We start from the raw sequence: 71,757 nt of genomic DNA, 5'->3' as shown, positions 1-71,757 counted from the left end.
TTAGAAGTGTAGTATATGTCTCACTGGATTGTGGTGCTCACAGGGCTGCAGTGCTGTCTGCAGCCAGATGAGAATCCGTTTCTTTGCTTTTCTGTCTCCTAGACATGGGGTTGCTTGCAATGCTAGACTTGTGATCCCATTTCTTTCTCTCCTGAGGCAGTGACATCACATCTCCCTGTGCCCCCTGTGGTCCCACTGACCACAGCCAGGAGACATTGCCTCTCTATAAAGACCCATGAAATGAGACCAGACACATTTGGATCACAAAGGATCACTTCCCTCATGTAAGGTCCTTCACATAATTACACAGGCAGACACATTCACTGGAGACTCAGCCATGAGCATCTTTGAGGGGCCTTCTGCCTATGGCAATCAGAAAAGCCATTCAGATGGCCGGTGTCCCCTGCCGCCTGTGTCTTATATGTTGGGGTGACAGGGACGTACTGCACCCTTGCCACTTACTAGATCCTGGGACTTGTCCAATGACTGGTCTCCCTCCCCACCCAACAATGTGTCTTCTCGAGTTCAGCTGCATTTTCATTCAGTCCAATGGCAAGGTGAGACCTCAGCATGGGAAAGATGTACTTTACTCCCAATTGTTTAAAGTTCCAGGTGGTGCGAGCTGTTCCGGGCAATTTGAAGCTATAGTGTATGTCCATATTGGTATAAGACTTCAGCCACACTTGCCTTAGTTAAGGTTGCTGTGATGAAACACCATGACCAGAGAAATTTGGGGGAGGGAAGGGTTTATTCAGTTTGCTCTTCCACATCACAGTTCATCATCAAATGAAGTCGGGACAGGAACTCAAGCAGGGCAGCGACCAGGAGGCAGGAGCTGCTGCAGAAGCCAGGGAGGGGTGCTGCCTACTGCCTTGTTCCTCACGGCTTGCTCAGCCTGCTTTTAAAAATAGAACCCAAGACGGCCAGCCTAAGGGTGACACCATAATGGACTCGGACCTCCCATATCAAATACTAACTAAGAAAATGCCCCACAGCCAGATCCTACAGCCTACACAAATAACCCACAGCCAGATCCAATGGGGCCATTTTCTCAATCGAGGTTCCCTCCTCTGATGACTCTAGCTTGTGTCACATGACATAAAGCCAGCCAGTACACACTTACCCTGGGGTCTCTTTTATCAGTTCTTCCTTTTGCTGTATGGTTGGCTTTCATTCAACTAGCAGTTTGTTCTGTGTCATAGTATCTTAAGCAGTGCCAGGAATGAAGGTGTCGCTAACGGAATGCCCACTGGCACTCCAGCTGAAAACTAGGTAAGTTCTTGAGGACATCTTGAGGATATCTGTTAGCTCGGTCTTTTTAATGGACGCGCATCAGATTAAAGAGTTGAGGGGACATGTTGTAGATGAAAGAATTTAAACAGCTCACAGGTGGTTTCCACTTTGAATAACTTTGCTCCAACGTAGTCCTTCAGGTGACAAGTGTGTGTGTGTGTGTGTGTGTGTGTGTGTGTGTGTGTGGTATTTTAACACAATCTACACATTAAAAAGAGATCCTTGGGTTTTCTCCTTGGTGTCACCAGGCCATAAACTGGGTTTCTATCCACAAGGCAGCTGAGTCCATCCAGCTCTCTGTAGGACGAAAGAATATAAGAGACCAAATGTGTGCAGCAGATCTCCATCCTTTGGCAGGAATGCGTCTGGGGGATGGTGTGTCCTAGAACACTCTGTTCCAACACTCGTGCCGTGTGGGCCCCCAAGATGAAATGGGACAGATGTGAACTGTCTGAGCACATGGCCTTCAGATGTGGAAGCCAGCTCTTCTGTCCCTGCGCCCTGGGCTCTCCCTTTCTCTGTTTTAGATGAGGGCATCGGCTTGTGGAAAAAATTGATTTCCTGCAGGGCAGTATTCAATGTCACACGGTGTTGATGTGTTTGTGGGCAAGTTGAGAATGTAGGACAAAGAAAGGGGGATTTGTCTAAGATCCAAGTCTGAGGCAGCCACCAAACAGAGACTGAGTGTGCTAGCCAGTGAGTTTGCTCCTGCCTTCATCCATGTCAGAGGCTGAGTGGATTCTCACAGACTTGTCACCTTCAGTTCTCTTTTCTCTTTCATGTGACCTCAACTTCTTTTCCTCTCCTTCAGTGTTTTATTCTGTCCATTGTGTGCCATTTAGAGATGAGCCAGTCTTTCCTCAGGCTGACCTGTCTGTTCTCTCTAGTTTTCGGAAGCCACGCTTCCACTGAACCCAGTCACCTCTGGGTTGACATCTGCCTTCCTCCAGTCATCACAAGACATGCAAGTCGCCATGTGACTATATCCTGACTGTATTCTCCCCAGGGTTTTGCATCCCTTCTGACTTCAGCTTTCTGGCTGTACCTCAGTTTCCTTTCCAGACTCCTTACTTAACTCATGTCTTCTCTGAACAAATTCGCCCCTCAGTCCACTTCTCTTCTAGACAATCTCATTAAGGTCTGTGATTCTACCTCCCCCCGCCTTTTATGTATACTGACACCCAAGTCTCTCCTTCAAAGAGCAGCTATAAACAGTGAGCTGCTCCTGGGTGCATTGCTGGGATTGTCAAGTTAAGCACGTCCAGACCAGCTCATCTCTACCCTCTAAGTCCATCTTTTGAGTTACTTCTCCTGCCAAAGCCACAGTCTTCTTCCTCAGTCAGGATCCTGTTGCCCTGTTTCCTCATTTAGTTTATTACGTCCTTACTATCTTGGGACTGGCTTCCCCTCCACCATCATCTGTCAGCTGCTGGCATTTCTCACACCAGGTTTGCTCCTGGCTTGCCGTTCTCACATTCCGTCGCATAACTCTGCTACAGCCCGCTGTCGGTTACCTGTCTGAGATGGTTGATCGAGTCATTCCTTTTCCTGTTGCCTCAGCCAAGAATTCATTCTGCTTTGTCTCCCTGCTGATTTACACAACTGCGAGACACATGGAAGGGCGCAGCCTTGGGATTCCTAGGGAAAGGCATTCAGAGCCTTAGGTGACTCCTGCCCTTTGTATCCACCTCTCAAGTCCACAGTGTGCGATCACTGCAACTCTTTGTTTTTGTTTTTGTTTTTTCTTTCAGAATGACATATTCCTCAGGCATTATGACAAAGGGCCATGCAGGAATAAGCTCGGCCACTCGAGAGCATCGGTGATGTGGAACCGAACACAGGTACCCTCCACCTTAAGGAAACATGAGATACGTTGAACTTAGAAAGGCTTCTTTGCTTTCTCATGCTCTCCTGGGAGGTTCTGGTACAAGGAGGGCGGAGAACAATGAAGCAGCTGCCTGAAGTTAACTCAAGAGCAATTACTGAGGGACAGAGGCACCAGAGAGCTGAGCATTAGAGTCACCAGCCAAGTCAATACCCACGTTCTTTACTCTTGCAAAACATGGGAGGAGTTTCCTACAAGGAGTTGGAGCACATTAACCATCAAAGGAGAGTTCTCCAGGACTGTGGGCTGCTGCCAGGGCTCAGATCCCACTGTACATGTCATTGTGTGTTTATGTGGCAGGTTCAAAGGGAATTGTGGCTTGTTTTTTTTTTTTAATAGTGTTTTGTATTTGTCAAAGGTTCTGTTCCCTTTGAAGAAACCAGTGCTCATATCCTAATGATCATTATTCGTGCCCCTGTGAGACTGTTGAGGAAGCCCCAGTAGAGAGCAAGCCATCACCCACAGTTCAGGATTTAGAGTTAATGGTTAAGCTTGAGTAGCATTTGGTTTGTTCTTCCCTTTGATTTAGCCCTTTGTACTTTTGTAGTTTGTGTCCAGTTTAGAGCATTGGTAAATGTGCCTGAGACAATATCCTAGTCATCCGTCTAACAGATTATCATAGCCTGGGTGACTGAAGCAGCAAGGATACTTCTTTCCAGTTCTGGATGCTGGGAGTCTGAGGTCCAGATATCAACCCAGGAAGGTCTTTCTCAGGGCCCCTGTGTTGGTTGCTTGTCTCAGGATTTAAAGAAGCAAGCCTTTGATTTGGCTCACGGATTGAGGGAGTACAGTCCATCGTGGTGGGGAGGGCATGGCAGGGCCCATATCTCAGCAGAACAGGAATCAGGGAGGGGGGGATACTAGCATTCATTTGACTTTCTTCTTTTTTTACTTTTTGTTACTGAATCCGATGCTCAGCCCATGGGACGTAGTCACACATCTTCCCTCCCCGGTTAATCCTGTCTGGCAATGCTCCTCCCTCTCCATATCCAGAGATGTGTTTCCTACATGATTCTAAACCCAGACATGTTGGCAGTGAGGAGTTACACTCATGGCACTCTTTCTGGTTCATAGATGATATTTTCTTGCTGTGTTCTCCTGCGGTAGGAAGCTGAGAATAGAGGCAAGCTCTTGTGCTCCCTGGTGTCACCAAGGCCCCACAGTATCACCTGGGGCACCCTATCCATATGCCATCACACTGAGTATTAGGGTCCCAACATAGGGATTTGGGAGAGGACATAAGCATTCAGACCATAGAGGCTGTTGAACCTGGGGGGCATGTGCACATCTAAGATGATGTTTTCCTCTCAATCTCCAGGTGGTAGGGATCCTTGTGGGATTAGGTGTCATCGCCCTGGTGACTTCACCCCTGCTGCTGCTGGCTTCTCCGTGTATAATCTGCTGTGTCTGCAAGTCCTGTCGAGGCAAGAAGAAGAAGCACGATCCATCTACAACGTAAAGTCACCTGCACACACATCTGGGTTATGTGAGACAGCACAGCGATAAAGCCCCACTTAGCGACCTTGCCTCCTCCTCCTTGCCAAACTTTGGAAGTGCCTCTGTGTCCAGACTTTGAAGTTGCCTGCAAGCATTCAGCGTCGGGAAAGGCCAAGTCTCAGGTACGAGTGTTCCCGAGGAGCCAGAAGCCACCCTGCGGCGATGCAGACTGTGTCTGTGGAGCAGGTCAGGAGCTCTGCCTCCCCCTGGGAGACCCTTACACTACACGTCATCATCTTACCATCCAAGGGACCCCACCAGGTTGCTAGTCTTCTATCCAAACCAAGGAGCCTGCGTGAATACTCACTGTGGTCATGGTATTGTCATGCTTGGTGGCATTGCAAACTGAGCAAACGTCTGCGTTGATTCCACTGCCACGAGACACATGCAGAGTCCCAGAGTCGGAGGGGAAGCATAAGACTGCATAACGACAAGTTCTATGAGCAGTGGAGCCGGCTGCTTATCTCAGGAGTTGGTGCACTGGCTGGCGTGCCTGTGCCAGCCACCGCGTGCACTTCTTCAGTGTTCCCACAGTGACTTGGCAGAAACACAATTGCCCTCTCCCTGTGTGATCTCATCTTCAGGCAGGAGAAACTGCTGTTCAGAGGGAGTTGTCCCTTCCCAGGAAACGGCTGTAACTTGTAAGACAACATGGCCTCATTTAGTGTCTGTTGTTTGGCAGATGTTATTCTCCTAAGGTAACCGGCTCACCACTCAGTCAGCCTGCAGCTGTGGCCTATAAAAGTGTTTTATATGGGATGTGAGTAGGAAAGCTTCAAAGCCTTTGTCGGAGACAGCAGGGTCCTTTCTTGGGCTCTGTGGTCGTATTCCCAACAGATTAGGAGTTGGACCGGAGAGTATAGATCAGCAATACACAGTACAGTTCATTCACCCATACATGATCCATGTGACTCCCACTGGGCATGCACGGAGGTGTCCAACAGAAAGCCCAAACTAAGATTATTTAAGAGACCTTGTCCCTTTCTGTGACTAAAATGATCGCTATATCAGCATAAAAAGTTTTTTTTGTTGTTGTTTTGTTTTGTTTGCTTAGTACACACGTAAGTTTTCCTTGTAAGCTTACCCAGGAGGGTGGACTCAAAAAACAAAGCTTTTAAAACAACGCTTAGTACAGTTCCATGCCTCTGTAAGTGATAATCGGGTTATTTATGTACTTTCAGACACAATTTAGAGCAGCCCTTTGCTCAGCCTAATTTAGTCTCCTTCTCCCGGGAGCTGTCCAAACACTCAGAGTACTTTCTGTGTCCTCCAGAAAGGGATAAGACGATGACAACAAGAAATCAAGTGGAAACCGTCCATGCGTCTTCAGTAGTTAGGATCCGTGTCACCTCAGTGTGACTCATCCTGCCCCAGCCCCGTTGTGCCACTAGTCAGCAAGGAGCTTTTGAAGAGACAAATGTATTTTCTCCGGGGCCAGGGTTATACAGTTGCCATTAGCAAAGCAGCCTGGTGCTGCGTAGGAACTGTGCGTGTTCCGCGTTAACCGGGAGACTATTCAGGGCCTGTTCTGTTTTCCTAACTAGGTGACTAGATTGTTCAACTGCTGCTATACCTGGAACTGTTATCAAAGACTGATGCCTTGCCTCTGCAGTGGAATGTAATGTATATAGCCAAGGGTCTTAACTCCCACGTGTATATGAGTATCTGATGTGTGTATAATACATTCATTGGCTGTATACTTTTTTTATTCACAGTTTGTGTAAAACATAGAACTCTGGGAAACTTAATCATTTATTAGAAATGTCTCCTTATAAAGTGGCTGTTTTCTATTGACTGTCTAAGTACTTCAGGAAAAACAAATCTCTCTTCTGAAAGGGTATTTCATCATAGTAGTCTGAATATAAATGCGGATCTATCTGAGGGGGTACCTTGCAGACATAGCCAACTGCCACCCTTGAGGAGAGGGGCATTTGTCACAGCTCAGGGGATTACAGAAACTCAGCTGAAATAGAATTTCCTAGCAAGAGCATCAGCAGCGACAACAAGCGCCACCGTTAGTAAGTTCTCTGAGGTCGCTTGCTTCTAACTGGGGCAGATTTCACGTAACCTGAAATGCTCTTCTCTCTGAAGTAAGAGCCGATGGATTTGAGGTAGAGGTGGAAGTGAATGTCTGTGTTATTTCCCTGGCATATTTGAGGGAAATTGCCTTCGTAGAGATTTTTTTATAAAAGTGTTAGTTTTGATTGTATTTTTCTGCCTGTGGGGGTGGGGGGGGTGGGGGGTTGGGGGAGGGTTGTTTGTCAAACTGATTTTACATAACTTTTTTTTAATGTTGCAAAGTGCCTGAATAATGGTGTTTTCTTCCTTACATGGCAAAATGTGTGCAAGAGAGTATGTCTGAATCTACTGCAGAATTTGATAGCTATGACCCAAGTGTGTGTATCTCTGGCACATCCCAGGGCACAATGCCAGCCCAACCTGACTCTGTTTACAAAGAAACATGGTGGCAACTGTGATGGGGGAGGCTGGTGTTTCTCACTTTGCGTAATTGGCCTCTGAGGGCTTTCCTTCCTCTACCCCTAAGCACCCTCTTCCTGGCTTAGGAAGATTCCTATAACAAGTGTTTTTGGCTGTGACACAAATTTTCTAGTCCATTGAGTGAAATAGATGTAGAAGCCCACCGGGTTCACATCTGGGTGTAATAACCCACCTTCCAGAAATCTCATTGGATTCAATGGTAGATCCATCCAGACCCTGCCACCTCTGGGGTTTTCTCCTCTTGGAATACATTAGAGAAGAGGAAAGCCATTCGGTAGCAAGTGTTAGCGTCTTAGCCATCCTGTTTGTTCTCGATATGGGTATTTGCTCTGGACTTGAAATCTGTACTTTGACAGTGGCCTTTGGAAAGCGAATAATCCAGTGTGAATTTTGTCATAGTCTTCATCACAAAATAATCTCCATTCATGTGGGAAATCCTCATTGATTTTTTTTTTTGGATGTACAAAACTGTTTCTTGGAGCGCCAAATTTCCTCTTTAAAATTACTCAATAACTAAATTGTGTGCCGCTTTCGCCTTCTGTACCCAGTGCTCCTGGAGAACTTATCTCTCTGTCTGTGAAGAGATGACTTTTATGTACGTGAAATGTGTACGCATATGTGGCTGTGACTGCCTGTTCATAAATGCCTTAGATAAATGACATTTTGTAAAGCTGTCTGAATTGATATCTACAGGCTAGTACATGTCATGTAGGTTCATGATCCAGGAAGTTTTGTCATGTGCTTACTTAAATTGCTGTTGTATTATATCCCCCCCCCCAATTCTTTGGAAAGAACTTTGTTTCAGTCTCTTTGGCCCCAATAAATGTGAGCAGGGAGTCAAATGTGTTAACCTCTGTTCTGTACAATGTTCACTTTTATTCTCTAAGAGCCAACTAAGTCACTATGAAATCCCAGGCTCAGAATTCACAAACTCAACCAAAATTTATGTTCAGGGAGTGACACTTGGTGTTTGTTTCTTGAAGAAACAGGGGAAGTGTAATGCCGTCACTCAGTGCGCTGGGGTAGTCCACATGAGCAGCACGTGGGAGCTGATCCTCACCCACAGAAGAAATGAGCACATTACAGCGTTAGCTGTTCTCAGCAGCCACACTGCAAAAACACCACTTCATCAAAAGTCGAGTTCAGTAAAATGAGGGTTAGAAGGAATGCTAAGATCAGTAACATGACCTTCGTCAAAGCTCTTAGAAGAATGTGTTTCCTTGTTATGAATTTTAAAGAAAGGAATTATAGAAGAACATCAGCTTATGGTCATTCCCTTTTGATTAGTATTCAAGGCAGGACTCCCCTACCGCTGAGTGCCAGAAGCTGGTAACAGCTAGGCCTTGTGCCTCTGCAGGGCTAAAGACTCTCTTGTACTGATGTTGCTTTCTTGCTAGGCGTTATATTCCCCTTACGGTAACAACCTAACAATCTGCAATCAACCGACTATTTAAAATTCACTTTGTAATAATTCAGATTGTGGGGAGGGGAAAGCAGTGAGACCATGTAAGCAGTGTTGGGTTATAGTTTCTCAGTTTCCTTAATCATCTCCTAGAATGCCAACGTTATTGAATTTCCAAAGCATGCTTGCTATTGGCTAAGCTTCTGTTTGCATCCCCCAAAGAAACACTGAATGGACCATTTTATACAGCACCAAGCTTCACCAGTGCCCCAACCAGCAAACTTGTTGCAATGTAAATTATGCATCTAGTGAATCCAGAGAGGTATAATTCGATTTTTCTGCAATTCATGTATTCTTCCTTATTAGATAATAAATCCATTTTATCTTTAGACCTTAAAGATCATGTCCAACTCTAGATTATGAGACAGAAATGCTGTTTCCTACAATTATTTTAACTCTAGGGAAATACAATAAAAAAAAATTTTTTTATGTAAACAATTTAAAGAACCTGGGAAACCTCCCCAAATGTCATAAAAGCTGCCTTCACTTAGGCTCTCTCTCTCTTTGTACCTGATGGGTCTGGGCGTCGTGGTGGCTCTCTTGGTGTGGGTGGCACACAGATGAGTATCGTCAAACAAACCCACTGGATAAGTCTTCTCTAGCCTCCCAAAGCACACCAGGAACTGCACTCTGGTTGCCTGGGCAATCCCTCTTGCTGAGCTCTGGGAATGCAGCTTTGAGATGAGGTCATTGTATTTCTGATTAGCCTCACAATAGTCATGTCCGCAGGCCTGTCATGGAGAAATTCTTTTTCTCCTTTCGCTTCTCCTGTCCAACTTTCCCACCATTTGATCTTGGAGCAGTCTGATTGGTTCCAGCTATTTTCTTTCTCCCAAAGAAACAAGGACAATACTTTCCCAAGAGCTAAGAAACTGCTCTGTACCGCCCCCCCCCCCAGCTTTGTATGCTAATTAAAGACAGACCAGGCACTTGATAAAGTAAGTCCATCTTCCAACTCCATACTGGCTGATGTGACTCAAGGCCACATATCTCCTTTAAATCGTTGGAGTGCATGGTGGCTGACATTAGCACTACTGCATACATTCAAATGAATGTTGGGTTTCTTTGAGTTGAGTTATAAAACTGACTATTGATTAGCTTGGATTTACCTTTTGAACCCAAGCCAATTTGCCTAAGAGCAAACACTTTTTTAAAGCCCACCCTGAGCCCTAGCCAGCATCACAGAGGTTTGTTCTGAGTTCCAGCTTGGAGCTGGGACTTTGACACACCAGGGGCACGTGAATGCGAACTGGGAGAGGGCTGGACAATCTGCTGTCACAGTGTATTTGTCTTCCCTGCCCTGTGCCAATCCAGGAGGTGTAGAATCGGGACAGAGGGCCTGGCTTGCATTCAGAAGGCTTCAGGTCCAGCTTGGCTCTGCTCCTGCTTCCTGCTGTGTTCTGGGGGCAACTGTTCCTTATACTGTGTCATTTGTCAGGTCAGGTCAGCTCAGGAAGACTTGGTGAAATCCTCAATGGCAAGGTGCTTCTATTTATTTCTGTTTTTTGTTTGTTTGTAAGATTATTTATTTATTATTTATTATGTATACAGTGCTCTGTCTGCATGTATACCTGCTGGCCAGAAGAGGGCATCAGTTCACATTATAGATGGTTGTGAGCCACCATGTAGTTGGTGGGAATTGAACTCAGGACTGGAGGAGCAGTTAGTGCCCTTAACCTCTGAGCCATCTTCCCAGCCCCTGGCAAGGTGCTTCTAAGTCAGTGATTCTCAACCTCTGGGTCATGACCTGTTTGGAGGGTCAAACCACCCTTTCACAGGAGTCACCTAAAACCACCTGCATATTAGATATTTACATTCTTTTTTTTTTTGATATTTACATTCTTATTTATAACAGTAGAAGAATTACAGTTGTAAGTAGGAACAAAAATAATTTTATGGTTGGCGGGGGTCACCACAACATGGGGAACTGAAAGGGTAGCACCATTAGGAAGGTGGAGAACCACTGTTCTAAGTGGTATTTGTTAGAGAGGCAGGAAGAGTGAGGGCCACGTGTGTTCATGTCACTGTGTGGTGGCAGACGTGTAACAGTTTCCTCTGAGACTGAAACTTCCCATCCTTGAACCATACAGGCCAGGGCCTAACTTCACACGCCTGTGGGCAAGGGCAGACAGTGAATGGTGTTGGAGACCAGGTCTTGTCCTAGAAGCCCTATAGTGGGTCTCACTTTACCTTCCTGTTGGTTCGAATCCTGTCCTAAGCCAAGCCTTTGCTGCAAGAAGTCTGGGAAAGTACAGCTCTAGAATATTCAGTCTGTCATGGCGGAAGGATATATGTTATGTCATGGTGTTTCGATAAGATTCAAGGGAATTGAGAGGGTTAACTGAGGGAATTGGATGGAGTGGCTGGTTTTGTTTTTAGGTAGAACTAAAATTCTGTCTCCTAATATCTCTAATATTTAAGCTCTAGAAGCCACCCTTGAAGAATAATACCAGGGTATAGCTCAGTGCAAGGGCTACTGCCCAGGACGTCTCATTCCTACACTAGCCTTAACAAGCAAGCAATCAAACTGAGAAGAGCTTCCTTGTAATGAAGGAAGTACAAACTCTGCCCATAGAACAGCATCTCAGTCACCAATGGGACCTATGTGTGCTGGTGATGCCAGAAGGGACCATGTGGGCTGCTGGTGGAGCACCATCACCATGCTCCTCTTTGCCTATGAGTCCTGCATGCTGAGATACCAACATGTTAGGCAGATGTACCTGTTTGTGCAATGGCCGGCTCTGCTGTTGTGGGTAAGACCAGCAGTCTTCCCGTTGGATTTAAGGTCTGCTTCACAAGAGGGAATTCATGGCTGGTACTGTAAGCCAGGCCAAAAACTGTGCCTGGCAAGGTCATAGGTCCCAATGGGAAAGCAACTTCTATTGTTTTTTACAGCATGGATGTAATACACCTGTCAAACTGCCCTCTAAAACAGTTGTCTTTGGGATGCAGACATGACTCAATGGTTAAGAGCACTGGCTGCTCTTCCAGAGGACCCGGGTTCAATTCCCAGCACCAACATGGCAGTTTAAACCTGTCTTTATGTTTCAGTTCCAGTGGATCTGACACCCTCACACAGACATGCATATGGGAAAACCACTAAGGCACATTTTAAAAAATGTGTTTATACTCATAGACCATAGCTCACTGCTGTTATCAGTCTCAAGTTTTCATAAATATTTGCCAAACAAAATAGTGTTCTGTTCAGTTACAATGTGACAGATAAGTGAGAAAAGTACATCATAAATCATCCTGTTTTTTCTTTTGTTTTTTCTTTCTTTCTTTTTTTTTTTTTTTTTTTTTTTTTTGATACAGGGTCTTTCTTGTGTTGCCCAAGCTAGACCTCAGATTTTCTCAGTGGCCAGAGATGACCTTGAACTTCTGATCCTCCTCCTTCCATCTCCCAAGTGCTAGAAGGTGTCACAGGTGTTGACCACCACGCCTAGCTTTTGCAGCACTTGGGATTGAACTAGGGCTTTGCTCATGCTAGGCAAACAACTAAGCTACATTTCAGCTCCCTCAAATCAATGATTTTTGCTGGGGGAATTTACATTTTTCTTTGTTTCATTTTGTTCTTTATTTTTTAAAGCAAACAACAAAACAACAACAACCCACTTGCATTTACACAGGGCCTTTCATCATGTTTGGTTATGTTTGGGATTGCTCTGCCCTCCATCAGCTTTTTGTTTGAAGACAGGCTCTTATGTAGTCCAGGTTGACCGTGAACTCACAATAATCTTCCTGCCTTAGCTTTCTTTGTGCTGGAATTAAAGGCATGCAGTGCTCTGCTGAATTTAAACAGTGATAGACCTGGCTTTCTAAATGCCAGAGGAGCATTTGACAAGCCAAGACACTCCTCCAGCCCGACATGGTGCTTTCAGAACATTTTCATTTACTTTTCATGATATTTCAGAAAGTAGTTATCCATATGCCCAGCTTTCTAGCTTGCAGACGAGGCTGGGGTAAGTGGGTGGGTGGGGCTAAGTGGCTTAGCATAAGGGCATGATCCATCAGGGTAGTACAAAGCTGAAACTTGAGTTCACATTCCATAGGAACCACCCTGGGGTCTCTCATTACTATTTAAAAGTTTTAGGATTTATTTTAGCTTTTTGTGTATGAGCATTTGCCTTCAGCTATGTATGAGAACGGCATGTGCTCCTGTTGCCTGTGGAGGCCAGAGGAGGGCTTCAGAGCCCCTTCTAGCTGGAGTAGGAGACAGGGAGAGACACAGCTGGATAGACACATCTACGCAGATAACAAGGGAAATTTTGTTCAGGCTCAAATGATAAGTTTAACCTTCGAAGGTAGAACACAAAATTACTCTGGCTTTCAAAACCAGCAAATTAAGACTTTAAAAAAAGTCAATTACACCCTCCCTCAAAATGCTTTCAAAAGCATTTTTGGTTTTTAAACTAAAATGTGCTTTTTATTCCTTACATTGTTTGAAAGCATAAAAAAAGGTCTTCTTGTTGATGGTGGCTCTCGTTTGTGGGAAAACATTGCTATTTAGGCTGCTAAGTATCAGGGTAATTTTGAGAGTCCTCATACTAAACTCCACTCCTAGCATTTCCACCGATGCCACAAACATCTGATAATCAAGGGCGCCGAGGACTTGGAAGGAAGCTTCCGAGTTAATTTCTGTTAGCCATGTTGATGAAAACAGAAATAAATTGCATCAATCAAAATGAAAGGGGAGATGCTTGTGCCTTTCTGCTGCTTCTCACTTAGAGTCCATAGAGGAATTCTGGGACATTGCCACGCAAACGTTCAGCACTGCTATAAGAATTCAGCAGATGGCCTGGGAGTATTGTCCGGAATAACTTTTGAGGGCTAGACACTTATTTGACTGCTCCAGTTCCATTTAAAATTGTTACTGGTTTGTTTGCTTAATTTTTTTTTCCATTTTGTTCGCAGTTTAGTTTTATCATTATTGTGTGCTTGTATGATGTCTGTGTGTGGCTACCTGCACCATAGCATGCATGTGGTGATAAGAGGACAACTTTGCGGAATCTGTTCTCTTCGCCCACGTTTTGTGGGTTTTAGGAATCAAACTCAGTTTGTCAGACTTATGCAGCAAGTACCTTTACTCTCTGAGCCAGTAGTAACCTTTCAACCTATGGGTTGAACAACCCTTTCATAGGGGTTGTATATCAGCTATCCTGCATATCAAACATTTACATTACAATTTGTAACAGTAGAAAATTACAATTATAAAGTAGCAATGCAATAATGTAGGCTTTTTTTTTGCTTGATTTTTTGAGACAGGGTTTCTCTGTGTAATATAGCCATGCCTGAACTAGACTCACTTTGTAGACCAGGCTGGCCTTGAACTCACAATGACCCACCTGCCTCTGCCTCCCAGTGCTGGGAGTAAAGGTGTGCACCACCACACCTGGCTGTAATGAAATAATTTTATGATTAGGAGGTCACTACATAAGGAACCCTGCTGATCCTGGTTCCTAGGAGGCAGACCTCAGAGGAATCTAAGTTCCAGGAGGACAGGGTCTGCTAAGCTTGTAAACCAAGCAGCTGCCTTCTTAAGGGACTTGTCACCTTCACGGTGAGCTTAGAAAACTCAAGCCCTCATGGCAGATGGCTAAAGGAATGGGTAAGAAGACAATAAACAAAAACCAGGGCAGCATGGCTCCACCAGAAATCCCGAGGGGGGAGAGGGGAAGGATACTCTAATGCAGCTGAATCTTGGGAAAATGGCCTTAAAGTTATGCTTGTGCAGTTATTTGAGAAACATAAAGAGGAAATGAATAGATCCTTTCAAGAATTACAGGAAAATACAAACAAACAAACAGAGGTCATCAAGGACAAACAGGAAACCACAATCAAATGGCAAAGGAAATGATTACATCTATTCAAGACATAAAAATGGAATTAGAGTCACTGAAGCAAACACAAACTGAGAAAACCTTGGAAATGAAAAACTTAGAGATGAGATAAGGAATCATAGAGGTAAGTATCACAAACAGAGTACAAGAGATGTGGGCGAGAATTTCAGGCACTGAAGATACAATTGAAGAAATTGATACATCTTTCAAAGTAAATAGTAAAACATAAAAATTCGTGACACAAAACATCCAAGGAATCAAGGATGCCACAAAAAGATGAAACTTCAGAATAATAGGAATAGGTAAAAAAGAAGATTCCAGGTTCCAAGGACCAGAAAATATTTTCAAGAAAATCATAGAAAAAAATTTCTCCAACCTAAAGAAAGAGATTCCCTTTAACATATAAGAGGCTTACAGAAAACATCAAATAGACTAGACCAGAAAAGAAATTCCTCCCATCACATAATAATCAAAACACTATATCTACAGAACAAAGAAAGAATATTAAAAGCAGCAAAGGAAAAAGGCAAAGTAACATATAAAGGCAGACTCATCAGAATCACACCTGACTTCTCAACAGAGACCTTGAAATCCAGAAGGGCCTGGGCTAATGTCGTGCAGACACTAAGAGACCACAGATGCCAACCAAAACTACTATATCTAGCAAAATTTTCAATCAACTTAGAAGGAGAAAATAAGATATTCTATGCCAAAACCAAATTTAAACAATATCTATGCAGCAACCTTTCCCTACAAAAGATACTAGAAGGGAAACGCCAACCCAATGAGGTAAACTACACCCAAGAAAACATATAGATAATTTCACAAGAGCAACCAAAAGAAAACAAGCACAGCCATACACTATAAACAACAACTCCACAAGAAAAGGAACTAACAACCATTGGCCACTAATATTTCTCAACATCAATGACCTCAACTCTCCAATAAAAAGATACAGACTGAAAGGATGGTTAAGGAAACAGGATCCAACATTCTACTGCATTCAAGAAACACACCTCAGAAAAAAAAAAATAGACATTACCTGAGAATAAAGGTCTGAAAAAGGTTTTCCAAGCAAATGGACCAAAGAAGCAAGCTGGAGTAGCCATTCTAATTTCTAATAAAATAGATGTGTAACCAAAATTAACCAAAGGAGATAGGGAAGGACGCTTCATACTCATCAAAGGAAGAATCCACCAAAAGGACATCACAATCCTGAATATCCATGCCTCAAATACAAGTGCACCCACATTCATGGGAAGAAACACTTTTAAAGTTTAAATCATCCACCAATCCCAACACATGAATAGTGGGAGACTTCAACACCCCACTCTCATCAATGGACAGATTATCGAGGAAGAAACTAAGTAGAGAAATAATGAAGCTAACAGAGTTCAAGGACAATGCATGCAGAGAACCTAGACCCCCTGTTCAGATGTAGCTGATGGACAGCTCATTTTCAATATGGGGAGGATGCTTCTGAACCTCTGACAAGCACTCTGGTGTCCATGATTTGGTCACTGTCCCTTGGCAGGATGGCCTTACAGGCACACTGAGGAAGGGAATGCAGGCTATCCTGATGAGACCTGATAGACTGTGACCTGACAGTGAGGGAGGAGCAGTGCCCCCACAGTCAGAGGTCTAGGGGAGGGGAATAGGGCAGAAGAGGGAGGGAGGGTGGGAATGGGAAGAGAAGAGCAAAAGGATAACAATTGGGATGTAATGGGAATAAATTATAATAAATAAAATATAAAAATAATAAAAATTCACTTGTGCATACAAATCTACTCCACATTATTTTGGTTTCATTTTTAAGATAATGTCTTGAGTTCCTGAAGTAAAAGTAACTTCTCAAAGATGTATCATTGCCTTTATCTTTTATTTCCAGTGTTCCTAGTATACCCTGAGGGTGCATATAACACCTGCTAGGGAGCTAAACTCACAAAGGCAAGTCTATTTGGTTACTACTCAAGTTACTCAGTATGAGTTGAGTGCATTCTCTGTAGTAACAGAAATGAAGTACTCAATATTCATAAGTGGCTTAGATTAGTATAGGAGAAACAATACATTGATCTAAAGAAAGCTGCAATAAAGCTGGGCTTGGTGGTACATGCCTGTAATCCCAGCACTTGGGGAGGCAGAGACAGGTGGATCTCTGTGAGTTCAAGGCCAGCCTGGTCTACAAAATGAGTCCAAGACAGCTAAGGCTACACAGAGAAATCCTGGCTGGAGAAATGGCTCAGAGGTTAAGAGCATTGACTGCTCTTCCAGAGGTCCTGAGTTCAATTCCCAGCAACCACATGGTGGCTCACAACCATCTGTAATGTGATCTGATGCTCTTTTCTGGCCTGCAGGAGTATATGCAGGCAGAGCACTGTATACATAATAAATAAATAAATAAATCTTTAAAAAAAAAACCAAAACAAACATACAAACAAACAAAGCTGGAATAACCATGCCAGCTCATGTCGCGTGAGTACATAGGTAAGAGCATTGGTGCTGAGGACAATAGACCTTGGTGAAATGCTCCCATTAGGGTTGTGCGGTTGTGGTACTGGATCTGCCCTGAAAGCTCATTAGGATGGTGGATGGCAAAAGTGCTGCAAAGAATGGCCTTGAGGAAAATAAGGTGGCTTGGGATTTGATGCTGTTGACCAGAAAGACACTGAAATGGAGCAAGTGTAGGGTAGTGAAAAGAGGAAGATGAGAGACATGTTTGACTGTCAGAGCATTTGTGATTTGTATCAGGGAACTAGGTAAGGGCTCTAGGTTGAGGGTGGCGATATGAAAGTCACATTTTAGCAGGTTATTCTGCAGCAATGTGTCAACTACACTGTAAGCAGGGAAGCTGGAAGTAGCGTAGCAGGTTAGGGCACTACTGCAATAGTCCAGGCATCTGTCAATGGAGATTTGGTCCAGAGTAGTAGATACAGAGACTGGGGGAAACTGCATAAGACACAGAAAACACAGCAAACCCAAGAACGTTTGACATTTGGGTGACTATACCATCAACAAAACCTCTCCTCTCCCTTCCCCTCCCCTCCCCTCCCCTCTCCTCCCCTCCCCTCCCCTCCTCTGCCCTCCCCTCCTTTCCTCGTGTGTGTGTGTTTGTGTGTGTGTGTGTGTGTGTGTGTGTGTGTGTGTGTGTGTGTGTGTGTGATGGAAATGCACACAAGCACACCGTGTATGGGTGCACTTACCTATGTGTGTTCCTTTGGAGGGAGGCCCATAGGTTGATTTTGCCATTTTTTTCCTTCTCTTCCCACATTTTCCCTAGTGACACCTCAGCTTGCCATCTTGGCTAGTGTTGTTGCCCAGGGAGTCCCGAGGACCTGTCTGTCCTGTCCCTCTCCCCTAGTCAGTGCTGGGGTTATAGGTGTCTTCTAATGAGTCCAGTTTTTATGTGATGCTGACGTCTGAACTCTGCCCTCATTGCTTCTGCAGCTAGCCCTTTACCCCAGGCCTATCTTCCCAGCCCTTATAATAAAATACCTTTCATATTTTACTGCATCAGCCTTAAGGCTTCCGTGGGATGACTATCAATTTTCTCCAGAGCCAGTTTAGAGTGGGTTTTATAGTCGAGGCTTATAGACTCACGCTGAAAATCATCTGTGGAACAAAGCAAGGAATGAATAAAATTACCCACTGCTTGTAACGAAGGAACAGGCAGGCTACACGCATGCAGAGAGAGCCCTGGGTTCCCACTCCGCTTTGCTATTTTTAGTTCATTCTTAGGAAAGTTGGGGCGAGACTTTCCTAATTTATGAATTCGTTTGTTTTAAGAAATGGTTTCCACCCAACCACCTCTTTGGGGGATAAGGCCCTGGGCACTGAGATACAGAACCGGCTTAACAAACACGGGAAATGGTGCTGCGTTCTGGAAATGCTTTGAGGAAGTTAATTGGCTCTGTTGTTTTCATTTACTTGGAAAGGAATTTCTTTTGAAAATGGCTTTCCGCATGGCTGCCTGTCTGTCTGCTTATGAGATAAATGGCTGCTGTGTCCTTCCATCTTCACCGAGAACCGAAGCATGTTACTGGTACCACCTACCAATCCGGTTGCCACGGATTAGCCCATAAGAACCTTCTTCTGCAGTCTGCCCATGGTACACGTTTGAGTGTGTGTGACGACAGCTGCTGGCACTGCTTAAGAGGACAGGGGAGGAGAGAGAGCAGGGCACTACTGCACTGGGGTCACATTGCCTTTGTGTTTGTCAGTAGTTCAGGATCTGGGGAAAGGAGGGAGAAGCTGCTTGCTAGGATCAGGAATTTGCATGGCTCTTCGCGTGACCCAGCAGGAAAGCTGTATGGCTGGCCTTGGGATGTGGGATGTGGGTTGTATATGTGTGTGTCTGTGTGTGTAGGGGGGAAGAGACTTCAAGAACTGTGCAGGCAGTGTCAGGTCCGAACAAAACTCCACGCTCCCAAATTCTGGCACCATTTTCTTCTCACTGTCAGAGGGCAAAAGGCTTTCTGGGTGCCTATTAGCATACCAAAGCTCATGTTGGCCTCCAGGCTCCCTCAGTTTCCCAAGTGCCTACCTGTTACAGAGTCCTTGTGTGCATCCTGGATCTTCTCAGCTCTTTTCACCCCACCCCCACCCTAAGCTGCTCCACTTTGCAGGCTTTCCGCCCTCAGCTGCTCGCTCTGTCTCTGTCTGTCTGTCTCTGTCTCTGTCTCTGTCTGTCTGTCTGTCTGTCTCTGTCTCTGTCTCTGTCTGTCTGTCTCTGTCTCTGTCTCTGTCTCTGTCTCTGTCTCTGTCTCTGTCTCTGTCTCTTTCTGTCTCTGTCTCTCTCTCTCTGTCTCTGTCTCTCTCTCTCTTCTCTTCTCTCTCTCTCTCTCTCTCTCTCTCTCTCTCTCTCTCTCTCTCTCTCTCTCTCTCTCTCTCTCTCCCTCTCCCTCTCCCCCTCCCCCTCTCCCTGTCTCCCCCTCCTCTCTGTTGCTCTCCCTTGGCCAGGAGAAGAGCACCACCAGGAATTTGCATGACTCTCCATGTGACCTGCATGGCTGGCTTTAGGGTTGGGGGATGGGGGAAAGGAGGCTCCAAGAACTGTGCAAGCAGTATCAGGTCCAAATGAAAGTGCATGCCCCCCAAATTCTGGCACCGTTTTCTTATCACTGTGAGGTGCCCAGGTCTCTGTGTCTTCCTCCCTCATTCCCCCTTCCCCTCTTCTCATGACTAAATTCTGCCTGCTGCCTGTTCTCAGTCTACTACTTTCTCTCACTGCTCTGGACTCTTCCAGAGGCCTCTGGCTAGATTCTCCCTCCTATCTAGAATTCAAAAACGGCCTCCTTAACCATCCCTTGCAGAGGTCATGTCCTCATCTTATAGAGGCAGTTCTCCTGAGCTGTTCTGTAGATGCTGCTATCAGCAACTATCTCTTCATTATCTGACAATAGTCTGTTGTATCTAACATGAAATTTTAAAGAATTGAGTCATGTATTTTGCTCTTTAAAAAAAAAAAATCTCCGAATTTCTGCCTGTTATATCAGGTTTCCTGGAAGTCATTTCCTAATAGCTAGATACTTGTTTACTTCTGTTTTTCATTGTTTGCCTTTTCAATGAGCTCTAGGATTAAAAAAAAATTTTTTTTTTTCAAGATAAGGACTCTACATACTACAGGCTGGCCTCAAAGTTGTGGTCCTCCTGCCTCAGCCCTCAGGGTGCTGGGATTATAAGCGTGTGTTATTCTGCTCTTTCATTTAATTTCAGTCTTTAAAAACTCACACACACAAACTTCCTCCCTCTCCCTCTCCCCACCTCTCTGAGGTTGGGGATGGGTAGAAGGGGTGGAGGTCAAAGCCAACCTTGCCTTCCTCCATGTTGGTTTCTCTTGTTGCTGGATGCTGTGTGCACTGGGCAAACTGTCAAGCTTCTGGGGCATCTCCTGTCTCCTCCCATTTTATCACGAGGATTACAGACATGCATGAGGATTATAGGCGTTACATGGGTTCTCGGGAGCCAGATGCAGGTCCTCACACTTGGATGGGTGATCTGGATAGTTTTATACCAACTTGACACAAGCTAAAGTGATCTGAGAGAAAGAATCTCAATTGAGAAAATGCTTTGGTAAGATCTGGCTGTAGGCAAGCCTGTAGGACATTTTCTTAATTTGTGAGTGATGAGGGAGGACCCAGCCCATTGAAAGTAGGGACACCTGAGCTTGTGGTCCTGGGTTCTATAAGAAATAAAGTGGGCTGAATATGTCACGAAGAGCAAGCCAGTGAGCAGCACACCTCCACGGACTGCATCAGCTCCTGGTGCAGGTTCCTGCCTTGGCTTCCCTCACTGGACTGTGTGATTCAGGACATGTAAGGAAAAAACAACCCTTCCTCCCCAAGTTGCTTTTGGTCATGGTGTTTTATCACAGCAATAGTGACCCTGACTAAGATACCTGGCAAGTACTTCACCCACTGAGCCATCTCCCCAAGCTCTTCATTTTAATCTTATTAAAATTTTAACTCCTTTTCCAATCACCATTTGTTCTTCAGTAGAGGGCATCAATTCTCCTTTCTTGTTTAATCAAAACATCATTTAACACGATGGCATTCCTTCTGGCCCTGGAGGTCTCCAAGAAAATAGGAATATTTAACAAATGAGTGACTAAATTATTGATATTTTCAGTACTAGCAAGCACCATACTGATTTCTACTCTAGTTCAGTGATGGCTTTACTCAGGCAGGTTTAAGTTTCCACACATGTATCAGTTAATTTTTCTTTACAACTATGACAAATCGGGGCTGGAGTGATGGCTCAGTGGCTCAATGGAGCCAGGTTCCATTCCCAGTACCTGCAGGGTGGCTCAGCACCATCTATAACTCCAGTTCTGGGGAATGTGATACTCTGCTGTGGGTACCAGGCATGTACAAGGTGCATATACATTCATGATGCAAAACACTCATACATATAAAATCTCGTTTTAAAAAGGCAATATATGTGTATGTATATATATGCGCATACAATATATATGTATATATGCACATATATGCACATATATTGTCATACACACACACACACACACACACACACACACACACACACACAGGGCTAGGGTCATAGCTCAGCTCAGTGAATGCTTACATATCATGTGGGTTTAATTCCACATTTACCCTCCTTCACTCCTGAAAAAGAAAAAAACGCAACATATTTCTAATTTCATTTATTTTTTTTTCACTGTACACATTTCTGCATGCTCTCTGCTTTTGGAGATTCACTGAGAACCCTTTTGTGGAAAAAAATGAAAATATCCTATAAATAAGTGTTTTCTCTGAGGGGCATAAAGTTTGATCCATGGAAATCAAACCTTGTTTATCGATTCTATTACATAATTCTGTTTTGTCCCTGTTTATTTCCTTCTAGAGGGAGAACATAAATAACTCCCATGTGTTTTCGTTTTAGCTTTCATTTTCTCCTTCCTTCCTTCCTTCCTTCCTTCCTTCCTTCCTTCCTTCCTTCCTTCCTTTTGATGTCTGTTGTGTAGGCTCACAAGTCTGTCAAGTTGATCCTTTCTCACAGCAGCCCCTCCCCCTTTACATCCTTTGCCCTGCGCTCTCTGTTGGTCAAGGGCTCTACGTTTCTGTGGCATTTTCCCTCAGGTGCTTTAGCTTGGTTTCCATCTCTTTTGTTCCACTCAGCTTATTGACATTCTTCCCCTCAAAATTTGCTCAGAAAGCTTTTTGACATTTTCATTTCAATATTTCTCCTGAGGAATAAAATTCAGAAACAGGGCTGGGTTTCTCAGTGCTGGGGACTCTGCCTTACAGAGCAGGAAGAGGTCAGGGTTTTCAGTTACCAAGTGGATGGCTTATGGGGTCCTGCCTGGCTTGTCTCTCCTCAGTGGTCCTTCCCTTCTGGCTCTGGCCCCTCCACTCTCATTAGTGTTGTGGTCTTAGTCTTCTTTTTTAAAATTAAATTAAACTTATTGGAGGTTAGAGGTAAACTTGCCAGAGTGTGCCTGTGTGTCCTCTCCTTCCACCACACAGGTCCTGGAGGCAAAACTTGGGTTATAAGAGTTGTTTTTTTTTTTTTAAACCTGCAGGGTTGGTTGTAATTCTTTTTTTTTTTTGGTTGTAATTCTTGTTATTGTTGTTGTTGTTGTTGTTTTGAGACAGGGTTTCTCTGCGTAGCCTTGGCTGTCCTGGAATCGCTTTGTAGACCAGGCTGGCCTGGAACTCACAGAGATCCACCTGCCTCTGCCTCCCGAGTGCTGGGATTCCAGGCGTGTGCCACTGTGCCCAGCTCTGGTTGTAATTCTTTAGAAATAGGTTATAGACTGGAGTGCATTCTCAGTGAGGTGCCTGGCACGATATTGATTTCAGACAAAGCCCATAATTGAGATAGTTTATAATTCCTGTTGGATCTCAAGCCCTGTGGTTCTACAGGCTCTCTGTCTCTTAGTTTTAGCAACTTTAGTGGGTGCTGTAGAGTCATATGGAGTCACTTGAGTGTTGAAAGTGACCATATGACGTAGGAAATGACAGCTGGTCAAAGAGGGCTTATAACTAGCTCAGTTGATAGAGTGCTTGCTTAACATACATGAAAATCTGGATGTAGTGACCACTTCCACACACACAGGGTGTGGTATCTCAAGACTATAATCCCAACAGGCAGGAGAGGGTTGAGGATTTAGCTCAATGGTAGAATGCTTGCCTAGGAAGCACAAGGCCCTGGGTTCAGTCCTCAGCTCTGAAAGGAAAAAAAAAAAAGAGAGAGAGAAGAGACAGTGTTTTTCTGTGCTGCCTTTGTGTCCTGGAGTGACTTTGTAGACCAGGCTGGCCTTGAACTCATAGAGATCCACCTGCCTCTACCTCCCTGAGAGCTGGGATTAAAAGTGTGCTCCACAATGGCTGGTTTATAACCTGAATTATTTGTACTCACCATATAGTCTTATTTTCCCTGAGCAGTGATCACTCTCTCTCTCTCTCTCCCTGCCCCCAGGCTTAGGATGCAAAGTAGTTAAATCTAAGGTTGTTTTTATTTTTGGAGTTTTTCACTGAATAAACTAGTGGGCGCCTGCCTGTGTCTGAGACAGTTCCCAGAGCTACAAGCCTGATTTTGGCAGTCCCAGCCCCGAGGCTGCTAGAGAGGTTGGCCTTGGCTTTGATCTGGGCCATGTATGACACTAGATTTTCTGGATGTTCTGAAGCTGCCTTGCCAATTAGATGCAAATGCATCAGACACACCCAGGGCAGGTACTGGTGGGTGGCCAACTTTCCACCAGTGGTTACCACTGACTGGTGCCTGTGGCTGCCTGCCCATTGAGAAACAGAAGTCTTTACTAATCTTTCATCTTCGGCTTGGGCATTGAGCTAGTGGAGAGGAGACTGCCTTCCATAATTCAGTCTCTTGAAGGAGAAATGGTCTTCCCCAGTGAAGGTCTGCCCTGGTTATCCAGTACCAAGTGGTCTTCCCTAAGATCATAGATATCCAGGTAATGTTACATGGATTGGACAGGTTGTGTCTGTTTATGCACATACATTTAACCACAATTAAAGAAAAAAAGAGACCATGCATTTGAGAGACAGCAGGGAGGGCACATTGGAGGGATTGGAAAGAGGAAAGGAAAGGGAAGGAAATGATGTAATTATACTTTCAAAAACAACAATTACTATAAATTGAAAAAGGAATTCTCTTTGTGTCTCAACTTCTTGTTCTCTTTTTGTTTGTGTGCATGTGTGTGTGTATTTATGTACCTGTGTACATGTGCATAAAGTGGCCAGGGGTTGACATCAGATGACATCCTCTTCTCTGCCTTGCATTGAGGCAGAGTCCCTCACTGAACTCTGAGCTATTTTGGTTTGTCCAGTTGACAGCTGGCTCAGGAGAACATTGCCTCTGCCCTCTGAGTTATAGAATTACAGGTGGGCTACCATGTCAGCTCAGCTTTTATGAGGGGTCTGGGGATCCTGCCCAGGAGGGGTTTGTGTGGCAAGAGCATTACCCACTGGGCTATCTCCTCACCCTCTTTGTTTTCTTTTAATAAAGAAACTATTCATAGTATTAGGGGGTTATGAGACATGGATGGTGGTTAATACTAAGTGTCAACTTGGCAGGCTGTAGACAGGATCAAACTTTTGGGCATGTCTGTGGGGGCGTTTCTAAGTTAGAGGGATTAAGGTAGAAAGATGGCCTGAACTGTGGCTGTCACCATCCCTTGGACTGGGGTCACAGGGAAGCAAGCTGAGCAGCAGTCTTCATCTGGCCCCGCCTCCCAATTGCAGCTGCAAAATGACAAGTTGCCTCAAGTTCCTGTCTCCAAGACAGACTGTACACCTTCAAACTGTGAGGAAACTCCTGTAGGCTCAGTTTTCTTATCAATTATATTTTATTACAAACTTATTAACTGAGAGTAACTCACTTATAACCCGACGAACCTAAGCAATAGGAAAAGGAGATTAGAGAACACAATAACGAAACCGTAAGAATATCAGTTCCGAGGGACAATTCCCCTGGTGTAATCAGCAGGATTTCTTCTGCTGGAACCTGGAGCAACCAGAACCCAGAACCTCAGCTGGAACCCAGAGCCCTGAAGCCTTCCCTCTAGTGGTTCTCTCTAGCAGTGTCTCAAAGTGGAGCGATGAACAGCCAAAACTATCCCAAGTCTCCAAAGGCCCTGCCTCCTGTTTTTGGCTCACATTTATATCTCCTCTCAGAATTTGTTCAAGGATGTTTTTCAGCTGGTTGACAACCAATCTCCCCAACACAGTGGTTTGACTTCTAAGGGGATAAATATCACCTGCTCTCTCACAAGTCTTTTTCTCATCCCTCACTTGTGATCTAAAGAAAAAAAAAGCATGCTTCTCTCTCCTTCAAACTCCAATCTCTGAAAGAAAAATGCCAGCGTCTCTATTTAGCCCAATTCAAATGCACACATTCAAACCAGCATCTGTTGGGTTCAGCAGTTGGTACCACTTCCATCACATGATCAAGTAATTAACTCTTCTAGTACCATGAAAGAGATTTGTGGAAACTACAAGCACACTGTAGCAACTGAATAAATTGTATTTTATTCAGATTAGGAGCTTATCTGCAAGGTAGCATGGATGAATAAAAAGAAATTATGACAGGGGATCCGATGTCAACATTTCAACTTCTGCATGAGTCACCTCAGAATGGGGCTGCCGCTGGTTTAATGTACCCCTGGGATATTTCTTCTTGAAATAGGGCTGTATTCTGAGAAGCAAGCTGCACCCCAGGAAAGGATTGAAGAGAAGAAAATTAGTCCCTTTGTCCCACTTGGGCTTTCATTGGTACCAGCTGGCGTGGGTTATGCACGTCTCTCAACATGGACTCCTAATAGTCTCTTAAAGGGCCGGCATCTCACTTGTGGTATTAATTAACTCCAGAAACTTGAAATGCATTTGTATTTGTGTTTTAATTTTTGTCCTTCATCCACAGGCTTATTTTCTACGAGTGTTATGTGATGTGGGGGGCAGTGTCTATACAAATGGGTTCAGTGCCTTTCTGCACCACCCTTCAGGGCACAAGAAAGACTGATTATAACTAGAACTTCTGGTGGGGAGAACTGCCTGCAGCAGAAGTTGGTGAAGTTTTTCTGTGAAGTGTCAAATAATATTTTAGTCTCTGAGGGCCTGTAAGGTCTCTGTGGGAAGTAATCAACGGTGCTGCTATAGTGTGAAAGCACATGTAGATGGTATGCAAGCAAGTGGGCATGGCTGTGTTCCAATAAAACTTTATTTTTATAAACAGGAAGAGGGCCAGATTGCTGGTACATGTAGTTTTCTAAACCCTAGCCTGGATGTCTCAGCATTTTCTAAGAATATGATATCAATGGCCAAACATATAGTAAGTGCTAATTAATTTTTAAATGACTAAATGCACATATAAAGAAGCAGAAAGACTCTTCCAAACGATCATTATAAAAAATGGAGCTGGTAGGTGTAAACTCAGTTTATTGGTAGAATAATAAAACATAATGCCTCAGTTACTTTTCTTTCTTTCTTTCTTTCTTTTTCTTTTGAGACAGGGTTTCTCTGTGTAGCCCTGGCTGATACACTGGTCACCCTGTAGATCAGGCTGGCCTTGAACTTAGAGATCCACTTGCCTCTGCCTCCCAAGTGCTGAGATAAAAGGTTTGCAGTACCACGCCCAGCTCAGTTACTTTTGTATTACTGGAATAAGACACCATGACCATAAGGAACAGAGGAAGCGCTGGTGAGTGCAGTTCTGGGTGGATGTGTATTTTGACATGGGCATGGCTTGTGGAAGACTCAAGGCCAACTGACCCATGGGACAATTTGGCAAGGTTATTACCCATATGGGCCAGGGTAAAGAGGATTGGCAAAGCTCTCCTCAGTGATCTAAATATGAGCATTTATGAACATTGGTTAGTGTGTGGAAAGACTAGCAACTGTGGCTTTCTCTTCCTGGGTCTTTACAGCCTGAGACTGTTTGCCTACAGAGACCTCCTACAAAGACTGGTTAGCCCCTCCCACTGTTGTATATGATAAACATATGAGGTTTTAGGTTGCTGCACAGCATTAGAGAAACCCACCCGATCCCAGTTTCACTGTATGTGTATCTGTCCATCTGTCCTTTTTAAAATTCCCTTGCTGCTGCAGTCCCTACTCAGGATTCTGCGACTCAAGCCACATGGCATGCAGCATGTGACAAAAGAACTTGCAAATGAAACCGTTTACTTTGTGGCTTACCGATTCAAAGGCTTAGAGTCCATGGCCATCATGACAGAGAGCATGGCAGCAGGCAGGCATGTGCACTGGAGGAGTAGCTGAGAGCTCACATTTTGAGACATAAACAAAAGAGGGAGAGAGGGAAGGAGAGAGAGAGAGAGAGAGAGAGAGAGAGAGAGAGAGAGAGAGAGAGAGACATGGGGGGCTATCCTCACCCAAACCACCACACATAAAAACGAGGTCCCCAGGAGGCTGCAGGGAAAATTTCATGCTGTTTACTGGGCCGTACAAATCTGTATTACTTAATCAGTCCTACTAAGGGAAGCTGCTCTTTCAAAGAGGATAATACTAATTTCTGCTGCATCTGATAAGGTTTGCTATTGCATCAGAAAACCCAGTGTAGGGCTGGAGCAATGGCTCAGTGGTTAAAAGTGCCTGCTGCTTTTCCTGAGGACCGGAGTTTGGTTCCCAGCATTTGTGTCAATGGCTCACAACTGTCTGTAACTCTAGCTTAAGGGGACCCAGTGCTGTTTTCTGATCTTTGTAGGCAACTACAAACCCCCCCCCCCCCCACTCATAAATTAAAAGAAAAGAAAACCCAATCCAAATAGGCTTGAAATGCGGAGTGGTAGGAAAGCCTGCTAGTGGGTGAGGGGGAAGAGTGAGAGCCATTCAGATAGCGTGAGTCACCCGGGCAGGGAGAGCCCAAAACGTGAGTGAGTCACAGACTCCATTGGGGAGCACATGCTGCCGTCATGAACCTTGACTCCTATATTTGCTTTCCAGGGAATGTACGTGGGAGTCTAGGCTCCCGAGTGCGTGCTTTCCAGCCTATGTGGGTAAGGAGAGCCCAAGTGTAGAGGTGCCGAACCCAGGCCCTCTCTTGGTTGCTCAAGTCAGGAAGGATCTATGTAAACATTTTTATTTTTATTTTAAAATATATTTTATTAATTTATTCATATTACATCTCAATTGTTAGCCCATCCTCTCATTCCTCCCTCCCTCCCATTTTCCCCTTACTCCCCTCCCCTATGACTGTGACTGAGGGGGACCTCCTCCCCCTGTATATGCTCATAGGGTATCAAGTCTCTTCTTGGTAGCTTGCTATCCTTCCTCTGAGTGCCACCAGGCCTCCCCATCCAGGAAAGCCTTTTACACCTGGAGCCCCTCTTAGCTCCCCACGTGTAGGAAAACTGCTTGCTTTGGGCTGTCTCCTTTGGCTCCTCTCACAAAGGTAGTGTATTCTGAAGCAAGGACCCACAGTGAGCCCTGAAAGGAAAAAAAAAAAAAAAAAAAAAGAAAGAAAGAAAGAAAGAAAGAAAGAAAAGAAAGCAAGCTTCCATCCATTGCTACAGTCTGAAAGGAGAGTCACCATATGCAAATACCTCAGGCGGCATGCCCTGAGGGCACAGAGTAGCCTTCCGCAGCTTCTCCAGCAGGCTTCACAAAGGGCTTTCTTCAATTCAGGCCTCAGGGAGTGGGAATAAAAGGGGCTTTAACCATTGTTCTGACCGTGGGAACGAGCATACGCCAGGATTATTGTCCAGGGGCTCCTGGCCTGCTCTTTAGATAGAATCACACACAGCAGCAACTGGCAAGTTGCTGGTGCAGCCTGCAAGGGGTGATGGGAAGGTTGGATAGAAGTGAAGGGCACTGTGGGTTTGTAGGACACTGTCGTGCTCTTTGGGGAAGCTCAGCACGCTTTCCAGGGCTCCGTGGAAAGAACTGTGGTTAGGAACTGACTGGGGCATAGGACTTAATGAAGATTGGTTATTCTACATACATGAAATTATTATTTTAATTGTACACATTTACAGAGCACCATGTGGCAACACATGTATATGGTTTGTAATGCTCAGTCAACACAGTTAAGATTTCCACCTCAAACTTTGCAAGCTTTTTTTCATTAACGTAATTTGTTGATTAACTATTATACATATTTATGGGGTACAGTGTGCTATTTCAATATGCATTGTGCAGTATGTATTGATAAGATCAGGGAAACCTACACTTGCATAGTTTTAGAATTTCTTTTTATTCGAAAGGTCCTTTCTCCAGTTATTATTTAAATATATACCAGGTAATTGTGAGGTCTAGTCTCACTCCCAGTGTTGTGTAAAACAATAGAAATTATTATTGTGTATTGTGTTGTGCATCTGTGAGCGTTCACATGTGTGTGTGATTGCCTGTGTGTGTGTGTGTGAGTGTGTGTGTGTGTAGAGGACAGAAGTTGATATCTGATATCTTCCTCTATTGCTCTCCACCTTGATTATATGTGAATAAATGCATGTATGTATGTATGTACGTATGTGTGCATGTATGTGAGACTGAGTCTCACTATGTAGTTAGGCTGGCCTCCCACTCACAGAGAGCTGTCTGGCTCTGCCTCCCAAGTGCTGAGATTACAGGTGTGTACCACTACATGCAGCTCTGGCTTGCGTTTGAAGACAGGTCTCTCACTGAACCCAGACCTTAATGCTTTTGCTAGTAACTGAGCTCCTGGGATCTCCCTGCTATTCTGGGGCGATAGGCATGTGGCCACGATTTTTCCATGGATGTGCTGGATCTGAATTTGGGTCCTTATGTCTGGGTAGCCACATCTCTGTCCCTGAACTTACTTCTTCATCCAATTATGCTTAGGTACGCATTGCCTTGGTTGGTTCTTTTTTTTTTTTTTTTTAATTTTTTTAAAAATTTATTATATAGTGCTCTACCTGCATATATACCTGCAGGCCAGAAGAAGGCAGCAGATCTCACTATAGATGGTTGTGAGCCACCATGTGGTTGCCGGGAGTTGAACTCAGGACCTCTGGAAGAGCAGTCAGTGCTCTTAACCTCTGAGCCATCTCTCCAGCCCCTTGGTTGGTTCTTTAGTTAGAAAATGCTTAGAGATCATAGTGAAAATGATTCTAAATTGAAATACAACCTTGCCTTATTCTCATTAGATCCAGGAAGCTTTTGCAGGATTCGGTGCCAGTGAGTGGCTTTTCCGGTAAAACCACTCCCCAAGCTATAATCTAGGTGAGGCAGACAGGTGGAAGCATTGTACAGCCATGGGTGGCAGGGACAAGGGCTTTGCAGCCTGTCTTCCCAGCAGCCTTTGCTTTTCTGCTGTTATTGAGATGCTTATTTTTGATATAACAAAGAAAGAGATCAGTAACATTCAGTTTTAGGAAAGAACAAAGTTAGGATTTCCTTTCTCCTGTGTGTGTACGTGCACATGTGTGTGTTAACCAAATGTTCTTGTTCTCCTCTCCCTCCCTCCCCTTCCCTCTCATATGTACGCACCAGCAGGAGCATGTTCCAGCCTGCACACAAAGGCCGGAAAAGGGACATCTGGCATCCTGCTCTATCACACTTTGCCTAATTTTATTGAGTCAGGATTTCTCACTGACCTAGAACTAGGCTGGTGGCTGTCAAACCCTAGTGATTCCCCTGTCTCTGTCCTGCACACTGTTAGGGTTGTAGACCACACCTATGACTATGACTCTGGAGTTTTTGTTTGTTTTGTTTTTTGAGACAGTGTTTCTCTGTGTAGCCCTGGCTGTCCTGGACTTACTCTGTAGACCAGGCTGGCCTTGAATTCAGAGATCCGCCTGCCTCTGCCTCCCAAATGTTGGGATTAACGGTGTGCACTACTATGCCTGGCCTTTGAATTTTTTTTTAAGATTTATTTATTTATTATGTATACAATGTTCTGTCTGCATGTGTGCCTGCCCACCAGAAGAAGGCACCAGATCACATTATAGATGGTTATGAGCCCCCATGTGGTTGCTGGGAATTGAACTCAGGACCTCTGGAAGAGCAGCCAGTGCTCTTAACTGCTGAGCCATCTCTCCAGCCCCAACTCTGGATTTTAAAAGTAAGTTCTGGGGTATTGACGTCAAATCCTCAAGCTTAGGTGGGTAATACTTTTACCTACCAAGCTGTCTTCCATCTTGTTTTTGTTTTTAACTTAAAAAAGATTTATTTTTAATTATGTGTAGGCATATGTCTCTCTGTGTGGGTATGTGCTCATGAGTGTAGGTGCCAGGGAGGCAGAGGTATCAGGTGCCCTGGACTTGGAATTTCAGGCAGTGGTAAGCTGCATAACACAGATGCTAAGAACCCAACTAGGGTCCTCTGGAAGAACAAATTCTTTTAGCCACTACACCATCTCTGCAGGAATTACCACCCCCTCCAGCTTGTTTTTTTGGAAAAATACTTTTAAAAAAAGTTTATGTGTGTGAGTGTTTGCCTATATTGCACTGATGTGCATTGTGAGCATGCGTGGGGCCTATGCAGGCCAGAAGAGGCTGTCAGATCCCCTGGAACTGGAGTTACAGATGGCTGTGAGCCAGTCCATGTACTACGAAGAGAACCTGTATTCTTGACCAGAGCAGCAAGTGCCTGTAAACACCAAGCCAGCTCTCTAGCCTTCACCCTGGTTCTTGATATAGGGTCCTTTCCTGGGACTCTCTGATTAGGTTAGGCTGGCAGGCCCCAGGGACTGCATATCGCTACCTGTGTAGCACTTGCGGGTTACACAAATGCATATCACCACTCTCCGCCTCTTTTCTTTTATTAAGCATAGATTCTGAGGGTTGAACTCCTATGGACTGAGCTAGCTCCATTACCCAGGAGAACGCCTTTCTAATAGTCTATGTGGAATGTTAACTATGGGCCAGGCTCCTGGCATGGATGAGAAGCACTCAAGTTCTACAGGGGGAAGATGAGCTGCTTCTAAAGTGATTCTTATACACATCAGTTACCCAAGGAGTAAAGGGGAGGACATAAATAAGACAGGGGGTCAAGCAGAAGCAATTGCCTGGAGACAGGGGGTGCGGGGGAGGTGGTCAGGAAAGAACTTACCTGGCCAGAGAGTGGCAGGTGGCATCAGGGACAATAGGCAAAGGACTGGACAGTCTTAGAGAAAATGGCTCCCTCCAAGGTCTTTAGGTTTCTCTGCTGAGAGCCCCTGGAGACTGGCTTTGCTTCCCTGGGGTTTCTGAGTGGACAGTCACCCTTTCTTAGTGTAGCACCTGGCCATTGTGAGTCAGGAAACGGGGGGTTGCTCCGCCCTAGGGAAGTGGAAGAGGACACGGAGGGTCATTTCCACAGGAATGCGCAGAAGACAAAGGCTTTGACCTTTGCCACTTAAAGCTAAGGCAGGAAAAGGGCAGGGGATTTTTCTTCTGGTCTCCTTGTTGGTATTTACTGAGTACTAGTAAGTACTGGGCACCATGGAAATCCCCTGATTACAGGAATGAGCAGTCAGATGGGGGAAGAAGGAACGGGGGATGCTTTCATTGGTTAAGATCAGAAACTAACAGTGTGGAGGAATATTAGCTGGTTGGAGAAAGAATTCACACTTTGGACCGGAGGAGAAAGAAAACGTGTTAGTTAGCACATTCATAGAGAGCAGGGGCGTGGAGGCGTGAGAACGTTTTTTGTTTTTCTGTCAAAGACAGTTAGCCTGGCAAGGACTCATTTCCAAGACCTTTCCTTGCTCCTTGGCACTGATTAGCCAATAGTGTCGGACAACACAGTCCAGCTCTCCCACCTATGGGATGAGACACAGTCACCACTTACTTCCAGAATAGAGGAGAAGTCTTAGTTAAGTTTGCTTGCTAGCCGGGTTAGGGGTTTGGGTTTTGGCCTCCTCGAAGAGCTACTCTCTTTTTGTTCACGTGTTCCATTGAGCAACGTTATTCTTTATTCTTTAAAGTAACAGGAAAACCAGTTGCCCATGGCTATAAGCTGCAAGGGTGAAACACACTGGAAGCAGTTTTCAGTAGTGTAAATCCTGCCAAGCTTGCAAGGGCTGTCTCATTGATGTTCAGTTCTGATGGGTGAGCAACTGCGCTTGCTATTTCCCATCATGCAATTCCCACCATGCAAACGAAGGCAGCTGTATGGTACTGGATTGTGGCTAAGTCTGCTGGGCAGTGCCGTTCTGCTGTTTGGGTGGAGAGTGGTGGGTTTTCTGTTTTGAGGGTGCTTTAGAGACCAGGCTAGAATGGGGACCCATTCCCTTTATTATGTTTTGAGTTATGGTCTTCCCTCCACTTTGGTATTTTTCAGAGCCCTTGAAAGCACTGAAAACATTGACCTATCACATCGTCTTTCTTAGCCTGCTACTCGTGCGCAAGCCACGGCGAAGAATGCTCAAGTGTGGATCTCTGTTTCTTGTAGTTTTGGAGACCAGCATTTCTGAAAAATTATGTCGACCATCTGTCTTGGCTGGAATCACACAGCAGACTCCAGCTCAACCAAACATACCCTAGGTACAGTGGGGAAATGCAAAGGCGATCTTGTAAGCCGTGTAGAAGGTGGTGACCTGATGTTGGGGGTGTTCATGGGGCAGGAAGGTACATTTGCTAGATAATATTATCCACCAGACATTATCCTAGGTATGGTGTTGGCTATATCCTAGTATTTTAGTCACAGATTTGAATCTCAGGCCACTTGCTGGAGTGTCTAGGTTCTTTCATGCCAGCACAAAGAAATGGTTGAAGGAAACGTGGTTAGAAATGGAGACAGACACAGTTTATTGAGAAAAAGAAAGCCCTCCAAGAATGGGGGTAAGCTAGTGAGCTGAGAGAAAAGTCCAAAAAGTGCTGTCCAACTAGCAGGTGATCCTTCAATCAGACCTTTAAGTGGTGCTCACTTTTCTCCAGCTTTGAATAGAGCAGACTCTTCTGAGCATGCTCCATCTGTTGTGTGAAGCCAGACAGGGAAGGGCTTCTAGCCTTTGTTGTTGTTGTTGTTGTTGTTGTTGTTGTTGTTGCCAGCTGGCTTATTTCTTAGAGTCATCTTGCTGTAGCTTTCTTCAGTCTTCATTCTCCTGCCACATTAGCAGTCTTAAGAGGTGTCTTTAAGGAAGTGGGCAGGATTCCTGTACCACCAGGAAGGAACCCCCACAGTGATTGGTTGGCAACTCCCTAAGGCCCACCTCCTCTATGCTTATATAGTCATGGTCCCTAGGCCAGAATCCAGCCTGCACAGCAGCGCTAGCAAAACAAACACTGCTGTTTTTTTTTTTTTTTTTAATCAAAGCACTGACTCTAGAAAGGAAGAAAGCACCAATGGCTGCTGCTATGGCAAAACTTAAAAAAGAAACTTTATTAATAGAGTGATAGTCCATTTTCCAGGAAGACCTAGCACAATGTTATGTATAAAATCCTAATGTTTCACGAAGCAGGTCTTCCATGCCTAAGAGGAGAGCAATATTGACTTCTTTTATAGTCATTTGTTAGTTTAATTGTTACAAAGCCAAACAGAACCTTGCAAAGTGGGGTAGGCTGCGAGTGTTAGCACTCTGTGAGTAACACTTTGGATACTGGCTTGTAGCTTTAGACAGAAGATTTCCATCATCCCTTTACCCCTGTTCCATACTCCCCTCAGGCCAAGGACACTGTTATCCTTTATTTTTCTCAAAAATGCTGCCTGGTTCTTGCTAAGCCAGGGCTATGGCATTTCATAAAGCTCCTCTATTTTGGTTGAACCATGACAATTCTCCAAACTACAGTGACTTGGATCCTAGAAAGAAAGTAACTTGTTTCTCTAGATTCCAGCCTTCCCTACGCTGAACACCCCATGTTACAGCTACAGAGATGTTTATTGATCATCTGACATTCTTTAACTGAGTACTCACTGGTTACCCCTAGCAACAAGGACTTTGGACGAGAGAGAGAGAGAGAGAGAGAGAGAGAGAGAGAGAGAGAGAGAGAGAGAGAGAGAGAGAGAGAGAGACAGAGAGAGAGACAGAGAGAGAGACAGAGAGAGAGACAGAGAGAGAGACAGAGAGAGAGAGACAGAGAGAGAGAGACAGAGAGAGAGCGCACATCTGGTCCCTATCATACTGCTGTCTACCTGTCTATTGCATCGACATGTCTTCTAATAAACCTCTTATTAAAAGAACAATCAGTCTCAGTGTACGCCTTGAGCCCCAAACTTGCAGACTGGCAAACTGGCTGAGTCCCTCAGAGCCCCGGGCTCTGTTGCAGTATAAGGCTACACCCACAGTACATTCTGCTTCTGGAACCTTCCCACCTACCAGAGCCCCCAGTGTAGCTCTGGCTCATGGGTTGACTATGAGGAAGTAGATCATATCTGCTTTGTGAGGTTGAGTGAAGAGATTTTTCTCAGAGAGCTCCACCTGTGAGTAAATACTGCTTTCCCAGCCAGCACTCTCTTACCTTACCACTGATGGGCCAGATAGAGTCAGCCATGTGGTGTTTAAGGATGTGGAGAGAGAAGAGGTGATGTGTGATGGGATGGGCTTTGTGGTCCCGTCCGCTCTGCGAGGCACCATTGTAGACAGCTTTCCGTGGTTGTGACAAAAGTTCAGGAAGAAAGAGCCTAGGGGGAGGAAAAGAGGGAGGCTCTATCTTGGCCCTTAACTTTAGAGGTTTCAGTCCACACCCTGGGTGTTAGTGAGGCAGAGCCAACATATAGGGGCGCATGGTAGAGCAAAGCCACTTTGTTTGCTTGGCAGTGGCCGGGAAGCAATAGGCTGTATCCCAGTTTCTCCTCCAAGGGCGCACAGCCCTTCAACCAGGCCCAATCTCCTAAAGTTGATGCAACCCTCCAACTAGACTCTGCCCTCTAAAGGTGCCACTACTTCTAATGAAATCACCCAGTGACCAAGGCGTCCTCACACAGAAGTGTCTGGGTGCCACTGTAGGTCTCAACTGCAGGTCACACTCTCTAGACCCGTGGAAAGGAACCTTCAGGAACATTCTATTTGAAGCCACTCTGTGTGCTGTGAAGTGCTAGACAGATGAGTGCAGTAATTGCCCCCCGATCATAGAGCACAGCAGACATCTCTCAGACCCAAGCCATCACTGATGGATCAGCTCTCTTTGTGTGACCAGAAAACTTGGGGATCTCTACTGGCCAACAAATCAAATGTTTATGGATTCCCTATTACTTACAAGTATTATGCTAGGCATTTGTGGAGGTTGACAATGAATTGGGCATGCTTACAATAGGGAGAATAGAAATGAAAAAAAAAATCAATGTTGGTGTGTGGGTTAGTGCCACCACAGGGTGTGGGGATGTGTGGCTGCAACAGTCAGAGAAACTCAGACCCTCCTCCAACAAAAAAGGTTTAACATTCAGAGATAAGGGAAAATGGCTTTAACTAGCTCAAGCTGCAGCCTTTAGCTATTGCTTAAAGAGGCCCAGCCTCAGTCAGAACTATTTCATGGTTTATATAGGGTTAGGCCTGGTCATAATCTTGTCTGTGTGACCCCTGACCATCCTAGAGTGGTCTTTCCATGCCCACCCGAAAGAGACCTTTCTCAAAGCTGAGAAAATTTTATGGGGCTGAAATGTGCAGGTTTCTGGTTAAGACAGTTTTGTCTTCAGCAAACAGAACCTGCTAGCCATGCTCCAGTCCAGAAAAGAGGGAGGGGCAAGCAGGTTTACAAAAAGCAGAAATCAGTACAGTTTTAGCTCTGTTCTTCTAGAACAGAGGCAGAGTTTCTTATTCCTATGTAATCTAATACCTCCTGTGGCAGTTTAAATGAAGATGCGCTGCCCTGCCATCCCCCCACCATAGGCTCCTAGTGAGTGTCATTATTAGGAGGTATGGCCTTGTTGGAGTAGGTGTGGTCTGTTTTGCCCTTTTTGGGGCGGGCAGGCTTTGAGGTCTCAGAAGCTCAAGGCAGGCCTAGTGGCTTACTTGCTCTTCCTGCTGCCTGCAGATCCAGATGTAGAACTCCCAGCTCCCTTTCCAGCCCCATGTCTGCCTGCATGCCACCATGCTTCCCGCCATGATGATAATGGACTAAACCTCTGAACTGTAAGCCAGCCCCAGTTAAATGTTCTCCTTTATAAGAGTTGCTGTGGCCATGGTGTCTTTTCACAGCAATAGAAATCCTAACTAAGATTTAGTTCATGTTAAGGCTCATTTTTCCTCTCTCCTTCACCATCATGTAGTCTGTGAAGGACTGCCCGTGTAGAACAATTGAAGAATGGGAAAGCCTGCTAATCTTGAAAAACCCAACTCAATAATGACTCTCATGGCTTGTTTCAACTTCTTGGTGGTGCTACCAAGTAGCTACTTCCTCCTAATGAACCGAAGCATTGGAGGGGAGGAGGGATGTTCTTAAGATCCTTGAAGCAAGTGAAACTCAGAAGGTCCAGGAAGTAAATCAAACTTACAAGGTTCAGGAAGCTGCTGTACACGACTTGCGGATCCCTGTTCACCTGAGCCATGACAAATGTAACCGGGAGAGGTGACTCTGGTGGCAAGTCGGCTAGGGAGCCCCAGGAGTGAGTGCAGCTTTTGTGAGTCACCACCCATGCTGGTGTGGGCTTTGCAGGGACACAGTTGTCTATGCTGCTTTAGGTAACCTCGATAAACTCACTGGCTTATTCATCTAGGATGGGATCCTTTCTTGGGTCTGTTGTCAGTGCCTTCTCTGGGGGCAAATCCATGTTTGCTCGTGTCTCCCCAGGCACACAACAGGTGTTAGTTAAATTTGCAACTCAAGATGTCTTTGCACGATAGCTCTTCGGGGATGGACTGTGACCACCGCTGGTGCCATGACTTCTCAGTCTGCGTTAGTGAAATGGCTGAAACAACGGAAGCCATCACTCCTGCCTCTGGAGACTGGGAAATCTAAACTCAAGGCATCCACAGTGGGGGCTTCATTTAAGGCCCTTCTCTAGGCATATAGGTGAATGCTGTCTCACTGTGTGCTCATGTGACCTTTCGAAGAGGACTCTTCTTATAACAACATCTGCCTCATTGTCACCGTCTCATCCTCACAACCTCCTTCAAACCTTCCTAAGGACCTCACTTCTAACATTACCACACTAGGGGCTCAGGAGATGAGCTATAAGATGTGAGCTGGGGGGCTGGGATGGGGCACAGACTCTGACCCTGTAACCTTCGGATGACCTTAATCCTGCCGGGAAAGGTCAAGGGTACCTCAGCATCTGCCTCCCTCAGCTTTGCTGTGGGGAGACGGTATCCTTTGGGTTCCTTCAGCTCCTCTAAGGCCACGCTGACTTCAGCATCTTCATCATGCCTGGTAAGCTTTGCATTTAAAGTCAGAGTGCACTCATTTGTGGATTCATGCGTGAAACCTCTTGGATGTATATGAGGTGCACAGAGGCCGCAAACCACACAGCTGTTCTGACTGCTCTAATATGGGATGTGTAGAGGTCATATTTTCGTTCCTTCCTAGCTCACCATTTTATTGATGCTTTCTCCCCTCCTCATTTTTTTCTATTTATTTCTCATGTGTTATAGTTTGACTTTTAAGCATTTCCCCAGAGTCCCTGTGGTAACAGTTTGGTCCCTTGCTTGGCGCTATTGGGAAATGGTGGAGGTTTTAAGAGGTAGGGCCTAGTGGGAAGTGGACCTTGAAAGGAGGTTGTGGGCTGTGGGGTCTTGTCTCTCATTAACTTCCTGGCCATGAAGTAAGGAGTATTGCCCTGCTAACCAGCCCTACCATGATAGCCTACCTCACCCTAAGTCCAAAGGGAGCACCCTAACTCCAGAGGAAACACCCAAAGTCCAGAGAGTCTACTGATCATAGACCGAAACCCCCATATCCATGAGCGGGAATAAACATCTCTTCTGTAACAGTCCAGGCATCTGATGCACCGATGGGAAGCTGACTAACACATCAAGTCATCTTTTACTTCATCCCTTATCTCTCACTCTCTCTCTCTCTCACTTTTTCCTAACTCAGGAAGACACACAGGTACAGCAGCGGTGACTCGGAGGAGTGGTTTCTTTATTTTTCCATCTCTGTACCAGGAAAAAACAAGCCTTGGAACACACATCTAAGATAAGCAGGGCTGGGCTCTAGTTAAATCTTTGTAAAGAATGTTGCAAGGGAAACAGTGTAGGAGTTTGAACAGGGCAAGAGCCTTCTGAGTCAGCTTCAGGACAGGCCTTTGTTGGGGTGCTCTCAAGACACTGCGTGGGCCCTTTAGAAAGAATCCCACAGCCTCAGCAATAGACAGTGACCACTGAGGTTTCTGAGGCACTTCCTCCAAGTGAAGCAGATACTGGGGAAAAAAATGCAGCAAGGATAACCCTGTTTTGCAACACTGAGTTCCTTTTTAAAGTTTAATTATTTATGTATTCATTTTGCATCCCTATCGCAGCCCCCTCCAACTCTTTTCCATGTGGGGCCACCCTTCCACCGTCTTCCCCCTCCCCCCCTTTCTCCTCAGAAAAGGGGAATGCAACCCACACCATACCAACCCACCCCAGTATATCAAGTCTCATCAGGACCAAGTGCATCCTCTTCTATTGAAGCCAGTCATGGCAGGCCAGTTAGGGGGAAGTGATCCAAAAGCAGGCCACCGAGTCCACGTCAGAGATAATTTCTGCTCCATTTGCTAGGGACACACATGAAGGCCAAACTGTCCATCAGTTACATATGTGTCAGGGACTTAAGTGCACCATGCATTTTATTCGGTTGGTGCTTCAGTCTCTGTAAGGCCCCACGGGTCTGTTAGTTGACTATCTTGGTTTTCCTGAGGAGGTCTTGTCACCTCCGGGACCTTCGATCCTTCCCCTACATCTTTCACAAGACTTCCTGAGCTCCGCCTAATGTTTGGCTGTGGGTCTCAGCATCTGTTTTGATCTGCTTCTGGGTGGAGCCTTTCAGAGGACAATTATGCTAGGCTCCTGTCTGCAAGCACAGCAGAGTATTGTTAACAGTGTCAGATGTTGGCTCTCTCCCATGGGGTGGGTCTCAGGTTGGACCAGTCCTTGGTAGGCCATTTCTTCAATCTCTGTTCCATCTATATCCCTGCACATCTTGAGGGCAGGGTAAAATTGGGTAGAAGGCTTGGTGGGTGGGTTAGTGTTCCCTCCTTCCACCGGAAGTCCTGCCTGGCTAAGAGGTGGCCTCTTCCATCTCCATGTGTCCTGCAGCCAGGAATCTCAGCAAGAGTCACCACTACATCCTCCTAGGAGCCTACCCAGTCACAGATCTCAAGCTTGCCTCAGAGATGCCCTCTCCTTCAGTTTCCCTTCTCTCTCCCAGCCCTCTTGCCTCCCACAACCACTCTGCCCACATCTGATCCCTACCCATGTTCCCCTCCCCACACCCTCTCCCTACAGTTCTTGCTCTCCATCCATTTCTGATATTTATTCTATTTCCCCTTGTGAGTGGGATTCAAGCATCTTCCCTTGGGTTCTCCTTGCTATTTATCTTCTTTGGGTCTGTGCATCATAGTATGCTTATCCTGTACTAAGTGGCTAATATCCACTTATAAGGGAGTACATACCATGTGTGTCTTTCTGGGTCTGGGTTACCTCATTCAGGATGACCTTTTCTAGTTCCATCCGTTTGCCTACAAATTGCATGATCTTCTTGTTTCTAATAGCTGAGTAGTATTCCATTGTGTAAATGTGCCAAAATTTCTTGATCTATTCTTTGGTTGAAGGACATCAGGGTTGTTTCCAGTTTCTGGCTGTTACCAATAAAGCTGCTATGAACATAGTTGAGCAAGTGTCCTTGTAGTAAGGTAGAGCATCCTTTGGATATATGTGCAGGAGTGGTATAGCTGGGTCTTGAGATAGATCTATTCCTAATTTTCTGAGAAGACTGATTTCCAAAGTGGTTGTACAAATTTGCACTTCCACCAGCAATTGAAGAGTGTTCCCCTTGCTCCATGTCCTTGCTAGGATGTGCTGTCACTTGAGTTTTTGATCTTAGCCATTCTGATAGGTGTAAAATGGAATCTCAGCATTGTTTTCATTTGCATTTCCTTGATGGCTAAGGATGTTGAACATTTCTTTAAGTGCTTCTCCACCTTGGGAGATGCTTTCTGCATTGCCCAGTCAGACAGGGCTGAGCAGTCCAGAACATGGAGGTACCTGGCCAAATTCACTCATGTGGAAGCCAAGTGTCCTTTCCTGACTTTTGAGGACTTCCGGAACCCTGTAGAGGACCTAGTTTGTGACATGGTAGACAGAATCTTGAAGTCACCAGCAAGGAGCATAGTGTATGACCTCAACCTGATCTTTAAAACCCCCAAACGGCCCTTCCAATGGATGAACTATTTGGATGTTATTGAGTGGCTGAAGGAGCACGATGTAAGGAAAGAAGATGGGACGTTTTATGGATTTAGAGATGATATTGCCAAAGCCCCTGAGAGACTGATGACAGACACCATTAACGAACCGATCCTGCTGTATCAGTTTCCTATGGAGATCAAGTCCTCCTACATGCAGCACTGTCCTGAGGATCCTTGACTCACCGAATCTGTTTATGTTTTGATGCCGAACGTTGGTGAGATTGTGGGAGGTTCGATGTGCCCTTGGGATAGTGAAGAAATTCTAGAAAGCCATAAAGGGAAGGGCTGGACCCCACTTCTTATTACTGGTAACCAGATCAGAGAAAATATGGTACACGTTTTCATGGAGGCTACAGCTTGGGCTTGGAACAACTCCTAAGTTGGATTCTGAACAGGTATCACATCTGAGATGTGTGCTTGTGCCCTTGATTTCTCCAGTGCTGCTGGCCATAACCACGGTCCCCCGAAACACAAAGGAAGGGAAAATGTTAATGAAAAATTAAGACTACCTCTGCAAAAGAACAAACATCCAAATTGTTCTTGATTTCCTGTTGTGGGTAGCAGCTTTTTCCTGTTTTTATGGTTTTTTTTCTTTCCATTATCATAAAAAGCCATAGATGTTACCTGAACATCAAGTGACATTGCTGTCCCTTTAATAAAAATACTCGTAGCTGGGCAGTGGTGGCGCACACCTTTAATCCCAGCACTCGGGAGGCAGAGGCAGGCGGATCACTGTGAGTTCGAGGCCAGCCTGGTCTACAAAGTGAGTCCAGGACAGCCAAGGCTACACAGAGAAACCCTATCTTGAAAAACAAACAAAACAAAACAACTCATAACAAAATTTTGAGGGAAAAAAAATCAAGTGCCTATAGATGTATCAGTGTATTTCTGGGATTTCCATTTGATTCCATTGATCAACCAGCCCATTTCCATACTAGTACCATGCCATTTTTATTACTATTGCTCTGTATTGAAATTAAGGATGGTGATATTTCCAGAAGTTCTTTTATAGTACAGGATTATTTTAGCTATTCTTGTGGTTTTTTTTCCCATATGAAGTTGAGAATTGTTTTTTTAAGGTCTGTAAAATTTTTTTTACCATGTTAATTCTACTGATGCACGAGCATGGGAGATCTTTCCATCTTCTGATATGTTCTTTAAGTTCTTTCTCCAGAAACTTGTCAAACAGGTATTTCACTGCTTGGTTAGAATTATATCAAGATATTCTATATTATATGTGGCTATTGAGAAGGGCGTGTGTTGTTTCCCTAATTTCTTTCTTAGCCTGTTTGTCCTTTGAAGACAGGAGGGCTACTGATTTTTTTTTTCAGTTTTTCAAGATGGGGGTTTCTCTGTATAGCAGCCTTCTGTTCTGGACTCAAGCTCTGCTCCATCTATATCCCTACTCATCTTGTAGGCAGGGTAAATTTTGGGTAGAAGGCTTTGTGGGTGGGTTGGTGTCCCCTCCCTCCACTTGAAGTCCTGCCTGACTGGGAGGTGGCCTCCTTAGTCTCCATGTCCTCCACAGCTAGGGTTTGTAGACCAGGCTGGCCTCAAACTCAGAGATCTGCCTGCCTCTGCTTCTCTGAGTGCTGGGACTATAGGTATGCACCATCATGCCTGGCAGATATTGATTTTTTTTTTTTAGTTAACTTTGTATTCATTTTGGTGAAGGTACTTATCAACTGTAGAACTTGTCTGGTATAATTTTGGGGGTCATTTATATATACTATCATATCATCTGTGAATAGTGATATTTTGATGTCTTCCTCTCCAATTTATATTCCCTTGATCTCCTTTACTTGTTTTACTGTTCTAGCTAGGACCTCAAGTACTATATTGAAGAAATATGGAGAGAGTGGGTAGCTGTTTTAGTGGGACTGCTTTGAGTTTCTCTCCATTTAATTTGATGATGGCTTGCCATATATTGCCTTTATTGTATTTAGGTATGCGCCTTATATCTCTAATCTCTCCAAGACTTTGAACATGAATGGGTGTTGGACTTTGTCAGAGGCTTTTCAAAGCATCTAATGAGATGATCATATTTTTTCTTTCAGTTTGTTTATATGGTGGATTACATCAATAAATTCTCATATATCGAACCACCCCTGTATCCTTGGGATGAAGCCTACTTGATTGTGGTGAATGATGCTTTTGGTGTTTTTGGATTTGGTTTGCAAGAATTTTATTGATTATTTTTGCATAAATGTTCTTAAGGAAAAATGGTCTGAAAATCTCTTTATTTGTTTGGTCTTTGTTTGGCTTAGCTATCAGGATGACTATGGCCTCAAAGAATGGATTTTTCAATGTTCCTTCTATTTCTATTTTGTGGAATAGTTTAAGGAGCATTGGTATTAGCTCTTCTTGAAAGTCTGGTAGAGTTCTGCTGTGAAACTATCTGGCCCACAGCTTTTCTTAGTTGGGAGACTTAAATGACTGCATCTATTTCCTTAGGGGTTATAGGACTATTTAATTTGTTCTTCTGATCTTGATTTAACTTTGATAAGTAGAATCTTTCAGGAAAATTGTTTATTTCATTTAGATTTTCAGATTTTGTGGAGTACAAGCTTTTGAAGTAAGACCTAATAATTCTTTGGATTTCCTCAGTGTCTGCTGTGATATTCCCCTTTTCATTTATGATTTTGTTAATTTGGTTATTGTCTTTCAGCCTTTTAAATAGTTTGGCTAAGAGTTTGTCTATCTTTTTGATTTTCTCAAAGAACCAGCTTTTGGTTTTGTTGATTCTTTGTATTGTTCTCTTTGTTTCTAATTTATTGATTTCAACCCTGAGTTTAATTATTTCCTGACGCCTATTCCTCTAAGTGTGTTTCCTTCTATTTATTCTAGAGCTTTCAGGTGTGCTGCTAAATTGCTGATATGAGATCTCTCCAATTTCTTTATAAAGACACTTAGTGCTATGAACTTTCCTCTCAGCACTGCTTTCATTGTGTCCCATAAGTTTGGGTATGTTGTGCCTTGTTTTCATTGAATTTTAGGAAGTCTTTTCTTTCTTTCTTTCTTTCTTTCTTTCTTTCTTTCTTTCTTTCTTTCTTTCTTTCTTTCTTCCCTGGCTCAGTGGTCACTGAGTAAAAAGCAGTTCAGTTTTCATGAATGTGTAGACTTTCTGTTGTTTCTGTTGTTGAAGTCCAGCCTTAATCCATGTGATTTGATAAATACCAATTGAAGCCTGCTTTGTGACCAACTATGTGGTCAATTTTGGAGAAGGTTCCAATGAGGTGGCTGAGAAGAAGATATATTATTTGGTGTTTGGTTGAAAAGTTTTATAGATATCTCTTAGGCCCATTTGATTTATGATAGTTTCATTATTTCTCTGTTTAGTTTTGTTTCGATGACATGTCCTTGGTGAGAGAAGGGTGTTGAAGTCTCCCACTATTAATAGTGGTGATTGATGAGTGATTTAAGCCTTACTAGTGTTTCTTTAACAAATGTGATTGACTTTGTATTTGGGGCATAGATGTTCAGAATTGAGATATCATTTTGGTGGAGTTTTCATTTGATGACTATGAAGTATACTTTCCCATTTCTTTTAATTAGTTTTGGTTGAAAGTCTATTTTATTATATGTTAGAATAGCTACTCCAACTTGCTTCTTGGGTCCATTTGCTTGAAAACCTTTTTCCGGCCCTTTCACTCTGAAGAAATGTCTATCTTTGTTGCTGAAGTGTGTTTCTTGTATGCAGCAGAATGATGGATCTTGTTTTCACATCCATTATGTTAGCCTGTGTTTTTTTTTTTAAATGGGGGAATTGAGTCCATTGATATATTGAAAGATACTAATGACCCATGCTTATTATTTTCTGTTATTTTGATGTTAGTGGTGTTGTGTGTGTGCACTTCTCTTTTTCTATTTTTGCTGCAGTGAAGTTATGTATTTCCTGTGTTTTCTTGGGTGTAGTTAACCTCCTTGGGTTGGACTTTTTCTTTTAGTATCTTCTGTAGGGCTTGATTTATGCATAGGTAATGTTTAAATTTGATTTTTATCATGGAATACATTGTTTTTTCTATCTATGGTGACTGAAAGTTTTGCTTGATATAGTAGTCTGGGTTACTTAGGGTCTGCAATAGTCCTGCCCAGGCCCTTCTTGCTTTTAGCATCTCTGATGAGAAGTCAGGTATAATTCTGATAGGTCTGCCTTTATACATATCTTACTTAGCCTTTTCCCCTTGGAGCTTTTAATATTCTTTCTTAGTTCTGAGTGCTTTGATTATTATGTGGTAGGAGTATTTTCTTTTCTGGTCTAATCTATTTAACATTCTATAAACCTCTTGTATGTTTATAGATATCTCTTTCTTTAAGTTGGGGAAATTTTCTTCTATGATTTTTGTTGAAGATATTTTCTGGTCCTTGGAGCTGGGAATCTTCTCTTTCTTCTATTCCTATTATTCTTAGGTTTTATCTTCTCACAGTGTCCCTGATTTCTTGGGGATTTTGAGCCAGGAACTTTTTAGATTTAACATTTTCTTTGACAGATTCCTTTGACTGTATCTTCATTGCCTGAGATTCTCTCTTTCATCTCTTTTGCTCTTTTAGTGATGCTTACACTTTTCCTGTTCTCTTCCCTAAGTTTTCCACCCCCAGGATTCCCTCAGTTTGTGTGTTCTTTATTGTTTCTATTTTCATTTTCAGGTTTTGGACCATTTTATTAATTTCCTTCAGCTGTTTGATTGTATTTTTCTGTATTTCTTTAAGGGATTTATTAAATTACTCTTCAAAGGCCTCAATCATTTTCATAAGAATAGATTTAGGGTCAATTTCTTGTGTTTCATCTATGTTAGGATAACCAGGGCTTGCTGTAGTAGGATAACTGCATTGTTGTGGTACCATTTTGCCCTGGCTCATGTTGGTTGTGTTCCTACATTGACCTTTAGCCATCTGGTTGTCCTTGGTGTTGGCTGGTTGTTCCTGTTGCCTCTGGACTTCTTGAGAAGGTGAGAAGAGCCCTGTCTAGAGGCTGGATATTCCTGGGGATTGGTAGCCTTTCTCAGGACGAAGGGTAGGGCTGTGGGTTGGAGGCTGGATCTCAGCAAATAGCCCACAGCTCTCCTCTGTCGGCTGTGTTCCAGTTGGATCCATGGGCAGGGACTTGGGGTTGGGCTTGAGGTGTCTAATCTGCATGGTCCTGAGGTCTGGCAAGTCTCCTCAATTAGGCAGATAGAGCCGTGGACAGGAGCCTGGGCTTGTGTATCCCTTTGGCTTGGATCCCTCCTTGAGCAGACTGGTAGAGCTTGGGGGTTGGGGGGAGTGCTAGGAGGATGGAGGCTAGGCACTCCTGGAGTCTGGGATCTCTCCTCAGGAAGGTGGGTAGTCCCAGCATTCTCCAGGAAGCAGGGAAACACCTGTTCCAAAGTCAGCAGCAGGACCTCACAATTGCTCTGAAGTGACTAAGCTTAACCTCATGCTACCCAGGCACCAATGTGTGCTGGGCACTGCCATCATGGAAGGCCCAATGTTGAGTTTCTTAAGTAGTTTATTTTCCAGGACAGTCTATCATATTGACGTCTTTCCTGGGTAGAAGCAACCAAAGTCATATCAATATGTCTATCCACATGACCAAGTGGAATTAGAGACTTGTTGAAGGAAGGAAGGAAGGAAGGAAGGAAGGAAGGAGGGAGGGAAGGAAGGAGGGGTGAGGGAGGGAAGGAAGGAAGGCAGGAAGGATGTGGAGATTGTCTAGTCCAACTTTCATGATTCCAGACCTGCATAAGTAAGGCAAGGGCCACTGGCTTCTGTCTTTTAACCGTTATCTAAAATGTTGGATATATTTCAGGGCTTCTTACATCGTCATCCAGGGAGGGCTCTGGTGACTGTGTCCCAGCTGGAAGGTGGAAAGTCTTTTAGAAATGTACTGTACTTTTACTTTATTTTTAGTAGACTACCTTTGAAGATCACCTGCTATTTTATCAAAATGCTGGGAATTTGATAAGCCATGGTTCACAGGCAGGGGTGGCTTTTGTTTCACATCTCTAACAAACAGAGTAGCAGATCTGGTGATAACAAACAAAGCTTAGAAACTAGGATAGGATAAAACCCTCTTAATCAGCAAAGCTCAGGTTGTGTTTTGTTCAGGGCTCTGAATTGTGTTCCCAAACTTCCGGAGAGAGAATGAAGCCCCGACTTGTCTAGGCAGTGCTCAGCAGCAACTGTCTTTAGCATTGTGGTAAGTATTGTGGGTGGGAGGCGGGGTGTGAGGTGTTTCAGGGGGCAGAGAATGTGAGAGGGATTCAGTGTACCCAAAAGGAAAGCAACGTGATGACCAGTGTCAGGAAACTTCTTGTGGAAGCGCTGCTGTTCCACATACTAAGAATTACCTCAAGAGTATGGAAGATAAAGAACAATCGAGGATATGTTTTGTGAGGAACTATCTATTCATTAAAGCTTCCTCAATAGCCGAGAGACCAAGAAAGCCTCTGCCGTGAGGCTAAGACAACAGGGGCATCCAAACAGGGATAACTTCCACCCAGCTTCTATTGGTATCCTGAGGTAAGGAGTCAGGTGAGATTTTTGGATTTTCTTCCAGCCTCCAAATTCCAGATCATCTCTCATGGCAAGTCAGAGTATAGGACACCTACCCTACCCCACCTTGGTTTCCCTGGGGCATTGAGAAGACGTGATACATCATTGCTATAGCATAGACATAATCTGTTAAAATGGCCATATTTTCAAGCCTCGTTGTAAACACACCCAGTGTTCACGAGAGACGGACAATTTGGTTCCCTCATCATCAGCTTTTGGATGATCTATCTCTGCCCTGGCTGCCTCGAATAAAAAGGACTGTCAGCCAAACTGCCAGCAGGACTGCCCTATGTCAGTCCCCGATGTTCAGAACACTTCATGGATGTCTTCAGGAAACCACACAACAATTGCTGCTGATTTCACTGGCTCCTCCTAAGGGTGCAACTTCAGCCAGGGTTGTGCCAAGCAGTTTGTGTGAAACTTCGCTATCAAAAGCCTCAGTGAACTTAGATGATCCTGCAACCATTTCTATCAAGGCCAAAGACAGAGCACTTTCCCTGTTGTCTTTGCAGAAGGAAGGACTGGTGTGATTGGTGTAAAAAAACCACACCTTCATTTGCATGAGAGCTGTGCAATGATTGGTGCAAGCATTAACCCTTTATTTGCATGCAAGGAATGCTGTCATTAGCCCCAGCACCCCTCTCTGGCTATGCAAGTAGGCTGTTATGCCTCATCTTTGAACAGACAAGGTGTCCTGCTGTGTCCTTCCTTATTAAGGATGACTAGATGAGTTTCATGTCTTATTGATGATTTGTATAGCTTCTGTGGAAGTCATTTCCAGATAGGGGGCATAACTGTATGTATATGGTGGCAGGGAGGTAGAGTGCCCCCAAAGAGCCATGGCTGCTCTCCCTGTTCTCATTCAAAAGCATTTTATGTAGGTTTTGAAGGGATACTTAGAGGGACCACAGCCCACAACGCACATAAGAAGGTGGCCCACCCAAGTATGTGTTTGTAATTATTTTTTTCCCTCTGAGACAGGGTTTCTCTGTGTATACTTGGCTGTCTTGGACTTGCTTTGTGGACCGGGCTGGCCTTGAACTCACAGAGAACCACCTGCCTCTATCTCCCTGAGTGCTGGGATTACAGGCATCTGTTACCGCACCTGGCTCTGTTTGTAACTCTTATTTATTTGCTTATTTTGTTGGTTTGTTTTTGTTTTTAATCAGGGAGGATCTCCTGTAGGCCAGGCTGGTCTCAAACTTACTATGTAGCTGAGGCTGGCCTTGAACTCCTGATCTCCCTTGTCTCTCCTCTTTAGAGCTGGGACTACAAGCAGATGACACCACACTTAGTTCTTGTTAGTGGTTTTCCATCCCAGCTTATGTCTTCTTTACTCCTTTACTATAAATTCTCACACAGAAAAGAAGACTGGGCTCAACACTTGTTGTGGAGCAAATGCTCTCTCCAGTGGCCTTGCGCTGTCCCCAGCGAGGATGCATGTTGGTGCTGAGGACTCAGGAAGGCACAGCTGCTGTGCAGTAAACTACATGGGAACCCTGGGAAAGCTGTCCAAGGGGAGAAGCCAGTGTTGACAAGTGTGGTAAGCCGTAGGAGAGGACGGACAGCAGCTTCATACCTGCCACATGGAGGGGGGCTCAGGTAGTCTGGCACCAAGAACAAGGTTTTGAGGCAGGTGTGGTGACTTCCTCCCATGATTCTAAGCTAAGGGAGGAAGGACCCAGGGTAGGGGGAGTTCTCTGAGTTTGAAGCCAGCATGGGACATATAGTGAGTTTGGCCCATCCTGAGCCACAGAGTAAGACACAGTGTCAAGAACCAAACACAAAACAAACATAACATGGGGTGCTCACTAGATTTCTTCACTCCCCAGAACCCCCTTTCTTTCCCCAGTTCAGGTTTTTTTTTTCTTCCAGATACTTAAGGTCTAAGGTTGAATTTGAGGTAAGTGAAAATTACAGTCAGCCTTGTTCAGCAAAGGGTACCATTTGTGTTGTGCGTTCAGAAGCATCCAGGAGAGAGTACTGCGGGACTGAGACAGCCTTTTCAGTTCTCTTCTTCTTCGTGTCTATCAGCGGGTCATGAGGGCTACCAGTACCCACAAGTTCCCTGTGTCCCTGGAGGCACTTCCACGGCAGCGTCATTCTGTTCTTCACGGTCCTTTCCCAGGGCTGCTACAAAGCACTCAGTGTGAGAAGGGGACGGGCTGGGGCTACTGGCCGACCCTTCACCATCTTTCTTTGGTTTCTTTCACTGGGAGTTCCTGAGATGAAAGGGAATACGTTCCTTGGGATGACTGCGTGAGGCCGAAGCCGACCCCCATGGTTGGCTAGCTAGGGTGTCTGGAGGGATGTGGATTGAGCCTGTCTGACCTTCTGTTGTGTAGTTGAGGATGGAAAGGGAGCACGCAAGCACCTCATGTCTTGGAACAGCTCTTCCCTTACAGATGCTCTGTGATCCCAGTGGGGAGAAGAGTGCTAATAAAAGCAGTTTGAGTGCAGGATGGCACGTGGCACTCACACGACCCCCTTGAGGGGCTAGATGAAAATTTGATTTTTCATTAACAAACAGCTGAGGAAACGAGCAGCGTAAGGTTAAAGGCTTGGGAAGTCGTGAAGTTGCCTTGAAGCAACATGGCTTGCGCCTGGTGTTAAATCAGATGGTTGACAGTGGTTATGTTGTTCGGTTATCAGTTTATTTTCAGTCACTCCTTCTGTATCTCTGTGAGGACAAGGACACCTAAGAGGGCAAGCCTTGACAGAGAGTCTCTAAGCATTCAGGTGCAATGACTCTCATAGGATGGGTTTTTGGTGCCACCTGCTGCTTGATTGAAGTATTGGAGGCCATCAGGCAGCCTAGGGAATTTGGGGGTGGGGTGGGGGGAGGGCTGGGTGGAGGGAGGGCGGGATTTGAAATTTTCACAAACTGGGGAAGATGTTATAAAAATATTTTGCTTTACAAATTATCCGCTTCCACAAATTCTTTAGCATTGGAAATAAAATGGTGTATAGGTTCCCAGTGTGGTGGGCTATTGATTATATGAATGGGTGGCATACTAAGAGGGCTACAGAGAAAATAACTCATTCTGACTTTATAATAAGATGGCTTCTAATCTTAAAATGGAACCAGGTTGGTCCATTACTCCCATTAGATGGAAACAAAAAGGAAAGGGGGTATCTTCTTGGGTGGGCATAGTGGGAAAGGTTTAGAAGATGGAAGAATGGAGTTGAGCATGATATGCACGGGGAAAAAAAGATATCCCAGTTTATAAGTGGATTATTGGCCTGTAAGCAGACAAATTAAAAAGAAAACAAACAAAACCAGCTTGGCAGTGGTGGCGCATGCCTTTAATCCCAGCCTGGTCTACAGAATAAGTTCCGGGACAGTTAGGACTATGCAGAGAAATTTTGTCTCGTGGCAGGGGTAGTGCAGATGGGGATGGGGGTGGGGTGGGGATGGGGGTGGGGGTGGGGGTGGGGGTGGGGGTGGGGGTGGGGTGGATGAGGCTTGGGTGGCGGGGAGAAAGAAAGAAAGAAAGAAAGAAAGAAAGAAAGAAAGAAAGAAAGAAAGAAAAGAGGAAAAAACTGGGCATGGGAGTGCATACCTTTAATCCCAGCACTCAGGAGGCAGAGGCAGGCAGATCTCTGTGAATTCAAGGCCAGCCTGGTCTACAAAGTGAGTTCAGGATAGCCAAGGATACACAGAGAAACCTTGTATCAAAACAAAACAAAATGAAAGAAAACAAAAAACCAAACCAAACAAAAACAAAAACTCAAACCGCAACAACAACAAAAATTCAACCAGCCAATCAAACCAACCAAAAAAGCCCCACTCACAAAGCTTTGTACATATCCCTTAATTCCTGTGAGGGTTGTCATGTTGACTGACAGATACTAGTATTTACACATTTAATCACTTTTCAAGAATTATTTGTAAGGTGTTCCCCACCCCCATTCATAATAAGTGGTTTGGGAAAGGAATTTCACTCCAGAAATTGTATTTAATAAAATAAAATTACAGCTCCTTCTCTCATCCCAGTTAAATTATAAATTTAAAAAGCTAATATTTATTTGTATTTTCATGTGTGTGATGGTCAAGACAACAACGCATGGGAGTTGGTTCTCTCTGTCTATCCTGTGGGTCCTGGTGACGCAACTTAGGTCAATCAGGCTTGGCAACAAGCATTTTTACCTCAAAAGTTTCCATTTTTTAATTTTTATAGCAGTGAAGGGCCTAACCTGAGTTTCTCAGGGTGCCATCCCATAAAATTCCATGGCAACTGAGCTTTTCATAATAAGTGCCCAGCTGAGCTGGCAGGCAGCTGTGAGTCCTCAAATAGATGCTGGGGTCATTTGGGAGATAATCTGTGTAGAGATGAAAATGCTGCTGAGTGTTTATTGACTTCTTCAGTGTAAGACAGAGATGCTCCGTCAAGGACACCATGCGTCCTTCACAGTAGACCTGTGAGCAACACCAGCAGCCCTTGTGAACTTAAAAATGCAAATCTTGTGCCCTCCACCTCCTAGAGACCCTGTATCAGGTCCTGGGGTTTAGGCTTATAATCAGAATTTTAACACATCCTCTGGGTGGGTGATTGTCATGCAAGTTCAAATCTGAGAAGCACCGAAGCACCAAGCCATATATAAGCTAACTGCTCAGCCCTCTAATGTTGGATTTATTTATCAGTTCACTGTGTGTGTGTGTGTGTGTCTACATGTGTGCACGTGTTGTAGTGCATATGTGTAGGTTAGAGAACATAGCTGGCTTTTGGCTACTTTGTGGGTTCCTTTTTTTTTACCCTTCTCCACCTGTCTTACTCCACCCTTTCAACCTTCTAACTCTAGATAGGAGAGAAAAAAGGGTAGAGGGCAAAGGGGGCGACATGATTGTTAGACTACTTTCTGCTGATTAGGGACATCGAGTTCCTTGGGGGCAAATTTGATCGTCACCTTCAGGAAATCTAATTTCTTCCTCTCATTTCTTTGCCCGTGACTACTTGACAAACTGAAACCAATAGCAACCAACCACCAACGAACCCCACCTCTGGAACCCCGGCATTTATATACCCTCTGAAGAGTTTCCCGCAAAAACAAACAAAAACAAACAAACAAACAAACAAAAACAAAAAACCAAACCAAACCAAAAAAACCCAAAACAAAACTATCTGCAGCTGGCAAAAATCATGCCCCTGCTAAAGCACGAGGCAAATCATAGTCAGATTATGTGGACAGTCTGAAGCAGCTTCATATCCCCCACCTGGGATTAAAATGAAGACACATTCTTATAACATTTCTGTGTTTTTAAAAGAAACCAAAATTCTCACTACAAGTAAACGACATGGAGGAGTCAGTTTTATAGTGGATGTAAGCATATTTTCGTTTTGCTCTCAAGTATGGGATGTGAAACACGCTTGTGTGAGGGCGTGTAATGTTTGTCTACTGGAAAGGGACTTGTGAGATGGCATGTGATGTTTGTCTGCTAGAAAGGGAACTGCCTCATGCAGGGGAGTTGGGGGGGGGGGGAATACATGGTCTTTGCTATTTGCAAAACATCCTGTGCGGACTATGAGAGAGTATAGATAGTCCAAATAACAAAAATCAATGGCTTTTTGTATCACTTTCCAGTTCATTGCTTTGCAGTTCATTGCTTCAGTTCCAGAGGCTCCTGGAGAGAAACGCTTCAGAGAATGCTTGGAGCTTCTGGCTGCTGTTGCTTTTGCTGTTTGCTGTTTAACGGGTGGATCTTCTGGAATCCTGACTAGGAAGAGTGGAATCACCCCAAAGAGCTGAGTCTCAAAAGATCCGCTTCCGCTGTCTGTATTAACCTCCTTTCTCTGCTATCTAGGGTGAGTGGGTTGGAATCCCAAATAAAGTAGGTTTAAAAAAAATAATCAAAGCAGGGGAAAAGAAGAAATGGAGTGCCTGGGAGTGTACGTGCCTCCCGTGCAGTTAAAGAACCAGGAGCCCCAGCAGATTGCGGAGAGCAGGGAACATCCGCAGAGTGAGCCCATGAGGTGGAGGCTGGTACAGCGATAGCCAATGCCCAACTACCAGCTGCCAGGTACCTTCTCCTCTCTGCGCTCTAGTGTTGAAACCCTGAAGAAGAGAGCCCAGGAGCTGACTGAAAACATCAGTGAGAGCAGACAGAAGGGCCATGCACTCATGACCAACATCAGGGACATCCTCCAGACGAAGGTCTCGAATATGACAGAGAAGTTAGAGGACACCAGGATGTGCCAGGTGTTACAGCCACCACAGGAAGAGCAATCAGGAAAAACCCCAAGAATTCACCCAGAAGATGGCAAAGATCAGCTGTCTGAAAATGGAGCTCCAACAAGTCTGCCGTGCTATGGAAACTGTATACAAGGATCTATGCAATCTGAGGTTTCCATTTCAGAAGCATAATTACAAAGATGGTGAATGCTGACTTCTGCTAAGAGGCCCCGTCTTAATGGCAGTCACCAAGAGAAGGCACAGAGCCTACTGTTTGAGCCATGCTGAGATTGTTTTGTTTGTTTGTTTTTGTTTTTACAGTTATGTAAGTCAACACAAAGCCACAGTGATCTTTGTGCTAACTACCAAAGTTTGACAAGGCTAGCCCCTGCCTTAGGCCTAGCCTTAGCTAATTCACCCAGCCCACCCCTACGGTTGATTAAAAGTTTTGATTTCTGAAAAAGAAAAGAAAAGAGAAGATCAAAGCCTACACAGTTCTCTCCTTCTACCACATGGTTGAGGGATGGAACTCAGGTTGTTAAATTGTGAGCAAGCATGCTTATCCATCTTGCTCCAACCTTGGTGGATCTGAAGCAGTTGGCATGAGCTGACTTCTTTGGAGATAATATTTTAGAACATTATCTATTTTATGTATACAGATTTTTGCATGGATTTATGTATGTGCACCGTGTGTGTGTGTGTGTGTGTGTGTGTGTGTGTGTGTATGTGTGTGTGTGTGTGTATGTGTGTGTGTGTATGTGTGTGTGTGTGTATGTGTGTGTGTGTGTGTGTGTGTGTGTGTATGTGTGTGTGTGTGTATGTGTATGTGTGTGTGTGTGTATGTGTGTGTGTGTGTGTGTGTGTATGTGTGTATGCCTGGTGCCTGTGGATATCAGAAGAGGATGTCAGCTCTCCTGAAACTAAAGCTGCAGATGATTGTGAGCTACCATGTGGGTGCTGGAATTAGACCTGGTCCTCTGGAAGAGGAGTCAGTGCTATCTTTAGTCCATAGAGATAATTTAAAGAAAGACAAGTCTACTGTTTCTCCCCCCTCCCCCAACCACACTTTTTTTTTCCCTGATACTTGTTTAGGTAAGCACATGGGCTAGCCATGTCACAGTTGCCTTTGACTGCCACATATGATGACAATTTCTCTGGATAATAAGACAATATGGAACGAGTGGGAATGGAAATAAGTGCACTAAGCAGAGTATGATGAGCCAGCTGATGTAGTTAAGTGAATGACAGTTTTTGCAGTTATAATTATTCAGAGCTCTGCAATGTCAGCCATTCCAATAACCAAGCAATACCTCCCCAGACAAGCAGAACTGCACTGCCACAAGGAGCCAGAGGTCACGGTCACATCCCATCAGAAACTCAAGAGTTTTCTCTCCACAAACATCTTCTAGTAATATCCTTAAAAAATGCAAAAAGGAGTAACTTGACTGTATTTCAAGGAGAAGGAGGAAGAAGAAAGTCTAGACGTGGTCTTAGAGTTATGCTTTTATTGTAGCAGAGTGTGGTGACACACAGCTGTAACCCCAGCACGTGGGCGGGGGATGAAGGAGGAACAGGAGGGTCAAGTTATCTTCAGCTTCATGGTTACTTAAAGGCCAGTCTGGCCTGGGCTACATGAGACCTCATCTCAAAAAATGCCCCCCTCCCCCACGCTCTCAGATTTCACCTTCCTCAAGGGGTTATTGGCCACCAGCCTAGGGTCACAGAAGTGGTGAGCAGGGCTTGGAAAGCCTATGAGTATGTTGGGCTGAGTTCCAGGAACAGCCTCAGTGAGACAGCTCAACTTTATTCAAGGGAAATGAATATATAAGATGGGGACAGTGGTCAGGCATCACCTAACAGGTGCTCCCAGAGTGCTTTATTTGCATTGGGCAGCACAATCCTCTCATATGGACGGGAGCACCGTACCTAGTTATCCTATGGGTAGCAGGGGTGGGGGGGGGAGTGTTTGCTGGGGACTGTGTCCAAGGTCATACTCCAGATATGGTCAGGCTTCTGTGCCTAGAGAGGCTCTCCATATAAGGTCAGGCAGAGTCTAGGAGGCCCTGCTCGGGGGAGAGAGTCCTCCATTTTGTGTGTAGTTTGGAGAGCCATCTGGACATGGTGGACTGTGACCTTAAATAGCAGGACCCTCCCTCCCTCCCCCCTTAAATGTCCGTCATTTTTTCTCTTTTTATTTATTTATTTATTTATTTTTTAACTTATTTTTTTAATTAGTTTATTCTTGTTACATCTCAATGGTTATCCCATCCCTTGTATCTTCCCATTCTTCCCTCCCCCCCATTTTCCCCTTATTCCCCTCCCCTATGACTGTTTCTGAGGGGTATTACCTCCCCCTGAATATGCTCATAGGGTATCAAGTCTCTTGTTGGCCACCTGCTGTCCTTCCTCTGAGTGCCACCACGTCTCCCCCTCCAGGGGACATGGTCAAATGTGAGGCACCAGAGTATGTGAGAAAGTCATATCCCACTCTCCACTCAACTGTGGAGAATGTTCTGAGCATTGGCTAAATTTGGGTAAGGGTTTAAAGTTTACCGCCTGTATTGTCCTTGGCTGGTGCCTTAGATTGAGTGGGACCCCTGGGCCCAAATCTGCCTTTCATAATGTTCTTCTTGTAGGTTTCTAGGACCCTCTGGATCCTTCTACTTTGCTATTCTCCCATGCTTCTCTCATCTAGATTCCCAATAGGATGTCCTCCCCTCTGTCCCAGTTTCTTGGTAAGTGAAGTCTTTCGTGGGACATGCCCCTTGGGCTAATATGCAGATATAAGTGAGTATGTACCATTTGAGTCTTTCTGCTTCTGGGTTAACTCACTCATTATGATCATTTCTAGCTCAATCCATTTATCCACAAATTTCGGGAATTCCTTGTTTTTAATGGCTGAGTAGTATTCCATAGTGTATATATACCACAGTTTCTTTATCCATTCTTCTACTGAGGGACACTTAGGCTGTTTCCATGTTCTGGCTATTATGAATAAGGCTGCTATGAACATGGTTGAGCAAATTTTCTTGTTGTGTGCTGGAGCATCTTCTGCGTATATTCCAAGGAGTGGAATAGCTGGGTCTTGAGGAAGCCCTAGTCCCATTTTTCTGAGATAGCACCAGATAGATTTCCAAAGTGGCTATACTAGTTTGCATTCCCACCAGCAGTGAGGGGGTGTTCCTCTCTTCCCACATCCTTGCTAGCATGTGGTGTCGCTTGAATTTTTGATCTTAGCCATTCTGATGGGTGTAAGATGGAATCTCAGAGTTGTTTTGATTTGCATTTCCCTGATGACTAAGGAGGTTGAGCATTTCTTTGTCAGTCATTTTTTTTTAAAAGCACAAATAGATCTTGCAAGATAAAGTAAGGCACAAAGTTGGGTGGTTAGGAGAAGGAGTGGGGTTGGTGGGGGTTGGGGTGGGGTGGGAAGGCGAGAGACATGCTTTAAAATATATAAAGATTATTAGTCAAGAGCTAGAGTGATAGTTCAGTGTTTAAGAATATTCGCTGCTTTCCCAGAAGTCCTAGTTTGGTCTGAGTACTCATATGGAAGCTCACGACTATCTATAACTTCAGTTCCAGGGGGAATCTGCTATTTCTTTTGGTCTTCTTGAGTGCTGTACGCTTGTGGTGCACAGATATATATGCAAGAAAATCATTCCATAAAATAAAAACCAATCTGTAAAAAATTTCAGTCATTAAAAAGGGACTATACTTTAATTTATATATATATATTAAAAAAATAAAATACCAGCTATTATGCATTAATGGAATTTATATCAATAAAAGTTCTTATTTCTATCTAGGTTTGTGAGTTTTACTAATATGTATGTAGTTTTGGGTGGTAAGGAATGCAAGTGAGTTCTGAGGACACATGATCCCCTGATGGCCAATACTTTGAAGCGTTCATGTTGCACCTTGAATTTTAGAAGTGGTGGGACAATGAGTTGAAGAAACACACAGTGAGAGGCTGGTAAGTGGGGTATGATGGGTAAAGGCGCCATCACGCCTGACACTCAGGAGTCATGAGAGGGAAGGAAAGACTTGACTCTGACAAGTTGTCCTTTGACTTCCACACCTAGTTCCACTGTGCGAATGTGCGCACACACACACACACACGATAAAAAAAGTGATTTGTTGACAGGTGAGGCTAACTTTGAACATGGGGTGTTTCTTTGGAAAATAATTTTGTATTTCCAGCCTTTGTATTTCACGCCTTTCTGTGTCACTGGAGTCATAGGGCCCCATGGCTGCCAGATGATAGTATATAGAAATACAGAATACAATACTCAGGTATGAATGAGGGGAACCTTGCATTGAGCTGGAGGAGGTCTGTGAAGGGCTCACCACACCTCTGCTGCTGCAGGACCTGTGTTTATATGTGTGTGAGAGCTGTCAATCATTCACTCTTCGTCTGTGCAGTACCTTCTCTGTGGCAGGTCTGTGGCATCTCTTAGAAGCAGAGCTTACTGCAAAGGTGAGTGACTTACAAGTCATTAGGTTTGTAGCTTGTGCTGTTGTCTGCAGGCAATGCTCCTTGGTGAAACCCTACAAGGCAAGATAACAGTGTCTCCGAAGAGCAACGCTGTCCTGAGAGTTCAACAAGGTTTTCCAGCATCGTGGAGGTGCCACACCAGTGTATTGGCATCAAGAGTCTGTCTGTCACTGCTGTCAGGATCAGACTGTCCTTTCTATTCCTCAGTGATATCTCCTTAGTGTGGAACTAACAAAAACCATAGCAGATTCTGTGCTCCCTCTTGCACACTGGGGTTTGAAGAGGTAAACTGCAAACAGTTGCTTGGGTTCTCTCTGCTACAGACTTGTGGTGTATGCTGTAGACAAATGCCAGCTGAGTTGAGACCATTATTTCGGAATAGGAATGTCTTGTTTCTCCTTCATTTGCCCTTTTCTCTTGCTAACAAAGTTTGCCTGACACCTTTGCACACACCCATTCCAATATCTGGGCACAGATGCCCTCTCTGTATTCAACTCTTGTTCGGCATGCAACACTTAAGACACTTAAGATTGCTTATATTTTCAAGACCTTTCAAAGTATTCATTTTACCACAATTTTTTCCAGAACAATGAATTGTTATGATCACTGTAGAAAATGAAGAAAAAGAAGAAGAAGAAGAAGAAGAAGAAGGAAGAAGAAGAAGAAGAAGAAGAAGCAGCAGCAAAAATTAAAACTGAATAATATCAGTTACTTCTAGGTGTGGAGTTGCCGTCACTCAGTTTGGCTTTAGTCCCACAGTCATGGTGTTGGGACCAAGAGTTTTTTTAATGTAAGGTGTGTCGACATTACTGGATGTAGAGGTTGAAAACACACACACACACACACACACACACACACACACACACACACACACACACACACACATACATACACACATACACACACACACACACACACACACACACACACACACACACACACACACACTCCCCACTCTCATCTCATTTAAGGGCAGGATATGTTTCTGTGACTTTTTAGTTAGATAAGACCGTGTGTTAATTTCTTTGTCTCAGTGTAACAAAAAGACTCAGAAAATGACTTAAAGGAAGGAGTCCTTCGTTTTGGCTCATGGTGGCAGAGGTTTGGGATCACAGTTGCTTGGTTCCATTGCCTTGGGATGAAGTGAAGTGGAATAAGATGGCTGTGTGTGCTCAGGAAGGAGCAGGAAAGGGAAAGAGGAGAGAGAGAGAGAGAGAGAGAGAGAGAGAGAGAGAGAGAGAGAGAGAGAGAGAGAGAGAGAGGTAAGAAGAGAGAGTGGTGGTGCTGTGTTCAGGGACAAGATATAATCCTGAAAGGCATGGCCCCAGTGAGTGCTTCCTCCAATCAGGACTCACCTCCTAAAACCAGCTCACCCAGTTGAGGCTCATCAATAGGCTAATCTACTGATGTATGGAGTTCTACAAGCTAGTCAACCCCCAGGAGTGCAAACCACACCCTCACTATGTGAACATTTTTGGAGGATATGATGGAGAACCCTTTGTCATCTTAGCAACGAGCTCTACATTTTGGTTTCAGCATTTCTTAGAGTCTGTTGATTGTTCATAGTATTATCCTCTGTGTAGTTCTACTCACAACAATTCCATTAGGGCAGTTCAGTAGAAAGTAGGCAGAGCCCAGTGAGATGGCTCAGCAGGCAAAGGCACTTGCCAGACCTTTCTTGTGAGGTATCCACCAGAGAAGACTACGCCCACACAGGTTCAAGTCTATAGAAAGTCTATTAGCCAGCTGGTGACTACACTGGGTGATTTTTGACCCCAGTACAGCCTGGGCCTTTTTCAAGGTGGGATTTAAAGCACCAAAACAACATCCTAGGTTGACACACCTCAGTTAGCAAGAACAGTTAGCCAGAAGCAGAACTGCAGAAGCCAAAGCAGGGTTGGGGATATTTAGGGACTTTCGAAGAACTGTGGACTTTGATGGATTGGGTCTGTGTTCCTTTTTTTTTTGCATGTGTTGCAGTCTATGTTCTGGCTTCTGAGACCTGAATGGTACTTCCATCATGGTGTCGGTTGTGCTAAGGTTTGGGGGTGCCTATGAAGATCTGGGGCCTGTTACAGCTTGAGTCTGATCTCCAGACGTAGTGTGTACTGTCCTCTGATCTCCATATGCCTGCGTCAGCATGTATAGGCCCCCACACATAAACAAATAAATCCATAGTTTTAGAAATCTTGGGAAGTGGGTAAGGAAAACCAATATTTTTTCAATAAGATGCCGTCGAGTTTTTTTTTTTGCTATCTGTCCTGCCTTCCTGCCTTCTCTTTATCTCTTTTTCTGGAAGAAAGAGTTTTCTGGTCTCAGGAATGCTGACACCAGCCTAAAATTTGGCTTTTCTTCAGCAACAAACTCAGGCACTCTTAACGGAGTACTGGAGCAGACCCAGGTATTGGAGTTGGTACCTCCCAGTGTTGGAGTATGGCTACAAGCCGGCGGCGTTGTTTTCTAAACAATGATTTCTGGAAACATGGGAACATTTATTTCATTGCCTCCCTCAGAGCCCCCACCTCCTCCACCAGGCAGAGAGAAAGCTCATCCACTAAAGGCGCTTTGTCCATGGATGCTGCTAGCTGGCTGCCATTGGTAAATTTTCCTCTCTTCTACTTCCTCTTCTTTTCCTCCTCACTGTGTCCAGCATGACTTTTTCACAAGGTCAATCTGCTGCCGATTTTGCCTGAGCTTCCCAAAGGGTCCCAGTGCCACCTTTTAAAAGACTGAGTTTTTAGGTTTTGTGTACAAAGTAATGGGATTCTTTATGGCAATCACTGATTCCTTTTCACTTAGCCACCATCTTTGCCTTCTTTGCTCAGATATGGAAGGTGGCTAGTGAACCTCTTGCACTGAAAAATTAAATTCCTAAGGAAAACAGCAATGTATGTATTTATGTGGTATAGTGTGACATTTAAATATTTGTAGGCATTGTGTAGTGATGACATCAAGATATTTGTCCTACGTAGTGTTCAAGCATGCATAATTTCTCCTGGGGTAGGAGTATCTTCTTCATATTAGCAATGCTTAAACATTTTATTGCTTGTCACTCATTGTCATCTCACTGTGCTATGAGACAGGGCTGGTTGCTCACATCCTACTTCACTACAGCTGCCACTCAACAGCCCCTCCCCCCTCCCCCACCCTGCACCCTTCCCAGGCTCCAGTGACCACTGTTCTGCCCTCTGCTCTCTTGAAATGGAGTTTCAGCATTTGCACATGAGGGAGACCCCAGATGTTTGTGTTTCTGAGCTATGACTACTTCATCTAACCTAACATCCTACAGTTCTAGCCACGCTCCTGCCAAGACAGAACTTCATCCTTTTTTTGTGTGTCTGAATGTTTCCTCCCTCTGATTCTTCGAGTGGCTTCCAGTGGTGCTCAGAACACCCAGGAACACTCAGGCAGAAGTATGGCAGAGACCCTGGCTAGTAGTTTACTCCATTGGTCCTAGTCCATGGTCATCAACCATCTGGGAAACTATGACACTGGCTTAGTTTCCTGTTCTCCGTCCTTGAGATTAGCTGACACCTAGTGAGAAGCTTCCCATTGGTCACACTGCCTAGGGAATGGTGCCACCAGCAGTGGGCTGTATCTTCCCCACATCAGTCAACATTAGTAATGAAGACAATCCCCCACAGACAAGCCCCCACCTGATCTAGGTGATACCTTACATGAGACTCTCTTCTTGGGTGATTCTAGACTGTGTTAAGCTGACAGTTAAAACTAACCACCACACTCTCTAAGTTGTGTTATTAGTTAATTGTAAAGCTTTATTTTTCTTCCAGTCTAAATTGTTGGTGTGGGCTGTGTTACCTGCCTGAGTTGTTCACATGGCTAGAGACTTGATAATGAGAGTGGCCCCAGGTTTAGATTTGGGAATTTGTTTGGGTGTGGCTCCTGAAAGTTTGGATTTGCTCAGGGGAAATGGGAGGCCGGAGCTTCATTGGGTGTAGGTTTCAACTAATCAAACTGCCTGTTTCTGACCGTGATTCGGTGTGGAGGTAAGCACCTCAAAGCACATGTCACAACTGCACTTTGGAAGCAATAATGACTAATACAAGTGACATTGAAGCAAAGCCACAGTGGTATTTAAGTGTGTAACTCAAATATTCATATCATGTGTTCTGTAAGAACTCAGTGAGTCCTACAGGTATATGGCGCCAAATTTTCTACCCATCCTACCCAGACGGACTCCCACAATCATGTGCCACAGTGCTGGTTTTCTCCTCTTTTCAAAGATTTCAAGGATGAAACGCCAGAGCTCCCTGACAACTTAGGTCACTTGAGTGTGTTACGTTTGGAAAACAGTACAGTTAGCGGTGGATTGCTGTCCCTTAACCCATTAGGAAAGATGGAGGCTGTCACCGCAACTGCCTTTCATATTACACTGTCAATATTCCTATTGCACTCAGTGGGCCTTGTGCTGGGGGGTGGCTGTGTGTTTAACACAGGAAATGAGGGGGGTTAGCTCATCAGCACTTATTAATTAATCACTAACATGTGTGCTGTGTACTAACAACTGTTTTCACCAAGTGGAGGCAGCGCTAATTGATGGAGCATGATTCGCCCCTCCCTAATCACCAAGAAATACTGCTCCATACCTTCCATAGATGATCTCTTATAGATGAACAGCCACCAAGGGAAGGCTGGGACCGGCACAGGATGGCAGGGTCTAATTCATTTTTAACCTGCTTTTAAGGAGTAGTTTAATTAATATGGGATCAGCACGTTTGGAGGCTTGAACAGGTGCAAACACATGCTTGTTACCAGCTGTGTAATTGACCCCAGTGGAACAAACCAGGGTTGAGCACGGAGACCTCACTAGTCACCTGCTCACCTACCACCTGTGGCTGTAAGATAGTTTATGCATTGCAGTGCTGGCTTCCTCAAGTGCATCCGAAGGGCTGGGGTGTGTTGGGGTAAACTGGAGTCACCAAGAAGACATTGATGGGTGAGTTTTTTCTACTTACTACACACTAGAAACATCCCTGCTTGCTTGCTTTGGTTCATGCATTATATAAAGTTTCCAAAGAGCCCAGAGTTTCAGAATCATATGTATGTGTGTTTGTGTGTGCACTTGTGCACACATACCATAGTGCACACACACGAAGGTCAGAGGAATGCTTGGGGAATCAGTTCTTGCCTTACACCCAGTTTGGGGTGGAGCTTTTGATGGTTTGCTGCTGCATACCCCAGGCTAGCTGGCCCATGAGTGTCTGGGATTCACCTCTCTCAAGCTCTCATGTCATCATAGGGGTTCTGGGATTACAGATGTGTTCCCTGCCACATGTGGCTTTCCATGGACTCTAAGCATCTGAACTCAGGACCTCAGCCTTTTGTGTTCCCCACATAACCTTCCCTTCGGCTCATGTCATTATTTTACACTCCACTAGGAAAGAGCAAACAGGACTGCTTAGTGTCTGCCATACACTGAGATATTCCACATTAAAAGCTTAGTTGAGTTTCAGAGTTAGTTAAACAATAAATGATACGTCCCTCTTTCTTTGCAGACAGGATCTCATGTAGCCCAGGCTATCCTCTAACTCACTGCACAGCTGAGAATGACCTTGAGTTCATGACCCTCTGCCCATGTCTCTGGAGAACTGGGATTACAGACAGGCAACACCATACACAATTTACAGTACATAGTTAAAACCATTGAGCGAGAGTCACTGGGTGAGATAACTGATGATAAACACTTCACCTTTAAGCCATGAACATCTACTGAATAGTTATTATCTTCTGTGTACTGGTCTGCAACGAGTCACATCTGTTAGCCAACTTTTCATTCATTACTATAATAAAGTGCCTCAGGCAGGCTACATTATAAGTGAAAGTTTGTTTAGTTCAAGTTTTGAGTATTGGATGAGAGTCTCACTTGGCTGTTCAACTCAACTAACTCAGTTTAGTATTTGTGTGTGATCTCTTTAATTTCTTTTCTTTTTTCCCCTTTCTTTCTTTCTTTCTTTCTTTCTTTCTTTCTTTCTTTCTTTCTTTCTTTCTTTCTCTCTTTTCTTCCCTTTTGCCTTCCTTCCTTCTTCCTTTCTTCCTCTTTTGAGGCAGTCTTAGGTAACTTAGGCTGACCCAAAATTCTCTATGTAGTGGATGTAAATATGTTTTTGTTTTGATACCAAGTGTGGGATGTGAAACAGACTTGTGTGAAGGTTTGTGGTATTTTTCTGCTGGAAACAGACTTCTGCTGGACAAACAGAACAGGTGATGTTTGTCCTCTAGAAGAGGAACTGCCTCTTGTGGAGGCATGGTCTTTGCTATCTGATAAACATCCTAGTACAGACTCTGAGAGTACACACACACACACACACACACACACACACACACACACACACACACACACACAATTTATATCTATATATCTACATCTATATCTATATGAGCCCAAAACAATAGGATGGGCTTTAAATTTTTTTATTTAATTAATTTATTCAGATTAAAACTCAACTGTTATCCCATCACTTGTATCTTCCTATTCCTCTCTCCCTCCCATTCCTCCCTCCCTCCCGCTTTCACCCTATTCCCCTCCCCTAGTTCTAAGACAGAGGGGAGCCTCCTCCGCCACTATATGGTCACAAGCTATCAAGTCTTATCTTGGTAGCCTTCTTCTTCTTCTTTCTTTGAGTTAGGCTGGGCTTTTTGTTCTTGGCATCCTTTTCCATTGTTTGGCTGTTCATTGCTTCCCCTTAGAGATGCTCCTAGAGAGAACTGTTCCAGCACATGCTTCTAGGTTCTGGCTGCTGCTTCAGTTCCAGCTGCTGCAGTTGCAGTCACCTTCACTGAGTTGCTGGTTTGCTGTTTAATGGGTCTGCTGGAATCCTGACAACTATGCCAGTGGAATCACTCCAAGGAACTGAGTCTAAAAAGGTCGACTTCTCCTGTTCCCATTAGCCTCTTTTCACTCCTTTCTAGGGTAGGTGGGTTGGAAGGGAGGTATAAACATTAAAGAACCCCAAATAAAGTAGGTTTGAAAAAGTTCAAAGCCTACGCTGGCCTTGGGCTCCTGACCCTTTCACTTCCAGTTCTTGTGGGTGGGATCAGGCATTCACCACCACACGGGACTCTCCTCTTGATAAAACCACAAGGAGTTAACCATGGATGGACCACACTAACAGTGGAATCTACTCCATAGTCCTCATTCACAAAGCCACCATTTTAAGTAAGATTGCTTAAAAGCTCCTCTTTAAAAATTTTATTTTAATGTAATTTATTTTTGTGCGAATATACATGTGGTTATGTGCACGTATGCATGTGCATGTTTGCACATATGTACCTGTGTGTGCATGCACATCCAAGGCCAGTGTTGGGCTTCTTCCTTGATCACTCTCCACCTTATTTTTTTTTTTTTTTTGAAACAGAGTCTCTCACTGTCCCTGATGCTCATTAAGCCATTAGGCGCCAGGGCTGACTGTCCTCCCAGTTCTGGTGGTACAGGTTTGTACTGTAGGCACTGCCTCGCTCTTATAATACTGCTGAGCATCTGAACTCGGAACCTCATGCTGCATTTTCATAACCGAGGTATCTCCACAGCCCACAGTGTCTGCTCTCTTAATACTGCAGGATGTTGAGGATTGGTCTTGTGCATGAATTTGCGTACCATATCCACACGAAGTGTCATGTGAAGGGGGAATCCTAGTCTTGCCTCCCCTGGTTATAGGCACTCAGAGCTTGACAATACAGCTCAGGATTTAATTACATCCCATCTTTTATAGATCACCATGGTTTTCAGTGGAAGACTAGTCAGTCTTCCACTACTAAATTATACGCACTTCCAGCCTAAATTAAGGATTCTTCAGACTGCTTTGTCTTTTCCGTGACACAGAGAGGGGAATGTGACAATATAAGGGCTTGTGGTGTTGAGTGTTAAGTATAGAGAAAAAGTCAAGAATGCTTTCAGACAGATGGGTAAGAGACCTGGAAAGCTGAACAGATCGATAGGACGGGTAAGGAACTTGACATGCGGATCCAGAGATGTGGATCACGCCCTCAGGTTGTCCTCTGACCTTCACATGTGTGCACGGGCCACATGCCTCCCAACAGTACGTAAGGGAGGGGGTCACACTCATTCCAGAGCAAGGGACGCTGCAGCTCAAACTGGATGGTTAGGGTTAGGAGATACCTGCTTCCCCCTTTTATCACCCCGAGCCTTGACTGGATTTCTTCTCCTTTGCCCAGCATCTGAGGCTAGGGCTAGGCATGCCCTTTTCAGTGGGATGGCTCTCTAGACATAGACACCTTCTTGGCACCTGGAGGAAAAGGGTCCAGCAACACCGTGAAGTGTGCAGAAGGGTGTACAGATCAGGATGGCATCTGCTCGAATCTGCTAGAATCTTTAAATGACTTTTGTAACTATTCACCTTCTGTGACAATTAATATTAATTATTGCATTGGCAGGATCTAGATAGGGTGCCTGGAGATGTCTGTGAAGGGCATTTTAGACTGGGTGAATTACAGTGGAAAGACTCAATCTGACCGTGGGTAGCAACATCCTATAATCTAGGATCTCAGATTTGAAACAAAGAGAAAGGCAGTTGAGAACTCTCTCAGCATTCTTTGCTTTCTGACTGTGGGTTCGGTGTGGGCTATCCCAGGTTCCTGCTGCTGTGACTTCCTGCTATGATGGACAGCCACCTCCAGACTTCAACCTCAACTACCTCAGTGTGTGAGCTAAAGCAAACCCTCACCTCCCGGAGCTGCCTTTGATGGCCGTTTGTCTCAGCAATGAGCAAACACACCATACCCCTTTTGTTTTGCTTTGTTTTTTTGAGACAGGGCTTCTCTGTGTAGCCTTTGCTGTCCTAGATTCACTTTGTAGACCAGGCTGGCCTTGAACTCACAGCAATGTGCCTGCCTCTGCATCCCTAGTGCTGGGATTAAAGGCATGTACCACTACACCTGGCCCATACTCCTTTCTTAAAGATGTTAGATGCTTGGCTTGTAGCACTTAAGCTCCCAGCAAGGTGTTTCAAAGGTATGACTATCAAAGACATTAGTTTAGCAAAGTTACCAGGCATCTGGTCCACATGGGTCCAATCCCAAAACCTAGGCTTATTTTTTTTTCAAACCTGGGGCCTGGTCCCTGCTAAGCAAGCACTCTACCTCATCCGCAGTGAGCCTTGCGTTGTGTAACACCATGCTGTTTTTCAGTAGAGAACACCACTGCTATCTAGTTATAAAAACATCATGCTTTTTTTGTACTCCAACATTTAATACTCAGATACTTTTCAATACCTAAAGAGATCTTGTCAAGATTTAATACACTTTGAATGTTGACACAGATAATACACGCTTTGTAAACTAGCAATAAGGGAAGTGAAGTAAAAAGAAAAAAAAATTCACCATCCTATGAGCCTCAAAGAATCCTCCCTTCAATGCAGAGTATTTTTGAAAGAATATGTGCATACATACTTGTTAGGAAATGCGTCAATATGTGGGCTAATAGGTTACAGCCTAGCATTCCAAAGGGGTGGTAGGCTTTCTCGGATGGGATCTAAGGTTTGTTTTATTTCTTCCCCAGTGAACAATTGGACTAAAGGATCACATTTAATTATCACAGAGTCCCTTTCTGTTTGTACATCACTGTAGACCTAATTGTAGGCTGGCATCCCCACCACGGCCTAAGTGGTCATTAGCTTGCTGATAATGGACTATTCTTGTCAAAGAGGCCTCATTAACCATTGTTGTTGTTGTTTTTTTCCCCCCATCTAAGCTATTGTAAGGATTTGAACTTGTGATTGAGGACGCCCTGGGCTCATAATGGTAAACAGACTTGAGCAGGAGGTTACATGGTTAGAAGCAAGGACCCATGCAACAAAGGGCGCTACCAGAGAGTGACCTGGACAAGACGATGCAGGGTTAGGGAGGCGATGTGTGAGGTGGGCCATCATCTGGAGAGCTAGTACTCTTGGGGCCTGAGGTCTGGTCCCAGCTTTGCAGCTCAGGAGTCCTGAGACATTGGGCTGCTTTGTTCTCTTTCTGCTCTTTTCAGTCCTGGAATGAGAATGCTTAGAGACAGAACTTCTGCAGATAAAAATAATTTTGGTAGAGCATGGTGGCACAGGGCTATAATCCCAGCACCTTCTCTAGGTGAGGAGGCAGAGGCAGGAAGATTAGGGGTTCAAGGCCAGCCTAGGCTATGTGAAACCCTGACCCAGAAAGCAAAACAATAACCTGGTAAGCTGCTTTTGATTTTTCTCCCCCCCATCTTCAGTGACGTTATCTTCTTGGGTTGCACACTAGAGGGCAGTGGTACATTATCATTACAAACGTGCTTGCTACTGTGCTCAGCTGAAAGTCATCGATGTCTGCCTTTGGAAGGGCTTTGCACAGTCATCATTAAAGCAAATGAAGTGGTCCTGTGGGATTTCAACTGCTATTCACATTGCCCCTTTTGGATATTTGCAGTTGGGAACCTGGCTTTACTAGTAGCTTTTTCCTTACTTGGTCTAGTTACTTGAAAATTCTTTCTTTAGTTAGAAAAATCCAGATTCCCTGCAACCGTGTGAAGCAGTGGGCATGCACCCATGGCTCCTACAGAACTGGACAACAGCAACAGCAACAACAACCACAATGACCAACACAACAAGAAAACAAACAAACAAACAAACAAACAAACCTCTACTCCCTTTCTCACACTCTTACTTATAGTATTTTATAGTATAGGGGGATGGCTGCAAAATGGAGGCTAGCCTGGGCTACTAGTGAGTTCCAGCTGGTTTTGTTTACACAGTGAAACTCTATCTAAAAAAAAAAACCCAACCAAACAAAAATAAAACAAATGAACAAACAAACTCAACTCAAACCACCAACAGCCACAAAGAACTGTGTCACTGCGTAACACATACCATGTATGGGTAACTGGCCATGATGCACACCATGAATGCTGAGCAGTCCCATTTTTTTCTCCACAGGGTCCCTGGAATAGTCCTTGTATGTAACATGGTTCTTAGGTTATAAAACTTGGGATTTAGCCAAGATGTATGTGAACAGGGCAGAAGGCAGGGGGCTGCCCTTTCTGTTTGAATTTCTTTTGTTGATATTGACATTGTTTAAGGGTACCTTAATATTTTAAAATAGTGTATGCTTCTTTCAAGCATAAGACAATCCTTTTCAATACCCCCTTTCCCTTAGAGTTTTTATCTTAATGTTTGTGAAATATGAAAAGAGGACAAAGTAACCCTGGTATATTTCTGCTAGAAACAGTGGGTCATGGCCTTGGAGGAGACCTTCTGCGCTGCCTGGTTTTTGTCAATTTGTCACCAGCGAGGGTCATTTGGGAAGAGGGAACATTCACGGAGAAAATGCCTTCAATTAGATTGGTCTGTAGGTGAGCCTGTGGGGCATGTTCTTAATTAGTGCTTGATGGGCGAGGGCCCAACCCACTGATGATGGTAAAACCACTGGGGCAAGTGGTTCTGGGTTGTTTAAGAAGGCAAGATGAGCAGTCCATGGGGGAGCAAGCCATCTCTCCATGGTCTCTGCTTTAATTCCTGCCTCCAGGTTCCTGTCTGGAGTTCGTGCCCTGACTTCGCTCAAGGATGGACTGTGATGTGAAACTGTAAGCTGACTAACCCCTTTCTTCCCAAGCTGCTCTCGGCCATGTTGTCTGTCACAGTAATAGAAAGTGAACTAGGACAGAAATTGACGTTGGGATCAGGAATTATTGCTTTCACAGACTTGATTGTGTTGTTTTGGGGATGATTGGAGAGTTTGGAACCCTGGGCTGGTTGAAGCCGTTGAATGCTTAGAACTTAACGGGCTGTTCTGTGGGGAGCCTTGAAAAGAATGTTGAGAGCAGTGGCTGGCTTGTGAGGTTTCAGAGGGAAGTTTGAGAACCTCTCAAGGACCATATCATGGCTGCTCATGTGACATATCTGAATTGAGAGTCTGTAGTTTCTGACCAGCTGGGCTAAAGAGTCAGCTGTAACTGATAAGAGGCGAGCACCACTGAGGTGAAATCTTTTGGGAAGTATTTCCTTAAGGTCAGCCCACTGACCTTAAGCTGTGTCTGGAGGGGACAAGGCTGCATCTCAAGCTGGAAGTTTAACTTGGTGATGTGTGGGAGTGTCCCAGGTATTTTAAAGGCACGGAGCGGTCATGGAGATCAGTTGGGGCTTGGCACTATGAAAGGCCATAGGTGAAGGAAGGGGCAGCTTCAGTTGCCGTGGAAACCCAGGGCTCCAAAGGGTCATGAAGAGCATCCGAGGCGTGGCACTGCATGGCAGGGTTGGAACCCAGATGATTATATCCCAAGTTTCAGGTGCTAGGGTACTTGGAATCGCAAGATTCAGTGTTTTCTTAGCTGGATGTGAGTATCCATAGCTGTACCCTTGGTTGTTTTCCATTGGAAAAAGATCATCTACTTGGACTGATAATATGACGGATGTATGTGGCTTGTTTCTTATGTTCATGTGAACTTATATTTAAGATATCTGAGGCTTAAAACCACTGGGATTTTCAAGGATTTGGGGAACATTTAAAAGTAGGTTGTGTTTTATACTATGAAGTAAACATGAGCCTTAGGGGACAAGGTTATGGTTTAGTAGTGATCTGTTTGTATAACAAATTGACAAGTAATCAATTGTGCTGGTTAGTTTTTTGTCAACTTGACACAAGCTAAGGTCATCTGGGAACAAGGGACTTCAATTCAATCCATAATATTGGCATTAGGCAATAATGGTAGCACATGCTTGGTTAATGATTGATGTGGGAGGGCCCAGCCCAGCCCACTGTGGGTTCTGGGAACTTCACTAGGGTCCTCTGGAGGTAGAGCCAGATCTCCTGACTGCTGAGCCGGCTCTCCAGGCCCTCATCTATAGTTTTATTCCTGACTTTCTGAGCTCCAGATTCCATTCTCAGATTTCTGGAGGAAATGTTCACAGCTTTGTCCTGGGGGCTGATACAGTGCGAAGAGACTTTCACCAACCAAATTATTATCTCTAAGGACAGTACTGAGACTCTTGTTCAGGAAACTAGTAGTCCTGGGTGCTCATTTCTCCCTGGATTCAGCATCAAGAAGGAATGGGTTTTCCCTAAATCATTGATTTCCTCTATTCTTGTGGGCCTCGTCATATCTATAAGTAAACTTTGAGCTGAAATGATGACCACCTCTGGCTCACCCATGGCTCCCTCTTAGTTTTTTCTACCTTTATTTTTCTTGAATCTCATTATTTTCCAACCCTTCTTCCTTCCTCCTTTCCCCCATCCTCTCTTCCTCTCCCTCCTTCCTTTTCTTCTTCATTCTCTTTAAAAAATTGTATCTCATTATTTTACCTTACAATATACTTGTAATTCTAGAGGTTTCTACAAATCCTCATTTTCTCTAGTCTGAGGTGTATGTAAGTAAATGTTAGCAGGTGGCCCACTGTGGT

General features: G+C 44.4%; 1 protein-coding gene, 1 long non-coding RNA gene and 1 pseudogene across 4 annotated transcripts in view; all 3 read left to right on the top strand.

Moving 5' to 3' along the window:
- The window catches only part of RNF144B (ring finger protein 144B), a 146,001-nt gene extending 137,991 nt beyond the window's left edge, over positions 1 to 8,010 (top strand). For both annotated transcript variants that reach the window (XM_084794710.1, XM_084794709.1), the window contains exons 7-8: positions 3,045 to 3,134; positions 4,497 to 8,010. In XM_084794710.1, the coding sequence (XP_084650836.1) occupies positions 3,045 to 3,134; positions 4,497 to 4,637 (231 nt within the window). In that variant the 3' untranslated portion in view covers positions 4,638 to 8,010. The remainder of the gene's footprint in view (positions 1 to 3,044; positions 3,135 to 4,496) is intronic.
- A 32,940-nt stretch (positions 8,011 to 40,950) lies between these two features.
- LOC311604472 lies at positions 40,951 to 53,498 on the top strand. Its single transcript, XR_014781506.1, has 3 exons — positions 40,951 to 41,381; positions 47,254 to 47,344; positions 53,284 to 53,498. It is a non-coding gene; the product is annotated as an uncharacterized lncRNA (long non-coding RNA).
- Positions 53,499 to 53,571: 73 nt separating this feature from the next.
- Positions 53,572 to 54,085, top strand: LOC311605840 (synaptonemal complex central element protein 2-like; annotated as a pseudogene). Its single transcript has one exon. The product of its transcript is annotated as a synaptonemal complex central element protein 2-like (transcript).
- The last annotated feature ends 17,672 nt before the right edge of the window (positions 54,086 to 71,757 follow it).

This window comes from Acomys minous, assembly GCF_964271855.1.
Source record: "Acomys minous genome assembly, chromosome: 9".
Lineage (NCBI taxonomy): Eukaryota > Metazoa > Chordata > Mammalia > Rodentia > Muridae > Acomys > Acomys minous.
The sequence above is the reverse complement of the archived record's forward strand: the minus strand, read 5'-3'. Positions and strand labels throughout refer to the sequence as shown.